Here is a 67,957-nt window from a genome sequence, read left to right on the forward strand (position 1 = left end):
TACTCATTTCCAAAAGCGCTCCTTCGGTTTGTCAAAACCCCCGGACTCAGCTGCCGGAAGGCCACATCATCCGTTACGTCACGTCATACGCTCCAATAAGCGAACCGTCTGTTTATGACCTCCCCCTGTGGCGCAGAGGCTGGTGGTGACGTCATACCCGGACCGGAACGGGCGACAGGCGTTTTTTTTTTTTTTTGTCTCGGAACGCTGTTTTTTTTAATACCTACCAGTTAATGATCCTTAGTGACCAAGACTTGCGTAAAGAAGGAGCGTAAATGCTTACTTATGATCTTGGTGTCATAAAGTCATTTGCTACGTAAATCATTTTTTTTTTAAACCAGACATTTCTATTTCTGCTCTAAGCAAAGATAAATGAACTTTTAAGATTCCAATACCAGTTTTGCTTGTTTTAAAGAAGGCTCGTTGCAAATGCTCAAAGTCGTAGCACTGTTTGGACACTTCCGGGCATTGCGTTATGTCCTAATACGTCGACGATTTTAGCACCAAATCGTGAGAACCATCCGAAGGGTACTGGATTTTCAAATGAACTTGTCCGTAGACATATCATCCATCATCAAAGTAGGTATGCAAAGTTTCTCTGGCCAAGTTCCAGAAACCACCATCTTTCGGCGATCCGAATATCTAGCTCGAGAACCCCGTCGATCTTCTTCCACAATCGCCGTCTCCCCACTGCGCTGTGGCGGATCCAGGAGTAGCGCCTGAAGTCGACTTAATTGACCCTTTTCTAGAAAATAAATGATAAGCTTAACCTTCGCCCCATTGGGGGGGGGGGCATATGTTACCAACCTGTCGCGTTTTTTGCGTGTGAATAAAAAACCGCAGTGCGGTAGCTTTTGGTACATCAATTTTGGACAATGTGCGAAATTTTTGGCCCCAGGTTATGTCAGGTCAGGTCACCAGGTCAAGTTAACTGACCAAGCCTAAAAAAGTTTGCAATCATGTCCAGCCTGCAGTGTTTGTCAGAAAGGTTTTAAACTTGGTGGATTGCATGCTGTTATGAACGCCTACAATTTGTATATCTCGGATTTTTTATATCCGTGACCTAAGGTCAGGTCAGTGGAGTGACCTTTCCATTACAAGTCAATGGAGAAAAATGAAAATGCCTCTAGATCCGTGTGTACGCATAGGAACAGTCCAAATATTTCAGAATCACAATCATTTAGTCCACTCGTGATGACCAAGGTGTTTTTTTTTTTTTGCTGATAGCCTCTAGAAAGGTCATCCGAGGTCATTTGAGGCTACAAACAGTTTTTGCCAATAACTCGCGATTGGAAAGAGATAGAACGCCGGGGATGGTCTCATTGTGTTTGTCTTGTTGAGACGCATCGACTGATATGCAACATAACCTTTTCCGGTCAGGTCATGACCTTGACCTGAGGTCAAATTTTCAAGTTGACCTTTCAAGGTCAAATTATAGTTCATTCGACGCGTCTCGGCGAGGGGAACACGATTCAGGCAATAGAAATGTCGTGGCTTTTTGTAGTCGAAAAGTTATTGTCGAAAAACACTTTTCGTAAAAACAGCTATTTTTGGACTTTTTGCCCTCTGGAGGCTAAACCGTTGACCTGAGGTCAATATTGATAACGACCTTTTCAAAAGAAGAGTTCAAAAACTATCAATTGCTCTTCCATGCGTTTTTCTAGCTACCATAGTTCCTGAGATAGCGGCATGTTTTCTGAAAAATATAATGACAATTGGTAAATTATGACCTTTGATGACCTCTGGTGACCCCAATATTGCTCTAAGGTGAAAATGACCGAAATACTTTCCAACGTACGCATTGAGAGCTATCGACTGCTTTTTACTGCGTCTTTCTAGCCCTCTTAGTTTTTGAGTTAGAGGTGTGTGGTATAATATGCCCCCCCACACTAGGGCGAAGTTGGCTGAGAGCCACTGGGGCGCGGGTTAACATCTGTTATAAGGAAAGTGTACTTTAAATGCCGACTCAAGCAAAATCAAAGGAGCTTTTGAATTTGAACATTTCTGGCAGGCCCCCACAACGTCTTAGACCGTCTTTTTGGATCCGCCAGTGCTATCCCAACCCCTGTCTTCCCACGCAACCTACCTTGACAGTGTTTGCAGTGTACCGTGTTGGGCGTTCGGGGATCGGTCTCTTCATCGGTAGCGGCTGCTCCGATCGGCATTCTTCGTCCGCATCTCTGGCTGGTGCTGCGCGGTAGAGCGGCCCTATCGCGCGCCTCCCGTACCGGCCCCCTGCCGTCCGGGCTCGGTCACTGCGCTAACACCATTCGGAGGAAGTGCCGGAGCTGTGGCTACAGCAAGATGGAGATTTTTTGGCTCCGAGGGTCAAAGTTCTCACTGAGAGCTAGGTCCGAAGTTTGCACGGTGAGCTTCACTAGTTTGAGAGAAACTAGGAGCTGTGGGCTCAGTCCGAAACGAGCTCAGTTGCTCAGCTCACTCTCACCTCGGTCCTTTAAATTCTCACACCGTGTCTGAAGCTTCTCTCACACAGGGTCCAATCACACTGACACTGACTCTCTTTCCCCCAGTTCCACACTTCCTTGATGGGATAAACCTCCTGAGCAACACTCGAGATCCGCCAAAGCCAGACTGTCAACCCAGCTCTCCGGCGATGTCTACCGAGGGACACAGCTGCCTTAGAAGCACTTGCAGCTGCCGGGAAGCTGCAGCTGTCGAAGCTGCCGAAACACCACTCTCTCCTCTCTCTCTTTACACGTGGAGTTGGCCCCCGGTTCACCATCCACCCGACTGGCAGCCTCGTCGATGGCGGACACCGTGGCAGCGGTGGCGGACGGTAGGGCCGGCAGTCGAGGTATTTTGGGAGTCTGCCAGGGCCGGCGCGCGCAGCCCCAGGCACAGGTGACCGCCCTGTGGTGGAGAGGAATGAGGTCTGCTCGGCTACCGACGACCCTGATAAACCGAGTACAGGGGTGGAAAACAGAATACAGGGGGGATTATCTTTGGTGAAGGATGGAAAGACGAGAAATTTATCTGGAAGTGGTTAGGCGAAGTTGTAGAATGTGCTGTATGAGCAGACACTCCACAAACAGGTGTGACATTTAATTAAGTCACTACATATTTCAAAAGGCAGAAATGATTTTCTTTGCGCGATCAACTCGTTTCATCAAGTAACTTATCTAAACCTGTCCTACACTACACAAACAATTGTCATTTTGGCTCATCAATTCAGAAACAGTGTTGGTGTGGTAGTGTAGAGGGTATATTTGACTGCACTTTTCAGCTTTTGGTAGGTGTAGCGAAAACGGAGGAGCATGCCGCTTGATGCCGCTTAACTTGCTAAAATTTCATCGCTTCAGCTTGGCATCATGTGTAGAAATTAGGCCCCCAGGCAGGAAATCAGGCTACATCCCTAACAAGTTTGCGATCGGGTCGATCCAACAGCTTATGTCCCATGTTTCTAGAAGTTTTGACCTTTATTTTATGCACGTGGAAAGTGGGAGTTGTTTAACCCTCGCCGGACCTATTGGTTTTCTACATACGCGCCGGCCGAGGGGGGGGGGGGTACCACCCCCCCTCGCCGTTTCGCCCCTAGTGGAGCTAGCGCGTCGCGGAAAAAAACGAGCCTATGCGCCGTTACGAGACGCAGAAATTGGTACCCGATTTTAAGGTCCTAGGTCAACCGGTGACCTCTGAGGTCAGGTCAAGTGCCCCAAGGTACGATTCAGTTTTTGGCGAATAACTTCGCAAAAAACGGCCGCAGAGCCGCGATTGTGGCAGCATCGTGTTCGACTCGTTCAGGCGCGTCGAATGCTGTACTTTTTGTTCGGTCAGGTCAACTTAGTGTGTTGACCTCAGATCAAGGTCAGGTCAGCACCCCCAGGTCACGAAGTTGGTCGAAAGAGGTCATGTCGCATATCATTCGATTCGGCAGGTCTTCCTGAGTCCATTTGTGGCTTTCCCGACTCGCTAGCTCAATTTGATCAAGAGTTATTGACGAAAAAAAACTAATATAACCTTGATGACGTCATAAATGACGTCACGCAAGGTCAACATTGCAAAAGTGACACATCTAACGTTGCAAGGAGTGTATTAAATCACGATTCTGTGTGCTTGAGATAGTTGGAGATCGTTCCCGGCGCCAGAATAGCAGTTTTCATTTTACCCCATTGACTTATTGGTGAGTTCACGAAAATGACCTGACCTCATATGACCTTTAGGAAAAATCCGAGATGAACAAGTTGTGAGACTCATAATGGATACTAGATCCTGCAAGTTTCATTTCCCTGTGACATCTCCTCTGGCAGCGAGGGCGTTGCGAAGTTGCGACATCTGAAGACCGTGCAGAGGTTCACTTATGACGTCATAGGTCAGTGACCTGACCTGACCCAAAAATGCGATAGGTGTCAAAATATCCGGCTTGGATCAAAGGTCAGGTATGCCAAATTTCAGCTCTCTATCGCCAGCGTGTTCGGAGCTATCGCGAAAAAACCCTATGGGGGGGGGGGGGCGGCACCCGCCCCCCCCTCCTCGGCCGGCGAGGGTTAAGGTTCACCGATTTAATATCTCAGACTCAAAATTAGTGGCAATGACCAGGTTAGGGTAACATGAATGAAGTCACCATTATAATAAAGAATGGGGAAAATGCAAGGGCATTTTGCTTTGATCAGACCACCAAAAAACCCCCTTAGTCATACCTACCTAATACCTATGTATTTTCTGAATCCTTTCGTCTCTGCCCTAATGCACTGGACACTGGAAAGAGTGCAACTGATGGTTAGCGGTCACTTGCAAAGTAAAATGAAGCTTTACGGGGACATAAAACATTTTATCAAAACCGTTTTATAAGAGAAACTTAAGAGCTGCAGATGCTCCCTATAGATAGGTATACTCCCTATAGATAATATGTGTTTAGTGCTGCTTTCGCTGAGACTGATATGCAGCATGATGATAATGAATGATCATGATGATGATCAGCATTATGATCAGTTCAGGCCCTATCAGGTCCAAGTTGACCGGAGGTTATTTATTAACTTGCCCCTTTCATGTCAGTGTCATATGACATATCATTATACGACACACATCTTGACGAGCGAGGTGCGATTACGTTTGGCTGCACCATGAGTTTTGAAGATCGCCATAAAATACTTTTATTTCTTGCTGCTCCCACCTTCGTTTTTCAAATTTTAAATGATTTATGCACGCTACAAAAGACAAAATTTCAAGTTTATGCGGCGTCCACCGTAACCTGAATCAGCACCTGACGTGTGCGAAAGACGGGTTACAGCTCGCAGCGTTCATTCAGGGATAACATAAGCCGTCCCAACCTCCCGACTCTCTCGAGTTTATCGCAGGCCCCCGAGAGGCAGCGCACCATTCGCAGCATTGCTATTTTTAGCTCCCGGAATAGCCTACCTGTCAAAGCGCCTCTGTATTTACCGTTTCCCGCTGTTCGCGCAGAGTTAGCGCCTAGGCGCAGCCGGGACGGCAGAGAGCCGGCCCCGGAGGGGAGAGGGGGGGGGGGGGCACGCGATAGGACCGATCCGCCGCGCGGCACCAGCCAGAGATGCGGAATCAGAATGCCGATCGGAGCAGCCGCTACCGATGAAGAGCTCGAGTCACGAGCCACAAGGTGTGCGCTGCAACATGGGCGAGGCTGGTAATGGGGAGATGGGTTGGTGTGTAACAAGATTAGGAGAGATGAGAGAATTGAAAATGTGGGAAAATGCAGGGAAATGGATAGAGTGTCCATACCTTCTCGACAAAAAGCCTAGCCACACCTGGTGCCACGCCCCCAAGGCCTATCACGTGATCGGCCACCGCCACCGCCGACCACGGCATAAGGCTGTGAACCCGCTGCTGTTTTTGCGACTGCCGCGACCTCTATTCTATTTCTAGAGAAACCTTGGTATTCAAACCTGCCACTGGTGACGCTGCAAATGCTCTTTTTTTTTATTGCTCCGCCAGCCTAAAGCCAGTCTGGAGCCGGGGGTCATTACATCTGGCAATTTTGGCCAGGAACAAAGTTTTACGTTAAGCCGGTTTATGTGAACCCGGAAGCAATAGCAACGTGGGAGCCTATCCTTAGTGTGTGTGAGCAAATCTAATGGGGGAACTTACTTTTGCCGAAGTGCCGAAAAAGCCGGAACAAAACACAGATGAAGAAACGGTAACATTTATTTACATCACATATTCATACACTTGTGTAAGGTGTCAGTGTACTGGTGTGGGGTGTATTGGTCAGGGAAAAAGTCCTAAATAACAAAAAACCTGACGCCTATTGCAAAGGGGAAAACCCCGCGCTGAAGCCAAAGAGCGCGGGGAAAAAACCCCTACAGTTGTTTAATCTAATGTGTAGGAGGTAAAAGGGAAGGGATAATGACGGCCCCGTGCTGGGGAGGGGCGCCCGGCGACCACAGGCGTAAACACCTTGGCTGCCAGTCGGCGTTGGCTCTCAACGACTCCGCCTTAGCGGGTCGGAGAGCGCAATAGGGGGCCGCCAGTTACACATGCCAGTTACACAGTGCAAGAAACATCAATGGCTAGAGCGCGAGCACACGATGCAATCAAAAGGAAAATGTAAATAAACGACCGGGATTTAGGTTGTACGAGTAAGGAACTGGGCGCCGCGTTACTATCGTCCCCACGGCGCCCACTCATGCCCGTGCTCGGGGTTCCTTTTGTCTCAGTGAGGTGGTTTCTATATGCTGTTAATAAGACGTGCCTCCTGGAGAAAGATAAAAAGCAAATCATGAAGCTCTGGATGATGGTCGCCAAGGATAGTTGGCAAATCCAGACTGAGGCCATGTGTGGTAATGTGTCTTATAATGTGTCTTCTGTGGTGCTGTAGGCGTGGGCAGTGGAGTATGAAGTGTTGTATTGTGTATCTTGGATGTGTGGGGCAATAGTGACATATTGGAGGTGGTACACGGTCGTATATATGCGAGTGTGTAAGATACGTGTGTCCTAGCCTCAGTCTGGCCAACACGGTTTCTTTTTGTCTTGTAGGTTGATTTGAAGAAGAGAAATGGGAAATTGATGGTTTAATCGGATAGAGATGTGGATGTTTGATTGTGTACTACGAGTAGGCCTACTTCCACTTCCAGACGAGTTTGGCGTTCATCTATGGACAAACAAAAGGATTGCTTACGTTGTTACTAATTCCAATGACCGGCCAAAACCAGTCCAACTCAACAGAGCTCTGTGCAGCTCCCGAGACTGTCGGCTGGCTCCCAGCCAACAGCTCTGGAGGTCAGTTCGGACTTTATCGGACCGGGGGGCCGGGGAGAGCTCTCGAGTCTCGATCCGCTGAATTATTAATGATTTTACCTATGCTGTTCACCTGCACAACTTAGAAGATCTGCGCGACTCTTGGTCATGAGGCGCAGTTTGGACTGTGAAGAATTGCGAAGCAATCGGTGATATAGGCCGATATAGATGAACAAGGAAACTAGGGAAGACCTTACCGTAAGGACCAAATGATTGTTACATAGCCCCTTGACAGTACCTGATCACAACAAGCATGCGGAGACGTCAATGACATACAGTGACATTTTGTAAATGATCCCGTATAGTTATTTATCAAATTACTCGGCTAGGTAATTTTTATACTTGTTTATAAATAGACCTTACTGACATATAATACATATACTGCTGAGTGCTTAATTAAAACATTTCAACAAAGCCAAGCCCGGATAGGGCACTAATAGGGCGTTTGAATAGGGCCAAACGAGCCCTATTCAAATAATGGCTCGCCCATTTATTCATGAGAGGCGGGGGTATCCCGTCAGAAAACAGCGAGTTATCGCGCATTGTCGCTTCCGAAGGGGCACTAAGGAGTGGCGATGTATGGCGCAAGTTTCATCAGCCTTTCACCATAACATTTTGTAAGCCTATCATTTTATTTTATTGCCTTGTCGTCTTAACTCTTAGTACTTTCACGTTTTCAGCCACAACCGTCAAGGCTCACTCAGCATTGCAAGAAGAAACGAACGAATGACAGATATGCCTTGTGTTATATATTTGTATGTTATTTATATATTTATTCACAAAAAGATGCTGAGCTAAACACAATGACATTTCACAGGTCACCTACAATGGCACTATCCTAACTTATTGTTAAACATAACATTTCGACATTGTAAATGCTCTTCAAATGTCCGTGAAGTTAGCGTCAGCAACAGCAACGAATACAGCGTCGGATTCAGAATCGCTTCAAAAACTGCCATCAGGTCAATTGGGGGACGGGGAACACGAATATGATATTTATTTTGCCCTAGCTCCCTTCCTTCATCCCTTAATCGTCCCTTAAAGGACGGGGCGCGTCAAAAGTGCCCCAAGGCTTGGTCTGATCGCCAAAATAATGGTCGCAATCGATTCCTCGGGTCAATATCTAACCTCAGTCGAAGGTCCCAGACCTGTGGCTTCTATCCCTCATCCCTTAATCGTCCCTTAAAGGACGGGGCGCATCAAAAGTGCCCCAAGGCTTCGTCTGATCGCCAAAATAATGGTCGCAATCGATTCCTCGGGTCAATATCTAACCTCAGTCGAAGGTTTCAGACCTGTGGCTCCTATCCCTCATCCCTTAATCGTCCCTTAAAGGACGGGGCGCGTCAAAAGTGCCCCAAGGCTTCGTCTGATCGCCAAAATAATGGTCGCAATCGATTCCTCGGGTCAATACCTAACCTCAGTCGAAGGTTCCAGACCTGTGGCTCCTATCCCTCATCCCTTAATCGTCCCTGAAAGGACGGGGCGCGTCAAAAGTGCCCCAAGGCTTGGTCTGATCGCCAAAATAATGGTCGCAATCGATTCCTCGGGTCAATATCTAACCTCAGTCGAAGGTCCCAGACCTGTGGCTTCTATCCCTCATCCCTTAATCGTCCCTTAAAGGACGGGGCGCATCAAAAGTGCCCCAAGGCTTCGTCTGATCGCCAAAATAATGGTCGCAATCGATTCCTCGGGTCAATATCTAACCTCAGTCGAAGGTTTCAGACCTGTGGCTCCTATCCCTCATCCCTTAATCGTCCCTTAAAGGACGGGGCGCGTCAAAAGTGCCCCAAGGCTTCGTCTGATCGCCAAAATAATGGTCGCAATCGATTCCTCGGGTCAATACCTAACCTCAGTCGAAGGTTCCAGACCTGTGGCTCCTATCCCTCATCCCTTAATCGTCCCTGAAAGGACGGGGCGCGTCAAAAGTGCCCCAAGGCTTCGTCTGATCGCCAAAATAAGGGTCGCAATCGATTCCTTGGGTCAATATCTAACCTCAGTCGAAGGTTCCAGACCTGTGGCTCCTATCCCTCATCCCTTAATCGTCCCGTAAAGGACGGGGCGCGTCAAAAGTGCCACAAGGCTTCGTCTGATCGCCAAAATAATGGTCGCAATCGATTTTTCGGGTCAATATCTAACCTCAGTCGAAGGTTCCAGACCTGTGGCTCCTATCCCTCATCCCTTAATCGTCCCTTAAAGGACGGGGCGCGTCAAAAGTGCCCCAAGGCTTCGTCTGATCGCCAAAATAAAGGTCGCAATCGATTCCTCGGGTCAATATCTAACCTCAGTCGAAGGTTCCAGACCTGTGGCTCCTATCCCTCATCCCTTAATCGTCCCTTAAAGGACGGGGCGCGTCAAAAGTGCCCCAAGGCTTGGTCTGATCGCCAAAATAATGGTCGCAATCGATTCCTTGGGTCAATATCTAACCTCAGTCGAAGGTTCCAGACCTGTGGCTCCTATCCCTCATCCCTTAATCGTCCCTTAAAGGACGGGGCGCGTCAAAAGTGCCCCAAGGCTTGGTCTGATCGCCAAAATAATGGTCGCAATCGATTCCTCGGGTCAATATCTAACCTCAGTCGAAGGTTCCAGACCTGTGGCTCCTATCCCTCATCCATTAATCGTCCCTTAAAGGACGGGGCGCGTCAAAAGTGCCCCAAGGCTTCGTCTGATCGCCAAAATAATGGTCGCATTCGATTCCTCGGTTCAATATCTAACCTCAGTCGAAGGTTCCAGACCTGTGGCTCCTATCCCTCATCCCTTAATCGTCTCTTAAAGGACGGGGCGCGTCAAAAGTGCCCCAAGGCTTCATCTGATCGCCAAAATAAGGGTCGCAATCGATTCCTCGGGTCAATATCTAACCTCAGTCGAAGGTTCCAGACCTGTGGCTCCTATCCCTCATCCCTTAATCGTCCCTTAAAGGACGGGGCGCGTCAAAAGTGCCCCAAGGCTTCGTCTGATCGCCAAAATAATGGTCGCAATCGATTTCTCGGGTCAATATCTAACCTCAGTCGAAGGTTCCAGACCTGTGGCTCCTATCCCTCATCCCTTAATCGTCCCTTAAAGGACGGGGCGCGTCAAAAGTGCCCCAAGGCTTCGTCTGATCGCCAAAATAAGGGTCGCAATCGATTCCTCGGGTCAATATCTAACCTCAGTCGAAGGTTCCAGACCTGTGGCTCCTATCCCACATCCCTTAATCGTCCCTTAAAGGACGGGGCGCGTCAAAAGTGCCCCAAGGCTTGGTCTGATCGCCAAAATAATGGTCGCAATCGATTCCTCGGGTCAATATCTAACCTCAGTCGAAGGTTCCAGACCTGTGGCTCCTATCCCACATCCCTTAATCGTCCCTTAAACGACGGGGCGCGTCAAAAGTGCCCCAAGGCTTGGTCTGATCGCCAAAATAATGGTCGCAATCGATTCCTCGGGTCAATATCTAACCTCAGTCGAAGGTTCCAGACCTGTGGCTCCTATCCCACATCCCTTAATCGTCCCTTAAAGGGCGGGGCGCGTCAAAAGTGCCCCAAGGCTTCGTCTGATCGCCAAAATAATGGTCGCAATCGATTCCTCGGGTCAATATCTAACCTCAGTCGAAGGTTCCAGACCTGTGGCTCCTATCCCTCATCCCTTAATCGTCCCTTAAAGGACGGGGCGCGTCAAAAGTGCCCCAAGGCTTCGTCTGATCGCCAAAATAATGGTCGCAATCGATTCCTCGGGTCAATATCTAACCTCAGTCGAAGGTTCCAGACCTGTGGCTCCTATCCCTCATCCCTTAATCGTCCCTTAAAGGACGGCGCGCGTCAAAAGTGCCCCAAGGCTTCGTCTGATCGCCAAAATAAGGGTCGCAATCGATTCCTCGGGTCAATATCTAACCTCAGTCGAAGGTTCCAGGGCTGTGGCTCCTATCCCTCAGCCCTTAATCGTCCCTTAAAGGGCGGGGCGCGTCAAAAGTGCCGCAAGGCTTCGTCTGATCGCCAAATTAAGGGTCGCAATCGATTCCTCGGGTCAATATCTAACCTCAGTCGAAGGTTCCAGGCCTGTGGCTCCTATCCCTCATCCCTTAATCGTCCCTTAAAGGACGGGGCGCGTCAAAAGTGCCCCAAGGCTTCGTCTGATCGCCAAAATAATGGTCGCAATCGATTCCTCGGGTCAATATCTAACCTCAGTCGAAGGTTCCAGACCTGTGGCTCCTATCCCTCATCCCTTAATCGTCCCTTAAAGGACGGGGCGCGTCAAAAGTGCCCCAAGGCTTGGTCTGATCGCCAAAATAATGGTCGCAATCGATTCCTCGGGTCAATATCTAACTTCAGTCGAAGGTTCCAGACCTGTGGCTCCTATCCCTCATCCCTTAATCGTCCCTTAAAGGACGGGGCGCGTCAAAAGTGCCCCAAGGCTTGGTCTGATCGCCAAAATAATGGTCGCAATCGAATCCTCGGGTCAATATCTAACCTCAGTCGAAGGTCCCAGACCTGTGGCTTCTATCCCTCATCCCTTAATCGTCCCTTAAAGGACGGGGCGCATCAAAAGTGCCCCAAGGCTTCGTCTGATCGCCAAAATAAGGGTCGCAATCGATTCCTCGGGTCAATATCTGACCTCAGTCGAAGGTTCCAGACCTGTGGCTCCTATCCCTCATCCCTTAATCGTCCCTTAAAGGACGGGGCGCGTCAAAAGTGCCCCAAGGCTTCGTCTGATCGCCAAAATAATGGTCGCAATCGATTCCTCGGGTCAATACCTAACCTCAGTCGAAGGTTCCAGACCTGTGGCTCCTATCCCTCATCCCTTAATCGTCCCTTAAAGGACGGGGCGCGTCAAAAGTGCCCCAAGGCTTCGTCTGATCGCCAAAATAAGGGTCGCAATCGATTCCTCGGGTCAATATCTAACCTCAGTCGAAGGTTCCAGGCCTGTGGCTCCTATCCCTCAGCCCTTAATCGTCCCTTAAAGGGCGGGGCGCGTCAAAAGTGCCGCAAGGCTTCGTCTGATCGCCAAATTAAGGGTCGCAATCGATTCCTCGGGTCAATATCTCACCTCAGTCGAAGGTTCCAGGCCTGTGGCTCCTATCCCTCATCCCTTAATCGTCCCTTAAAGGACGGGGCGCGTCAAAAGTGCCCCAAGGCTTGGTCTGATCGCCAAAATAATGGTCGCAATCGATTCCTCGGGTCAATATCTAACCTGAGTCGAAGGTCCCAGACCTGTGGCTTCTATCCCTCATCCCTTAATCGTCCCTTAAAGGACGGGGCGCATCAAAAGTGCCCCAAGGCTTCGTCTGATCGCCAAAATAAGGGTCGCAATCGATTCCTCGGGTCAATATCTGACCTCAGTCGAAGGTTCCAGACCTGTGGCTCCTATCCCTCAGCCCTTAATCGTCCCTTAAAGGGCGGGGCGCGTCAAAAGTGCCGCAAGGCTTCGTCTGATCGCCAAATTAAGGGTCGCAATCGATTCCTCGGGTCAATATCTAACCTCAGTCGAAGATTCCAGGCCTGTGGCTCCTATCCCTCATCCCTTAATCGTCCCTTAAAGGACGGGGCGCGTCAAAAGTGCCCCAAGGCTTCGTCTGATCGCCAAAATAATGGTCGCAATCGATTCCTCGGGTCAATATCTAACCTCAGTCGAAGGTTCCAGACCTGTGGCTCCTATCCCTCATCCCTTAATCGTCCCTTAAAGGACGGGGCGCGTCAAAAGTGCCCCAAGGCTTGGTCTGATCGCCAAAATAATGGTCGCAATCGATTCCTCGGGTCAATATCTAACTTCAGTCGAAGGTTCCAGACCTGTGGCTCCTATCCCTCATCCCTTAATCGTCCCTTAAAGGACGGGGCGCGTCAAAAGTGCCCCAAGGCTTGGTCTGATCGCCAAATTAATGGTCGCAATCGAATCCTCGGGTCAATATCTAACCTCAGTCGAAGGTCCCAGACCTGTGGCTTCTATCCCTCATCCCTTAATCGTCCCTTAAAGGACGGGGCGCATCAAAAGTGCCCCAAGGCTTCGTCTGATCGCCAAAATAAGGGTCGCAATCGATTCCTCGGGTCAATATCTGACCTCAGTCGAAGGTTCCAGACCTGTGGCTCCTATCCCTCATCCCTTAATCGTCCCTTAAAGGACGGGGCGCGTCAAAAGTGCCCCAAGGCTTCGTCTGATCGCCAAAATAATGGTCGCAATCGATTCCTCGGGTCAATACCTAACCTCAGTCGAAGGTTCCAGACCTGTGGCTCCTATCCCTCATCCCTTAATCGTCCCTTAAAGGACGGGGCGCGTCAAAAGTGCCCCAAGGCTTCGTCTGATCGCCAAAATAAGGGTCGCAATCGATTCCTCGGGTCAATATCTAACCTCAGTCGAAGGTTCCAGGCCTGTGGCTCCTATCCCTCAGCCCTTAATCGTCCCTTAAAGGGCGGGGCGCGTCAAAAGTGCCGCAAGGCTTCGTCTGATCGCCAAATTAAGGGTCGCAATCGATTCCTCGGGTCAATATCTCACCTCAGTCGAAGGTTCCAGGCCTGTGGCTCCTATCCCTCATCCCTTAATCGTCCCTTAAAGGACGGGGCGCGTCAAAAGTGCCGCAAGGCTTGGTCTGATCGCCAAAATAATGGTCGCAATCGATTCCTCGGGTCAATATCTAACCTGAGTCGAAGGTCCCAGACCTGTGGCTTCTATCCCTCATCCCTTAATCGTCCCTTAAAGGACGGGGCGCATCAAAAGTGCCCCAAGGCTTCGTCTGATCGCCAAAATAAGGGTCGCAATCGATTCCTCGGGTCAATATCTGACCTCAGTCGAAGGTTCCAGACCTGTGGCTCCTATCCCTTATCCCTTAATCGTCCCTTAAAGGACGGGGCGCGTCAAAAGTGCCCCAAGGCTTCGTCTGATCGCCAAAATAATGGTCGCAATCGATTCCTCGGGTCAATACCTAACCTCAGTCGAAGGTTCCAGACCTGTGGCTCCTATCCCTCATCCCTTAATCGTCCCTTAAAGGACGGGGCGCGTCAAAAGTGCCCCAAGGCTTCGTCTGATCGCCAAAATAAGGGTCGCAATCGATTCCTTGGGTCAATATCTAACCTCAGTCGAAGGTTCCAGACCTGTGGCTCCTATCCCTCATCCCTTAATCGTCCCGTAAAGGACGGGGCGCGTCAAAAGTGCCCGAAGGCTTCGTCTGATCGCCAAAATAATGGTCGCAATCGATTCCTCGGGTCAATATCTAACCTCAGTCGAAGGTTCCAGACCTGTGGCTCCTATCCCTCATCCCTTAATCGTCCCTTAAATGACGGGGCGCATCAAAAGTGCCCCAAGGCTTCGTCTGATCGCCAAAATAAGGGTCGCAATCGATTCCTCGGGTCAATATCTAACCTCAGTCGAAGGTTCCAGACCTGTGGCTTCTATTCCTCATCCCTTAATCGTCCCTTAAAGGACGGGGCGCGTCAAAAGTGCCCCAAGGCTTCGTCTGATCGCCAAAATAATGGTCGCAATCGATTCCTCGGGTCAATATCTAACCTCAGTCGAAGGTTCCAGACCTGTGGCTCCTATCCCTCAGCCCTTAATCGTCCCTTAAAGGACGGGGCGCGTCAAAAGTGCCGCAAGGCTTCGTCTGATCGCCAAATTAAGGGTCGCAATCGATTCCTCGGGTCAATATCTAACCTCAGTCGAAGGTTCCAGACCTGTGGCTCCTATCCCTCATCCCTTAATCGTCCCTTAAAGGACGGGGCGCGTCAAAAGTGCCCCAAGGCTTCGTCTGATCGCCAAAATAATGGTCGCAATCGATTCCTCGGGTCAATATCTAACCTCAGTCGAAGGTTCCAGACCTGTGGCTCCTATCCCTCATCCCTTAATCGTCCCTTAAAGGACGGGGCGCGTCAAAAGTGCCCCAAGGCTTGGTCTGATCGCCAAAATAATGGTCGCAATCGATTCCTCGGGTTAATATCTAACCTCAGTCGAAGGTTCCAGACCTGTGGCTCCTATCCCTCATCCCTTAATCGTCCTTTTAAGGACGGGGCGCGTCAAAAGTGCCCCAAGGCTTCGTCTGATCGCCAAAATAAGGGTCGCATTCGATTCCTCGGGTCAATATCTAACCTCAGTCGAAGGTTCCATACCTGTGGCTCCTATCCCTCATCCCTTAATCGTCCCTTAAAGGACGGGGCGCGTCAAAAGTGCCCCAAGGCTTGGTCTGATCGCCAAAATAATGGTCGCAATCGATTCCTCGGGTCAATATCTAACCTCAGTCGAAGGTTCCAGACTGTTGCTCGGGTCAATATCTAACTGAGGTTAGATATTGACCCGAGAAATCGATTGCGACCATTATTTTGGCGATCAGACGAAGCCTTGGGGCACTTTTGACGCGCCCCGTCCTTTAAGGGACGATTAAGGGATGAGGGATAGGAGCCACAGGTCTGGAACCTTCGACTGAGGTTAGATATTGACCCGAGGAATCGATTGCGACCATTATTTTGGCGATCAGACGAAGCCTTGGGGCACTTTTGACGCGCCCCGTCCTTTAAGGGACGATTAAGGGTTGAGGGATAGGAGCCACAGGTCTGGAACCTTCGACTGAGGTTAGATATTGACCCGAGGAATCGATTGCGACCATTATTTTGGCGATCAGACCAAGCCTTGGGGCACTTTTGACGCGCCCCGTCCTTTAAGGGACGATTAAGGGATGAGGGATAGGAGCCACAGGTCTGGAACCTTCGACTGAGGTTAGATATTGACCCGAGGAATCGATTGCGACCATTATTTTGGCGATCAGACGAAGCCTTGGGGCACTTTTGACGCGCCCCGTCCTTTAAGGGACGATTAAGGGATGAGGGATAGGAGCCACAGGTCTGGAACCTTCGACTGAGGTTAGGTATTGACCCGAGGAATCGATTGCGACCATTATTTTGGCGATCAGACGAAGCCTTGGGGCACTTTTGACGCGCCCCGTCCTTTAAGGGACGATTAAGGGATGAGGGATAGGAGCCACAGGTCTGGAACCTTCGACTGAGGTTAGATATTGACCCGAGGAATCGATTGCGACCATTATTTTGGCGATCAGACGAAGCCTTGGGGCACTTTTGACGCGCCCCGTCCTTTAAGGGACGATTAAGGGATGAGGGATAGGAGCCACAGGTCTGGAACCTTCGACTGAGGTTAGATATTGACCCGAGGAATCGATTGCGACCATTATTTTGGCGATCAGACCAAGCCTTGGGGCACTTTTGACGCGCCCCGTCCTTTAAGGGACGATTAAGGGATGAGGGATAGGAGCCACAGATCTGGAACCTTCGACTGAGGTTAGATATTGACCCGAGGAATCGATTGCGACCATTATTTTGGCGATCAGACGAAGCCTTGGGGCACTTTTGACGCGCCCCGTCCTTTAAGGGACGATTAAGGGATGAAGGAAGGGAGCTAGGGCAAAATAAATGTCATATTCGTGTTCCCCGTCCCCCAATTGACCTGATGGCAGTTTTTGAAGCGATTCTGAATCCGACGCTGTATTCGTTGCTGTTGCTGACGCTAACTTCACGGACATGCTCTTCAACATATAAGCAATAGGTACAGTAGGTCTACAAAAAAGTCCCCCGCTCCAGAGGCGGCCGGCCGGCCGAACCCCCGGATTCCAGCCCCGACTCTATTGCGCAGGCCGCGGCAGCGACACGGGTCAGGTCGCGGCGCCCGGCGAGTGGGTCAGTTGGCGGCGGCCGGCCGTGGAGTGAGGACGCCGTGTGAGGGGCGCAGAGATGCCGCAGTGCAGAGCAGGGGGAAGATAGTGACTCTGCACTATGCCGGAAATGATGCCTTTGTGATCTAAATTAAACACCTGCAGACGCAGTGCATATCCTCCCTCGCCCCATTCCTATTCTATCATAACCCTTCAATAAGCCGTAATGACAATTCAACGCAAGCAAGCAAACAAAACAACCCTTTTAGCGGCGACATTATCTCGGATAAAAAAGCGACAGTAATGATTAAAATAGACATAGCGCGAGAGCAAATCGAGGGGTATATATGTATCACATACCCAGCATTTTATTCCCATCGATGGGATGGCCATCTAGCAAATCAAGATTGGGGATCTTGTCCAACAAGTCAGCGGCCGTTCTAGACACAGATAAATGCTTTGTTTTCGGTTGCATCATTATCTGCAATAATTCGAAGCGAGGTTTAACCCTCGCCGGCCGAGAAGGGGTGAATGCCGCCACCATGTATTTTTTTTTGCGGTAGCTCAAAGCACACTGATGATAGAAGGCTGACATTTCATATGCCTTGCATTTGATTCACGCCGGATCATTTGACATCAACCACGTTTTCAGGTCAGGTCACTTAACCATGGCGTCTTAACCCTCGCCGGCCGAGGGGGGGGGGGGCGGGTGCCGCCCCCAATAGGTTTTTTTTCGCGATAGCTCCGAACACGCTGACGATAGAAAGCTGAAACTTGGCATACCTAATCTTTGATTCAAGCCGGATCTTTTGACACCAACCGCATTTTGGGTCAGGTCAGGTCACTGACCTATGGCGTCATAAGTGAGCCTCTGCACGGTCTTCAGATGTCGCAACTTCGCAACGCCCTCACTGCCAGAGGAGATGTCACAGGGAAATGAAACTTGCAGGATCTAGTATCCATTATGAGTCCCACAGCTTGTATATCTCGGATTTTTCCTAAAGGTCATATGAGGTCAGGTCATTTTCGTGACCTCACCATTAGGTAAGTCAATGGGGATAAATGAAAACTGCTGCTCTGGCGCCGGGAACGATCTCCTAACTATCTCAAGCACACAGAATCGTGATTTGATACACTCCTTGCAAGGTTAGATGCGTCACTTTTGCAATGTTGACCTTGCGTGACGTCATTTATGACGTCATCAAGGTCATATTAGTTTTTCAGTCAATAACTCCTGATCAAATTGAGCTAGCGAGTCGGGAAAGCCACCAATGGACTCAGGAAGACCTGCCGAATCGAATGATATGCGACATGACCTCTTTCGACCAACTTCGTGACCTGGGGGTGCTGACCTGACCTTGACCTGAGGATCAACACCCTAAGTTGACCTGACCCGGACAAAAAGTATATCATTCGACGCGCCTGAGCAAGGCGAACACGATGCTGCCAAAATCGCGGCTCTGCGGCCGTTTTTTGCGAAGTTATTCACCAAAAACTGAACCGTACCTTGGGGCACTTGACCTGACCTCAGAGGTCACCGGTTGACCTAGGACCTTAAAATCGGGTACCAATCTCTGCGTCTCGTAACGGCGCACACGCTCGTTTTTTTCCGCGACGCGCTAGCTCCACCTGGGGCGAAACGGCGAGGGGGGGGTCGTACCCGCCCCCCCCCCCCTCGGCCGGTGCGTATGTAGAAAACCAATAGATCCGGCGAGGGTTAAGTAAACCTCTGCACGGTTGTCGTTTATAAAATGATGCAAATCCGCAATGCACTTAGTGTCAAGCATAATGGAGAAATATGGAAACTGTTAATTTGGCGTCGGAAATGATCTAAAATTACACCTCAAGCACTTCAAATCGTGACTTCATACATTATTGGCAAGGTCTAATGCTTCACTTTTGCATTTTTCACCTTGCGTGACGTCATTTATGACGTCACTAGGGTGATAGGAGTGCTTCGTCAATAACTCCCGATCAAAATGAGCTAGCCAGTCGGGACAGCCATCTTTGGACTTTGCAAGCTTGCCGAATCAAATGTTATGCAACATGTCCTCCTTTCAACAGCTTCGTGACCTGTGTTGCCCTAACATGACATTGACCTCAGGTAAACATTCTAAATTGCTTCACCTAAACAAAAAAGCATATAAATCGACGCGTCTGAGAACAGAAAACACGATTGTATCGAAATGACGATAATGCGACCATTTTTGCGAAGTTATTTACCAAAAACCGATCGAATGCCTTGGGGCCCTTGACCTGCCCTAAGAGGTCACTGATATTTTAAAATGGGGTACCAGTCGCTGCGTCACGTAAGGATGCAAGCGCTCGTTTTTTTCCGCGAGGCTCTAGCAGCTAGCTCAATTATAGGAGCTAAACATGGGGTTGGGGATCGCTCCCTTCTCACTCACTATTTGGCCGGGATAGTGTTTGCAATTATTGTTAAAATCTAGCATTTTCAGATTTCAAATAACCCATTTTTCTCGCCCAAGTCTTTCAATTCAAGGTCATAACACCAGGTCACGTCAAGTGACCTTACCTCAAGGAAAGTTCCTGTGCTCATCATATCTAAATACACCGACTAACCGATCGCTTTAGATTTTTCAGCGATTTCAATGGGCAACACTATATGTATTTGAAACGTTTACTTTGCAAGTTTGACATTGTTGACAGAAAGGCCGGGTCAATTTTGAGATCGCTCAAGTCAATGGGAGAAAATTGAACTGCGCTTTTTTGGACGGAACGCTCAAGTCAAGGGAGAAAATTGAACTGCGCTTTTCGCATAATAAACACTCTGAAAACATGTGGTGCTTGATGAGATACAATACTGAATGAGAAAATTGTTTGTTTTGTTGGGAGCCATCTTTTTCAGTCTGAAAAGGCCCTTGCAGAGCTATGACATAACTTTGCTCTGGTGTAGTAATTGGGTTGTGCGAGCCAGCGACAGTGATCTGCGGAAGCGAGACTGTTCCCGTGGGACGATTGCCCTGTCGGGACGGTCCAGCCGTCTCCCAAACGGTCACCCGAAGAGGATTATGTGTCCTGGAATGGATCCGACATCAACTACAGGTTGGCTGGTGGGGTGACCTCCAGTCCAGAGAGGGAAGCATGAAGACTAGGGGCGATGCGGATTGTTTTTTCCTGAGGATAGCGAGGACGGAAGGGATCTAGCACCCTTGACCCTTCCTTATACTGAATGTATCTCAGGCTGTTAAATCTCCTAAGCGTTTTTTTTTGCTCGACATCGTCAAGGTGTCATTAATAAAAATATGAAATCCGGGAGAATAAATTAAGTATAGAAATTGTGGCCAATAGAACATTATCAGTTGCGTTAAACATACTAGTAAGCATGATCACACACCCAGCTTATATATGAGCCATGTCATAATTATTTTTGATAGACATGCTTAAGTTATGAAATTATCTAAAGTGTTCGTAAAGTTCCACGATACGAATCTAATATCCTGCCAGTGGTGCTTGATGAGATACAATACTGAATGAGAAAATTGTTTGTTTTGTTGGGAGCCATCTTTTTCAGTCTGAAAAGGCCCTTGCAGAGCTATGACATAACTTTGCTCTGGTGTAGTAATTGGGTTGTGCGAGCCAGCGACAGTGATCTGCGGAAGCGAGACTGTTCCCGTGGGACGATTGCCCTGTCGGGACGGTCCAGCCGTCTCCCAAACGGTCACCCGAAGAGGATTATGTGTCCTGGAATGGATCCGACATCAACTACAGGTTGGCTGGTGGGGTGACCTCCAGTCCAGAGAGGGACTGGGCGGTATATTTCATCATGACCATTTCTGGTGAGGTCAGGTCTTTGAACATAGGCCAAATTTTTCAAATGACCTTTAAAGATCAACTTTTGATTCATTCGAAGCGTTTTTTGATAAGAGGAACACGAGGCTGGTAAAATTAATTTCAAGCAAGTTTTAAGCTAAAAACTTTTAAGTGTTTGTGGAAAAGCAATTGGTTTTCACATAATACCGATGGTGGCAGTTGCTGTTATTTACGTGCTAAGCCGTTCGTCTTTATTAAATCTGACAATATTATTCAGACATAGCGGTAAACGAGCTGATTGTTGTGTTAGGTTAGGCTCGGTCGATTTCAGAGTGGGAAGGATGACAGGAATTAGGGGGAGACAGGGGGCCTGGGCGGGAGTCCTGGACCTCATGCTCCGCTGGGGCCAAGAGCTGGGGCCGAGCCCATCACGTGGGTTGGATTGCCCTGACACATGGAGAGCCCTGGGCGGTGTTTCACGGCCCCGCGTTGCAGCACGCTGCGCTGCGCTGCTGCATTGTTGCGGCGGTTGATATGAATTCGGCTCCACGCTAGCGTTGCGAGCTCCCGAGTCTGTTGATGTTTCCATGGAAACTGGAAACCCAATGCACCGGTGAGCGCAACGCACCCTGTCGAAGCAAAATTTTACCACCGATGACCTCTGGTGACATGACCTCTGGCTCTGACCCGATCTAAAATTGGCTGAAGTAGGTATATTTCTTCTTCTTTTTGCTACTTTTGACGCTACTTCGAATGCCACTTAAATGCCCAAAGCTGAGTTATAAGAATGATGCTCAGCCTCAATCCCCATTTTCCCTCCAACAGGGCGTGCATAGGCATTCCTGTGGGGCACGGGCTAACAATGACTTTCTCATAATCATTGTGGCCATGAACATCTACTGCCATTCTTCAACACCGGTTTCGCTGCGCTGAGCGGCGGCCGTCCCGTGTGTTGGATTCTACAGCTGGCTGGCGGAAAGCGTTACCGGCCGCCCGTCCACCGCCCGCGGGCCGGACCGAGCGGTCCCGCTGACCCTACCTGACCTGAGCCCGGCGCGATATGGGACGGGCAGACGGGGGTTCGGCTCAGCGAAGGCAGCGCCCACTGGTGCTGGGGACTTTTTTAATAGACCTACTGTACTGGGCACTCGTTACGGAGCGAGCGAAGCGAGCGTAGTCTTTCCTTAGATTAACGGAAATTTCTGAGTATGAGCGGCCGGCCGGCCGGCCGTGCGGACGCTTTTGCGAGGCTTATATCTCAGCAACCACTTGACCGATTTACACGCGGTAATTTTTGTAGGGTAGCTTCATTCCTTCTACCAAGTATTGGACTATTCCCGATGGATGTGGGTGACCCCTTATGCACGTGCCACGTGCAAAACGAAGAGGTGTCAGTTTTGTAATTGTTGCAATATCTCGGTAACTACTTGGCCGATTGCGCTGAAAGTTGGCATGTAGGTAGGCACCCACTAGGCACTGCCTATCCATGTGCCAGAGTTGGGGTGCTGCTGCACGTGCGCACGTGCAGGGGTCGTTTCCAGATCTCGAGAACGGCTGGACCGATGGCGCTCAAATTTGGTACACGGTTAGAGACCAGTTAGTAGGGTGCCGTGCACAAGTCAGTTGGGACCCATTTTGCACGTGCGCACGTGCAGGGTGCCGCTTCCAGATCTCGAGAACGGCTGGGCCGAATGTGCTCAAATTTGGCACATCGCTAGAGACCGGCTAGTAAGGTGCCGTGCACAAGTCAGTTGGAGGTACCCCCTCGAAATTTCGCACGTGCAAGGCCCACCCTCTCGCTCGCTCCGTTAGTCGCCCCAAAAGGCGTTATACTGGTTAATATGTAGTACCATCAAAACAAATCGAGGACGTTTCTAAAGTTCAATCAGCATTCCTCACTTGAACATGTACAACGGCGAGCTAGCTCACTCAGACCAATGAGCTTCCAAGCTCATCCAATTCAGGTCGCTCACTGCACTCAACTCATGAGCCGCATTAGTTTGAATAGGGAAAAATGGACGGTTGTTCTTGTTCCACGACATCCCTAGAAAAGAATGTTTCTGTTGTTACATTTGTTGCGTTATGACGAGCACAGAGAACGCCGCCGCCTCAAGCCATAGCAACTGAGGCTTGCAAGGAAAGCTACGATGTCTCGCGCCTATCAACGACGAAGGCCATTAGGTATAAAGTTGGCCCGTTGACAATAACTATGACGATTTGTCACCCACCTCAGACGTCATCATTGTCCACGCAGGTGGGGTATAGCTTACTGGACAATACCGCTTTGTTCAAGGCCCATCATGGCACGATGACGGTAAAGTTAAGCGTGACGTATGAGCCGGCTGGCTCCCTGGGTGCAAGACAGACCGCACGTCCCAAAATCCAGCCTACATAAATGCCAGCCCTTCTACCATAAATGTCAGAAGGGCTGGCAGGGATCGCAATGCAGGCCACTGCAAGCCGGACCAGCTTTCTTCGCCAAAATAGAGACTTCAGGTGACACGGAACGCCTTCAACCAATGGTGGGAGACGGGAGTAGGACTGCTCTGAAGTGGAGATCGGTCAGAAAGGAGCCGAGCCGCGCTCAGATGACCTGCTGCCTCCATCGGGCAGCAAGTACTCCCTGAATGTCTTGGTGAATGAGTTGTCCGGAGTGCGTTATTTTGTTTTTCTCGACGGAAACTTCAAATGTGTAGGTAGATGAAATATCAGGTTTTCTAATGGCGTCGGTTTGGGCTCATTGGAATACTAACGCTTACACAAAGGCTGAGCCACAGAGTATATCCTGCTAAATTACAAATCTTGCAGCTCTCTTATCATACTCAGCTGTGCAGGTGCACCCCTGTCTTTCCTTCATCTCACTGGTCTTTCAAATCGTCACCACTCAAATCTATAACGCCCACTCTCATCCCTTAATCACACTCCCCTCCACCAGAACACCACCAGACCCGCCACTGCCACCACCGAGCACCGTGCCGCCGCCGCCCCTGCTGTCGCCCCTGCCGTCGCCGCTGCCGTCGCCGCTGCCACCCCAACTCCTTGCTTCAGCGCCTCCAGAGACACTCTCCGAGCAACCGGAAACTCCTCAGTTCCGACCGGAAACGGACCGGAATACGGGCGCTTCCGGCCGGCCAGCACGGCCTCTTCTGGATCGTAGATGTAGTCAGAGTACTCGGGGTCGTCGTAGTCCCAAGGGTGGTTCTCCTCGAAGAGCTGGCCGGTGCCGTAGTTGCAGAAGCTGCCATAGCAGATGGTGAGGCAGCGGAGACCGAACGGCCTCCTCTCGCACCTGTGGGAACACGCAGGGGTTAGTTGCTGACAGAACGTATTGCTGTTGATTTCCGAACTGTTCTGTCACATGCCTCCTTTTTTCAGCAAAAAAAAAAAATATTGATATGCCCACTTATACAGTTATAGTTGGTTACTTGATGCCTGATGATTAAATGTTGAGTATGAGTAAGCTACTAAACCCAACAAAACACAAAGCTTTCCCGTACTTCTTATGCCCTGAAGGACCGTAACTAGACTGTATAAGACGGATACAGACTACAAAGACAGAGACAGAAACAAAGTAAGAGTCAGAGTCAGGACGCAAGAAAATCAAGGACAGAAACAAACAGACACAGACAAAGACAGAGCCATATAAAGGGATGAAGACGGACAAAGACACCTACATAGACAGGCATGAGGCACATACAATGACTGACCTATTGTGCGCCTGTTTGGTCTCTTCTCGCGACGAACAGCGTCTCTCTATTGCGATAAACGTCCCTTCTTCTGTCTGTAGCCTTTCGGTGACACAATGGGCGGTCGGCTCGTCGCAACGGACACTCATCTCTGGCTTGCGCAGAGGCTTCATGTGACAGCGGGAGTTGGGGGTTCGGCTGGAGCAGCTGTAGCATTTCTGGACTGACTCAGCGGTGGCTGGAATAGAAGAGAGCATGTAAAAATATTGAAGTTGTTGCTGCACATGATAAATATAGTAGAGCTGAATTAAATGTACCTAAATAATAACCGAGTTTGGTTGTGATCAAATGAGCAACCGAATTCCAATCCCTGGCGACAGTGGTACGAATGTGTGAAGTTGTGTCGCTTCACAGCTCACAAGCACTGCAAATGTGCGCAGTGTGCACTAATCCTGTTTCTTGCGTGCTGTAATACCGGAAAGTTTGCACCTCTGCACCGTATTTGGCACTGTCAGAGCTTCTAGGGGGGAGGGGGGAGGGAGGGGAGGGGCGTAGACGTCACGTGCCGACATTGAGGAACACTATATTGAGGAACACTGAGGCTTTAGATTGAGGAACACGGCAGACTGGACGTGACCAGAATGCAGGATGACCTGCAAATCCAGGCGCCGGCAGGTACGGATGCAAACAAATGACGATGAGGAAAAGAGGGATAAAGAGTGTGAAATGAGAAACAAAGTGAAGGGGAGAGAGAGAGAGAGAGAGAGAGAGAGAGAGAGAGAGAGAGAGAGAGAGAGAGAGAGAGAGAGAGAGAGAGAGAGAGAGAGAGAGAGAGAGAGAGAGAGTCTAGTCCTCCCCGTGGCCTAGTGGATAAGGCGTCCGTCTCCTAACTCGGTGGCAGCGAGTTCGCGGCCGGGAAGCTCCACGCCGTTTGACCCGCGTTCCTATATTAAGCCAGCTGGCAACTGGCGAGGCAGGGCCGCGCTAGACCCGGGAGGACCGTGTCGCCATCTATCTGCGGCACGTTAAACTTTCGATCCAAATTATCACCGGTGAACCGGGCGCGGGCAAGGCGGGGTGGTGGGTCCGTGGTGTCATTCGCAACAAGCACTGCTTAGCGGGGCACCCGGGCCCATAGCCACCCATTCATCCATTCGGACAAAATTTCTAAAATTAAAAATTAAAAAAAAAAGAGAGAGAGAGAGAGAGAGAGAGAGAGAGAGAGAGAGAGAGAGAGAGAGAGAGAGAGAGAGAGAGAGAGAGAGAGAGAGAGAGAGAGAGAGAGAATGAGAATGAGAACGAGAACGAGAACGAGAACGAGAACGAGAACGAGAACGAGAACGAGAACGAGAACGAGAACGAGAACGAGAACGAGAACGAGAACGAGAACGAGAACGAGAACGAGAACGAGAACGAGAACGAGAACGAGAACGAGAACGAGAACGAGAACGAGAACGAGAACGAGAACGAGAACGAGAACGAGAACGAGAACGAGAACGAGAACGAGAACGAGAACGAGAACGAGAACGAGAACGAGAACGAGAACGAGAACGAGAACGAGAACGAGAACGAGAACGAGAACGAGAACGAGAACGAGAACGAGAACGAGAACGAGAACGAGAACGAGAACGAGAACGAGAACGAGAACGAGAACGAGAACGAGAACGAGAACGAGAACGAGAACGAGAACGAGAACGAGAACGAGAACGAGAACGAGAACGAGAACGAGAACGAGAACGAGAACGAGAACGAGAACGAGAACGAGAACGAGAACGAGAACGAGAACGAGAACGAGAACGAGAACGAGAACGAGAACGAGAACGAGAACGAGAACGAGAACGAGAACGAGAACGAGAACGAGAACGAGAACGAGAATGAGAATGAGAATGAGAATGAGAATGAGAATGAGAATGAGAATGAGAATGCATGCCTTTAAGAAGAGTTTCATCAGCAGGTGTCACTGTGCCTTACCTCTATTCGTATACATGAGGACGGTAAATAATGCACATACGATAATGGGTGTTGCAACAAATCGCAATATAGCGGGGAACCACCAGGAGGCCCCACGAAAGCAAATAATGGGTCGTCAAAGGTGATGAAATTATGTAATTGTGAATTTATATTGGCCGTTTTCACGACGGCCATCTGGTGCACATTTGGTCACATTTGGTGCCGATTTGGTGCAGATTTGGTCAAATTAGGTTCGGTGTGTTTCTTCGTAGCTGTCAGCTATGGTTGCACCAATTGCTTATATGCCTTCTTTGTCATGGTATCAGACATTATCATTGATTAAAACACTGAAATGAATTCATAATTTGAAAATATTTTTGCTGTAAAACAGACTTGGTACAGATTTGGTCAAATTAGGTGTATTCGCCAGACAGCCCGTCGTGAAACGGCTATTTCCAATGGTTGCTATTTCATACTTAAACTTTTCAATAAATGTTTTCTTGACTGTAACAGATTTATTCGAGAAAAAAAAAACGATAATCCTCAAAATGCACATTTGTCTGACAGCGCACCCTAAGACTCGTCAGGATCAAAGGAACTCGTTGACACAAGTGCGTTTGTTTTTTAGTGCGGCGAATTAATATATATTTAATTGCCCGGTCCGAGCACTATACCAGACATTATTCGGTCGCCTTCCCAAGGGTGTTTTAAAATAATGTCCGAACGAAGTGAGGACATTATTTTATCGAAAATAGCGTCCGAACGGAGTGAGGATGCTATTTTCGAAAATTGCACGAATGAAATGGGTGCAATTTTCGCATTGAATAAGCGAGCCTGCGAGCATATTCAATGAAAACACCCTTGAGGAAAAGCGACCGTATCATGGCTGGTATAGTATTCGGACCGGGTAATTAAATTTATTATAGTAAATTTTTGGCACCTAGCACCAACGCATCTCTGAGAAAGGGTTCGCTTTTGGGCTTCGACATCAAGGAGGGGCACGGGAGATGGGGGGGGGGGGCAGCAAATGGGTAAAGCTTTGGGCGTATAATGAAAATTATTGCCAATGGACTTTAACACACGATGGGCGAATAACGAAATTAATCTATAACTTGGTTTCAGTATACCTATACAAATGGTAAATTGCCTACCATGTCGTATTTTGCTTGAAATTCATCCCTCATTTCTCAGATATTTCCTGGTAAACATGCGAGACGCGTCTGTTACCTACTTTTATTAGACATTCATGCTACGAAGCGAGTGAGGAGTAGGCGTTGCGGAGACATGTTTTGTCTTCATTAGTGGGGAAATGTGATGTCGTTGCATTCCCTCCTCTTTCCTATGTTTTGAGTTTTGACATCCAATATCCATGAAGGTATGATAACAAACGTCGATCTTACTACAAACACTGGCTCCTGACAGTGCTGTTCTTCCCGTTTTGTAAGGTTCATCTTCAATTGCTCTTTTCACTGGCTCTTGAGAACTAGGTGTACCTCGAAATCTGCCTTCTAAATTTCTGCGTAACCTGCTAAGCCATCTCTTTGAAATGCATACGAAAAGTCATTACATGAAGGCTGTGTTCTTTTCAAAATTCACCTGTCAACCTGTTTCGCAATTTATTTTATTCCAAGCTGCAAGCTTCTATGACCGGACTTTTATTGAAGTTTCAGTCATCGAATGCATTGTTTAACAGGGAGCTTTTGAAGAGAAGAAAACTGCCGTATAATGAAATTAACCGCCGTGTTTTTATGCATGGGTTTTGATAGGCATTTCCGAGTTTTGGCGTCGACTGAAATTAACCGTCTCTCGCGCTTCAGCCTTTCAGCAGGCCACCTTTATACAAAAATTTAACTGAACTTTTTTAACATGCGTCGGTGGCAAAAAATGTACTATAATGCCTATTATTTGATAATATAAGACAGTAAGCAATATGCGCGACCGTCGGTCGCATTTCAAAGAAATGCAAGCGTAAACGGTCTGCTAAGTGCCAACCGTTACGTAAATTTAAACCTATCCACAGTCCACGATCAGCCTTTACTGTTGCATGCGAACGGCGTCAAGAAAATGAATAATTTGTTTTACGTCAATTGTATAGAATGCCAAGTGAAATGAGCCTGTAGTGAAGCGATGAACATAGATGTTAACTAAGTAGCTCGTTATAAACCGTGCCAAGATTTTTTAAGCGGTGTGATAGTCCTTATTCTCACAGACTTCTGAAGACAGTGCCAGAATAGATTAATTTATATTCTTATCTTGTCATTCCTTTAGTTTAGCATAAAAGGTAAACTGAACCATTGGATGTATTTGGAAGTGGGAGAGGGGAGGGGATCAGGTTTAGCACGAAGAAATGAAAAGGGCGGGATGCAAACCGGCCGTTTTGGGCACATCTTACGACAGATGTCTCCACATATGCTGTGAAGTCTCAGCCTCTGATCATTAAATATATTTTTTCAGATAACCAGGTCACGTCAGTTGAACTCACGGAAAAAAATCCGCATTAGCTACACCGACCAAGCGGTTGCTTTGAAATTTTCAGCGATTGATACGGGTGACAAGGTGTGGAACTATGCATGAATATCTCGGATTTTCTTATCGCAATAATATCAAGTCAGGTCAATATTAGGGGAAGCGGGGGTAGCACCGCCATGTGGGAAACACCGCCATCCTCTCTATCGGCAAAACTCTGAATTGTAAATGTAAACACCCGCCATTTCGGTGTCCGAACGGAAACGGGACGCCGCGTGAGGTAGGTTTCGCTAAGATTTATTTGATTTTGAGATCGCAATTGCCCATTTTGTGAATTTCAAACCATCGTTGTAATCATTTGGCATGTTTTAGCAGCAAGTAAGTGGTCATTTCAAGTCAAAATGCCTTGATTTTTTACGTTAAATTTGAGGGCATGAAGTGCTCTTTGTTGAGAAAGGAATTACAGAAGAATCGCGTCCCGGCTTGTTTTGCTGTCGGGGCGTTGTCGGTCCATGACTGTGAGTGGGGTAACACCGCCATGCTCGGTGGTGCTACCCCAAGGGGTGGCAAAATGGATAAAGCCGCAATGATGATTCACTCACCTCGGAGAAGAGCTTTAGTTAAGCCGCAAACGTCGTCTGTTTTTTAACCTCACGTTTGACTTCACTGGATGTTTCGAAATAAACGTGAATTTGTCATGCTTTGTATGCATATTGTCCGCAACAAACAGTCTGATTTGTGACAAACTAACAACCAACTCTTGTGTGTCTTATATGAGTTTGAGTTACTATTTCAGACAGCAGTAACGCTTCCAAGGGTGGCTGTCACCGTAAGGCCGATCTGTGGATAACATCGCCATCAGTGGCGGTGCTACCCGCACATTTTTTGGAGGACGGAAAATGCAGGACTTGTTTTCAATGTCTGTAAAGTAGCGAAATTTTATAATGGAGCGCTGGAAACTATGCCAACATGTAGGAAAACATTCCTACTTTCACATGAATGCAAAAGAGCTTCGTTTTTACTACGCATATCAGCTCGGTGAGCAGAAACACTTAAGGTGGCGGTGCTCCCCCCGCTTCCCCTATGACCCCTCCGTTGCAAGTTAAAAAGCAACCAATACAAGTAGCAAATAACACCTGCATCTGTAAGAAAATGTCAGGTTATCATGGGCCTGAATTAAATTTCGGGATTTCGGGTCAAGATGAATAGAAAGAAGTGTGCTAGCTGATAGCGAACGAAGTGAAGCAAAGCATAGACCCGGGAACAGGGGGGGGCAGCGGGGGCGCTTGCCCCCCCAACTTGGGAGCCGAGGGGGCGGCGCCCCCTCAACATTGAGGCAGCGAGAAAAGATCTTTCCTCCCCTTTCCGGACTTCTTTCCTTCTTGTTTCCTTTGTACATCTAAACATCAACACACGGCATTTTCCTTGCCATCTGAATGGTTTCTGCTGATACAGTATCGATTTGACAACATCTGCTATTGTCATCCCGCTTTGATTTGGGCCTGACCATGGCCATAAGTTTGGCAGGCCAGATTTTAAACTGGACCATTTTGAGTCAACTTTGAGAAATATATAACGAACAACGGTGGTAAAATTGTTGCTATAGGTGTAACACAGTTTACCCGCTCCGGGTGTGAGGGAGGGATGTGGAGCAATGAGTGCACTGACGTGGCGCCCTCGGAGGGTCGGTATGGGATTAAAGCTCAACGACATTAAGGGCTTGTGTGGTGCCCTCGGTTATCGGAAGCACCCTCAGAATCACCGGCGTAAGGCGCTCAGAGCCGCCGGTAAGGGGCCTTTAGAGGCACCTGTGTGGGGCCGCCATGCAGGTGCCGGTGTGGGCGCTCAGAGGGCTAGTGTGATTCTCTCAGAGGCGCCGATGAGGGTCCTTACAGGCGTTGCTGTGGGCCCTCATAGACGCTGGTGTAGAGCCGTTACAGACGGGTATGGGGCCTTTAGAGCTGCTGACGCGAACTCTCTACAAGCCGGCAGGGGGTCTCAGTGACCGGCAAGGGGTCCTTAGGCCGACAGAAGAAGTCATGTGGGGTCCTTAGAGATCGGCATGGTACTGTCAGACGCTGTTGGGGCCCTCAGAGTCACCGGTGTGGGGCCCTCAAAAGTCACCAGTGCAGTGGGTGGCCTTTAGATGCGCAGGTATTGGTTGGGTCCTCAGAGCCGCCGATATAGGGCTTTAATAGGCACTGGTGTAGGCACTCAGAGTTGGGGGTGTGAAACCCTCAGAGACACCGGTGTGGGCCCTCACAGGCGCCGACGAGGGCCCCACAGTTGCCGTTATGGGGCCCTCAGAAAAATAAGTGTGGAACCATCACAGACGGGAAATGCCCCTAGAACTAGCCCTAGGTCGGTAAAACCTCTCAGAGGCCAGTAACGGGCCTTTGGAGACCACCGAGGTGTCATTAAAAGCCACAAGAGGGTTCAGAAGCCGGCGTGGGGCCCTTATGGAGATCGTAGTGTGGCTACATTTAGTGTGGTAGTGTGGCTGTATTTAGCGTCCATGAGGTGCTCTAACGAGCCCCATGGGGCCCTTCTGAGTAGAAATATGGCACCCTCAGCGGTCAAATGGCGCCGCAGGGCCCCTCGGACCCGAAGGTCCTTTTGAACCCGATGGGGGGGGGGGGGGGGGTACGTGTCCCCTTAGACCCTTAGCTACGCCACTGTTTCATATGCATCATGTCAGGTATTTTAGGCTCGCCCCCCCAACTTGAAAATCGTTCCCGGGCCCCTGAAGCAAAGTGAATTATGTCTCTCCAAACCAACAAAAATCCAGATATGAGATACCTTGTGCCGTGTTTCAAGAAGTTCTGCTGAAGCTTGCCTAATTGGATAATATGTTTTTTTTTTCTTTTTGGTGGTCTATGGTATGTTATTATTTGCTCTCACCTGTTGATCCAAGGATCACCAGTGTCACTAAGCTCGCTAATTGCACCATTGCTGCACCACTCCACCACTGCGTAGTGCGCCCCGCTGCGCCGGACGGTCCTGCCGCTCCACTGCTGCACTGCAGACTGAAGATTCGTCGCACCATTACAGGACCTTGACTGTATACGTACTACTACTTGCCAGGCAGCCGGTGCGCCGCACTGTGGTGCAGGGCCAGCGACAATGAGGAAAAAAATCAGGTGCGGTGGCGAAAGTTGGTGGAATTTGAGACTGCATGAAATGGACGGTCAAAGATAATGTAACAGATCTAGCAAAGGATAGAATGATGTAAAATCTCAACCAGAATTATGCATGTATGCCTTCAGGTAGCGCAAGTTTATTGAGTTATATCATAACGATAGCTCACAGACCATCGCATTGAACACAAACTTTGGATTAAAGTGACTAAAATGTCACACTAGCGTGATGATGTGTTTATGCACCAGACCGCGTAATTCGAGCACAAAGCAATTCGCTGTGTAACGGTGATTTATTTATGATACATTTATTAAATTATGCGGCGGAGGAATAAAGATTCACTTACGTATCATGATGTTAAATAATTCTGCATAAATTTTCGTCCGTATATAGTGGCGTGATGTGCCAAATGGCGTATGAGGCCTCACCGGTCGGCCCGGGCCGGTCGGTCGGTCAGTCTGGGGGGGGGGGGGCTCCAGAAGGGGAGGGGCAGACGGGGCCGGTCACTGGCCGATTGAGTAATATGCCACTGCAGAAATGCTGTCGACGAGAGGCCCGGTAAGCATTGTTCAATGTTTAGCCCTGTTGGTAAGCGGACGGCTGAGGGTCAGACAACAGCAAAGACGACGAATTGGTTGGTTTGGGCGGTCATGTGGTGCCTAATGTGCTGGAGACACGAAGACAAAAAATTAGTAAATACTGACTGATTTACGAGCATTTTGCTTGATCCAGCAGCGAGTGGCATGGCATATGATTTCTCTTACAGCCATTTCGTTGTCTTTTATTATCACTTTCGATCTACACAGGATACGATATTTCGTCGGAACGGGTAATACCTATGCTGTGGACGAACTGGTGAATGTCGAAATGTCAAGTTACATACTGCAAAGAGACACTGTTGAATGAAGCCCCGAAACACCGCTTGAATCCAAAGGATCGGATCTCCTTCGAGCGAATTAGTGTTACTGAAGTTTCATTTTGCGGTCGGTTCTCGAGGTAGCAACACTCAACAGGAAGAGCACCGTCAAGGTCACAGCGACTCCGAGGCGTGCGTTTGCACTTTGCAGCGCAGAATAATTCACTCATTATAAGCGGTGCAGTAGACGCCAGCTGCGCGTTAGCGAAACGGTCGTCTTTGTGGTGGGGTTAACAAGTAGACGCCTCGTGGCCACAGACTATGCTCGAATGTGTCTGATGTCGGCCAAGGGTCTGACTCTGCAGAGCGTCTCCTGAAGAGCTGAGGCTGACACTCAAACTCATCAGAGCTGTCACAGCTAGCCATCGTCACATATAACAGCGAACTTGCAAGTGTTTCGAGTAGCTGACTGTTCCCAATGCCTTATCTACAAAATCCAAACAGAGGCAGTCCTCCATGGGCATGCAGTCTCCCCCCCCCCCCCCCCCCGAGACCTGGGTCCAACTTCAATCTTATAAAGCGCCAAGAGCGGTAACATTATATTTAGAATATGTAGGTACGGTGTTTTGTAGCATGTAAGGATGTCACCTGAATTGGCAAATGTGTACCTATCCGACTTCAAGTTAACGAAACAATTATTAGCACCGTCTTTAAGTATGTATGTACCTAACTTTACGAGGGACCGAAATGTGTAAGAAACATTTTGCATTTAAAACCCGTTTTCTGCAACTTACTCTTAGCTTCAGCTGAGGTCCCCATTGGGGATCCTCGAGAACATCGGGGGCCCGTGCCCCAAAAGAGCCTTAAGTTCCACCCCTGTTCAGTCAATGTTCCTAAAACATTTCTACGGCATTTATAGATAAGACCCCTGGACTGTTTCGTAGGCTGACTCGAGGGATGTCCGGAAGGGGGCGACATCTGTGAACCGACAGACCCACCGATAGTAGCGCCTCTAGCGGCTACTGTCGAAAACATTACACTCCCAACACCTCCCACGTAAGTGGCTGCGTGCGCCTATGAAGGTAAACGACCATGTCCATGAAATGAAATTGCGTGTGTGGCTTGCGTGCATGTGCCTACGCATTTCAGGTGTGGGTGTGCTGTGACATGGGTTCCACAGTTGAATCTGGCTGCCTCCACCCACGGGGCACCCGGAACGGACATTGCCAGCTCGACAATTGCGTGTAACTACAAGTTCCATGCCGCGAGGTTTTCAGACTTCAGCTGAGGCCGATCGGTCCGACGACTTCACAGTTTACAATGGCCCACGCTTATGCGATATTGGTGTGGTATACTTCCCACGGCTATGTTTAGCATTAGATGTCCGGTGAGACATTGACAGAGTCAGATCACCAGTAAGGATCGAGCTGCGTGAGGACAGCCATGGTATACCAACGCCGCTGTTGTCTCGTAAATGGAGCACTTACCAATACGAGTACATACATAAGCTGAGGTTGACACTCGACAAACAGCTCGCCGCTCAGCCTGAAAGTTCAGATGGCCGATGATAGTTTCAGTTGTATTACCATGGGTTCAGACAGTTTGTTACCATTCCATCAAATGATATCAACAGATCATAAGTCGTGTCTTGCCAGTGCTCTCTACACATCTTCACTGTCTAATGTCCATGGCCCAGCCTATATCCAAATCTCGGATCACACTTCCCGATCGGGATTATGGTAACCCTAACCAGACAACCGGTAAAGATAGTTCCAATAGAAGCATACCCAGTTCGGGATGACCTTTTGAACGGCGGAGTGACCTCTCCTAGGCCGGGACACTCCCGTCCCAACGAAAGGGACTATTAAACCGCCGTGTCGGGGTGAGCTCAGCCTTGGTGGTCGAGTCACCAATAGCCGTTTTCACGACGGGCTATCCGGCGAATGCACCTGATTTGACCAAATCTGCAACGTATTTCTTTTAAAGCAAATATCTGTATTTTATGAAGTTATTTCAGTGTTTTAATCGATGATGCTCTCTGATAATATGACAAAGCAGGCATATAGAAGCAATTAGTGCAACCCTAGCTGATAGCTGCTAAGAGACACACCGGAACCTGATTTGACCAAATCTGCACCTAATCTGTACCAGATGTGCACCAAATGTGTACCAGATGGCCGTCGTGAAAACGGCTAATGTCTCTTCCTTATATTATCATTCCCTGGCCCCGGAACAGGTCTCACTAGCACGAAACTGACCAGAACTAGCGAAACAAAAAATAACGCATTTTGGAGATTTTAGCCAATGATTTGATTTAGCCAGTTTGAGTGGGAACTGGGAGGGAACGTCATTTCTAGTCCGTTTCCTTGCTCGGCTCTTGGTCCTGCGACAGGCGGAAACGGGGAGCGGTCAGCAGGCAATGACAGAAATGCAGCAATAAAATATGTTAATTTGAACACTAAAATAAGGCACGTTATATGCCTATGAAGTAAAATAGCAGCCGAACTCAATTGTTTCAACGCAATTACCACCGAAACATACAACGGAAGCGTGTATTTTCGTGCCCTCGGGAATTGAGCGCTAAATTCATTTTTTCTTTAATAATATGTAATACATATGTAAACTGGGGTGGTGGCCGATATTTCATAAAAACGATAGCGTCCAATACTCTGCGCCCTTTAATTTCTTATTCTTGGTTTATTTGATGACAGTCGGTCATTTAGAAAATTTGATGGCCACCACCGTCATACTTCCCATAATTGTGCTAAGTAATATATGTGACATAAATCATGATTGTGATAAATCACATGGTATGATAAATCATGAATGTGGCAGTAACAAGTCGCAAATGGATATAACAAATAGAATAGTTATATTAGTCATTGGACTGGTTTACTTGACCAGCGACTGCTTGATATCCCTTTTATGAGGGTCCAAATTTATAACATTTTGCTTTGCTTGTGAAAGTGCATCGAAGGAATTGAGCTCCTGATTTCCTTTGACCCTCGCCCTGGCAGGGGGGGGGGGGGTGTTGATGCAACTCCCCCCCCCTAAGGTTTTTCGAGGATAGCGTAAAAACCGCAGCCAAATTTGGCACAGCTTATGGGCCAACCTTTTTACATATGACCTGAAAGTTTCAAGTCCGAGTGACCTTGGGTCAGGTCACCAGGTCAGAAAAACCGGTACAAGGTCATGGTCAAATTTCAATTTTCTTTTTGCACCTGTCCAACTCACAGTTTTGGACTGATTTTCTTCAAACTTTCAGGATGTGCTAAGTTCACCGAGTTGTATAATATATAGTTCGGGTTTATTGATGTCACTGACCTGAGGTCATGGCCTAGAGGTCATTACGTCGTAATGTTAAGCCTATGAGAAACTACTAAATTCGGAAAATACTGGAGATATCTGCTTCGTTCTATCTAGTGATGTCAATTACGGAAAATCGGAATACCGATACCAAAACAAATACCAACCAAAACCATGGGAAAATAGGTTTGAGAAACCAAACCAACTTGGGAAACTGAGGGAAATACCAACTTTTTTTACTGATTTCTTAGCCTCTTATACATTAGTGAGGGCTTATGATACCAACAAAATACCAAACACATTACGATTGAAATACCAAATACCAAGTTGGTATCGGTTTGGTATCGGTATACCAAAAAGTTGGTATCCGATTGACATTTCTTGTTCTATCACTTTTGTGCTTTGAAACCATAGTAATTAACAGCAGGTCACTTGGTGCTTCTTTGTTTGGTGTACTTATCCACGGGTCAGGTCAAACGAGGTCAACTGAGGTCAAATGACGTTTTTGCCAATAACTTGGCAAATAATGACGCTAGAGCTTAAAAATGGTGTCATTGTGTTCCTGGTGATCAGCCGAATCGAATGATGTGCGATATGATGCAATTAGGTTAACTTGAACTTAATCAATTAATTAAAGTTAACTTAAAAATTAATAAAAAACTTTAAGTACACTTAAGCAAGCAAAAAAGTATATCATTCGACGCGCCTTGACGTGCTGAGTTCACTGGTGCTTTTTTTCTCTAACTTACCTAATTAAATCAAAAGTTATAAGCGAAAACTTTTGACCTGTTTTTAGCGAAATTTTTACATTTATACCCCCCAAACCCCCCTAAATATTAACCTAGAGCAACCAAATTTGCACAGGAGCGAGAACTCTAGGGGACCCACCTACCTACCAAATTTGGTGTTTCTAGGTGCCATAGGAGCCAATCGCGAGGGGGGTCGCATCAACCCCCCCCCCCCCCTGCCAGGCCGCGTTATGAAAAATGCCCTGCTAGGGCGAGGGTTAAAATTTAAAATTTGGTGAAATTAGTAACCTTCCCTCGGCCTCAACGTCCTCGCTGTGTCAGCATAGCGTCCATAAAACTGCATCTTTGGAAGACCCACTTCTCCCCTCCCCTCCCCGCCAAAAAAGATGCACAATTTGAAAAGACACCAGACTATGGCACAAGTTAATTACTAATTAGTGCCCGTCTGTGACAGCGCCGGCGCCGAGACTGTCCACCACGCGCCGGTGGTGTTCGAGACTGTACCGCTTCTTACCTGTAGCGGTGAGCGGTGGCTCTCAAACTTCCAGCGCCGTGCGGGGAGCGCTGGAGCCAAGTGGCACGCGCCCCGCGCATCCGACTTTCTCCAACAGCTTCGAGACTGGTTTGCCGAAGAAAAGGATGGACCCGGAATACGTAATGAATGAATGGGATGATGAGTTTCGGCGTGTGACATGTTTGCCTCTCGGTCCACTTAGGACGCGCCTTCTCTGGGGAGCTTTTACTTACCTGCTTGTTGGGAGGGATAATGTTTCCATAGTCACATAAGCGTAGGAACCATGGGTGCAGTGGGTGCAGCTGCACCCACAATAATTCCCCAGTGGGTGCAGACAACGTATTCTGCACCCACAATAATCTGGAACAAAAATCCCCTTTCTCAGCAATACTAATTCCCATGCAGCACGATACATTCAGGATATTTTGCCCACTATCCATCTTTCGAAGCATTTTCCACTGTGATGGTCTTCAAAACTTACATTTGTGCTTAAATAAAAAAGAAGAAATGGAGCACATGTGATTGAACAGTGAACACATACCGAAGACCCACTGTCAAAAGGCCTTTTAGCCCGACATCTACGAAAATGGCTAAGTTAGCCGCTTTTACTTTTTGCGGTAGTCATTATTGACATTATCAATGCCTCCAAATGCACTTATCGGTACCTTTTCGACATGGTATACCCTCAAAGCTCGCAATGAGCCTTCGCTCGGGTGCCGCTCCCTACCCCCCTTCCCCGCTTCACCGGGCCATGGCTGGATTTCTGCACCCATGCACCCACAATGTTCCAGCCGTTCCTACGCCCATGCCCATAGTTAAAGGTAAATTGATTTTATGACATTATTACACGTAAACTATAGATGGGTAGTCACTGTCAGATCAGGTCAATAAAAAAAAGACGCGTTCCTCAAATTGCCGAAGTCGATATGCGAGTGTCTGAAATTTGTCTTTTCTTTTTTTCTTCAGGGGCGTTTCACGACAAATTGGATCAAAGTAGTTAATTGTAACAATAAACCATAATGAATATTGAATACTATTATCTGTAAAAATCATCCGATTAATATAGACAAAACGATACCTTTAAATAATTTATGGATAAAGTGGCCAAATAATTCCGAACATTTCCTTCAGAAAATAGGGGTATGCAGTCAATTCATGTGTCCTCTCAGACATCCAGAATAACCCGACCATGCCCCTTCCCGATGGTCCCCTGCCGTTGGTTCCCCACTCAACTGTTTTTGACGAGTCGCCAGTCATCAACTGTCTGTCAAACATTCATCGACCAGCACCATTTGGCATTTGCTGTCAGTTGACACAAATATTTGCCCGCGAAATCGCTTCCCCAAATTGACAAATGACAAGTGTGCCCACTGCCCAGTGTCCATTCAGTGGTGAAGGGGGATTATCGTCCTAATCCCAGCCGCAGGGGAGGATTAGCCCCAATCCTTGCCTCTCTTTTCCACCTTCCCACTTAGGCTTTACGAGTACGGCTTTTCTTTCATTCATTATTTCAATGCCTCTAAACTGTAGCATAGGTTAGCCGAAAGAAACTAGGTACCTACCTAGAAAAACAGCTTAAGAGTTTTTTTTTGCGAAATGCGTTTACCTAACAGACTGGTTTTTGATTCACCTTTTTTGGATCGATTCAATCATTGATTCATTTAATTTTTGTTTGATTCAATCACCGTTTGATTCCTTCAAAAAATTTGGTGAATCGATTCCTTTTGATTCAGAGAATCAAAAAACAATAAAAGGAATGATTCACGTTTGATTCAGCCAAATTTTTTTGAATGATTCTTTTTTGATTCAATTAAAAAATAAAATATACAAAATATCAGGGATAGTATTGTATTTGTTGTGTTCTTTTTGTTGTCATGTAATCCCAGCCAGCAATTCGTCCGGGATGCAGTTGGGGACGGTCGGGATAGGCTCCGGATGTCCAGACTTGTCCCTACCGGGTTGGGTAGGCTTGGGTTGTCCTAATCGATACCGGACCTCAGAGGCCGGCGGTAGGGCGACTCAGGATTTCCGGACCGCATGCTTAATCGGTTGGGACGCGATACGGATAGCCCAATCGAATCCCATGTTTAGACAGGCTTGTGATTTACGTTGTTATCCCAACCGATCTGAGAAGGCGCTTCGGGCACCATATCCGGTGGCCCAGAAAGCCTGGAAAAGCAATCAGATGGGCTGCGTGCAGGCAGACGCGTCCTCTGAGCGCAGCGGCCAGTCTCGCTGCCGCGTTGGTCAAGTGTCGATCCCTCCTTTGAGCTGCTGCCTCAGGATATTGCTTTTGAACTGGCTCTAGCAAGCGGTCGGTTCAACTGTTGTCGTTGCAGGGAAATCAGTCCGTCTTTGAGAACAGGGTGAGTATATGTAGTGCACACTTCATCCGTGATGTAGGGAGCGGGAAAGCTATAGGTAATAAAAATTGTTATGTTCGTTGTGGTTGTACTGCATGTGAATTACACTCGTGCTGTCGCATGTTTGATCAGTTATCATGGACAGAAGATGTTTGGTCTCATTGTCAAGTGTCGTTACCTAATGGTTGCATTGAAGGTTTGAAACCTGAATTACCAGGCATACCATGTAAAATGTCAGATGTGGGTTATTTTTTAGTGATTTTTAGTGTGTCCCAGGCTTTGATTAATTACCTCTTGGTCATTTTCAGATGCTCTCTTCGCACAGTGGTGAACCGCCCGACCAGATACCAGCCGTCAAGTTTCGCGGTGGCTCTCTGAAGCTCGTGACGGCAGACGGACACACTGTCCGCAGAGGAGCCGACACGAACAAGGCGCAGGCCTGCTATAATGACTGTGAACACCGGAAGTGAGTCCGCTGTGCCAGCGCCTTGCAAGTTGCAGCGGCGCTAAGATGATGGCCGACGCCACGAATGTGCTGGCCATGCTGTGAATTTGTAAAAAATTGACCTGGGTGCAACCAGTAAATTTGTGAATATATTTCAGTGTCCAATGTAATTCATTTTGTCGTGCAGGCATTAGGAATAAAGGTTGAATTGGAGAATAATGAAGAGGCGAGGGGGTTGCGGTGGCGCAAGCAAAGTGGTCGCATCTGCATAACAGCAATCTGCGGTTATGAGACTGCGGTTAATATGTCAGATGCCTGCGGTATTCCCGAACCGGCCGTGCGGGCCGAGTTGGGACATCCCGATCGGGATCGGAGTTCATCGCTTGTTAAAATGCCATAAGGCGGTCCGGATGCGTGCGGGATTTCCGAACCGGTTGTGCGGGGAGATTTGGGGAATCCCGATCGGGATCGGAGTTCAGCGCTTGTTAAAACGTCATAAGGCGGTCCGGATACGTGCGGGATCTCCCAACCGGTCGTGCGGGGTAGGTTGGGATATCCGGACCGTTCCAGCCCGCACAAAGTGTCTCATTTCCCAATCCCGTCCCACTCCGGTCCCGATCGGGGTGGTGCGGGCTGAGTCCGAAAATCCCGATCGGGAACGGAGTGGGATTGCTGGCTGGGATGGCAGTAGTGTTAATATTTGTTGATAATGAACTATGTTCGTTCACTTCAATTTTTTTTTAAGTTCATGAATCATTAATTTTTTTGATTCAATCAACTCTGATTCCCAATGCGTTTGATTCAATCATGGCTTGTGAATCAAACAATCCTGACGGTGAATCAAACCTTTTTGATTCAACAAATTTTGTTTGATTCAATCCAATCGATTCAATCACAGATGAATCAAACACCAGTCTGTTACCTAAACTGAACAATTTCTGACATTTCCTGAAGGGTTCCAAAATATTTTCAGCTTTGTTACTGTTTTGGGCTATCGATTTACCCCATACCTGCAATCAAAGCTTTCTAAGTGACCTACGATTCTAAGATTTCTTCTCTGTTTGCCCGCACCTACGGGTGCGATTTCTTTTTGCCTGAATTTTGTGTTAGCACGATTCTATTTTTCAAGTCATTTGTTCCAAAGTAACCGACATACAGTACACATAAATTTTATATTAGGGATATATATATATATATATATATATATATATATATATATATACCTATATATATATATATATATATATATATATATATATATATATATATATATATATATATATATATATATATATATATATATATATATAAATTCATTTGTTAAATTTTAATATTTGTTAAAATAATCGCTCTGAATTCACAGTGCAACTGTTAAATCGCCAATCTCTCAAAATTAAATTCTTCGAAATTCAGCAAAGCATACCTATATTCGTCAACATATAAAAGGGAACTGATTGGTACATATTTTACAATCTGTACCCAATTAAAAAGGTCATTACTCTTTACCTCATTACGCGTTATGCTATAAAAAGACAATCACGAACAAGGAAATGCTTCTCAATTGGCAAACACTTGGTGTTTGCTATGTTCAGCATGCTTCTCGCTCTTACGTCAGCTTCCGCCGCTCCTCTGCCCTCCCACTCCCCCTCTCTCCCTCCTGCTCCCAGCGCTCTGCCCCGTCGACTGCGCCGCGCCAGTTTGAGAACCCCCGGTTTGCGTCTCAGGTATGCCAGTGGTCGCCGCCGCCGCCGCCGCCGCCGCCCGCAGCACAGCCAGTCACCCGCAGGCCTGAGCCGTGGTTTCTCACACGGCGAAACTAGCGAACGCAGCGAGCGAGCAGCAGTGATCGAGGCGTGGCTGAACCGTGTGTGAGTGTGTGAAACGGTTGTGTGATACGCAGCGGCGAAATCACGCAGTGAAATCACGCAGTGGATGCCACACATTGGAGTGCAAACAGAGGTGAGTGGTGTGAACAGGTGCGGTGAGACAGGGTGAGCTCGGGTCAACGCACCCGCTCACCCCTCCTCACCTGAGTCGGCAGGTGAATCGAAGCAATTCTTATCTTTGTTGTGGGTTGGAGACTCCATATTGGCCTGACGGCGGCGTGGATGTAACGTGGAGCTCAAAAGGCACTGCGTCAACTAGAATTTCCGACGTTTTACTTGGTAAACCATGTTTGCTGACTGCATTGTATGCATGCATCATTTCCATGACGTGAATAAGCATACATTAGTCACTTCTAGAACAACAAAGCGGGGTGAATCACATCCACCTTTGATGCCGAAAAGTATCAACTGCAGAGCGAGGCATGGGTAAAGCCCACGCCCTCTCGGCCCCCATGGCCTTGGCCCTCATGCAGGATCGGCCGGGTTCTGTCGGTGGCTAAATCAGCTGTCTGCAGCAGCTGTCGGCTGGCCGGCTGGAATCTGTGGCAGCTGCCTGCAGCTGCTATTCATGAGCCAGCTGTCCCGCTGTCTAATGTATCTGTGTGCCATCCATAATCCAGCTGTCTGCAATAGCTGTCTGCCCTGCGACATTCGGCCACTGTCATTTCTTGCCCAGCTGGTTTCAGAAGCTTTCGGCTGTCTAGCAAGAGTCTGAAATAGCTGGCAGCTGGTCAGCTGATCACAGCAGCTGATTGCAGCAGCTGCCATCCCGGTTTCCGGATCGACAACTCAGCCGCCATCTCACTATTATGCCGTGTCTGGCGGTGTCTGGCGGTGTCTGGCGCGGTATTTTACGGCTGAGGAAGCCATGGTGACTCATGCCTTCACTGGCCCAGGCTGAGTTAGTCAGGTGTCTTGCTGCAGGCTTAGCCTGAGGGCAGTAGCACAGTCCAAACAGGATCTTGCAAACCGAACGAATTTTTAGGAGATGTTAGCTTTTTGCCCTTTTTGACGTTTTATTATCATTATTATTATTTTTTGTCATCTGCTGTAAGGCTTCAGAGCAAAGAAGAGGTTTGGACAACGTGGCGGGCCCCTTGAGCTACCGATGGCCCTCCTAAGCCACCGAGGGACCCTCGCCCCTCAGCAGTCAGCACTATTGATGCACGACATGAGATTGTGGCAGAGCTCCCTGAACACGTGGCGGGGACCTTCTCAGCTACCGAGGAGCTCTCAAGTACGTGACGTGGGCCCCTGGCCTACTGAGGGGCCCTCTTGCCCCTCTCAGCGCCTGACATCAAAAGGCGGTCTCGTACGCTGTCACGCTGAGGGGTTATACTCCCCGAAAATTCTCCAAATTCTAAAGACTCATCGGATTTCGATCCTACGCACTGCCGTGCAGGTTTTCCTAATAAAGGCTATATTAACCCTCGCACGACCAGGCCATTTCTCATAACACGAACGACCAGGGAGGGGGTTGTTACGACCCCCCCCCTGGCGTTTCGAAACGGAAGGTCGTAGAGCTTAGCGGAAAAAACGAACGGATTGCTCTCAACGAGATCTCGCGATTGGTGGTATATTTTTTGGTCCTAGGTCAACATTTGACCTACTTATGACCGGTCAAAGGTCAAATTTTCCGAAAAAAAACAAACTTTTTCAACTTTCCGCGGCGATTGCGGCAAAACGGTGGGAGATATCGACTTGAAACCTTCACTATCGTGTTCCTTGATCAATTCTCTATCGTTTGGTATGTATTTCGTTTCCCTAGCTCTAAAAATGGCGCGTTGGGAGCGCCGGAAGTCGGCAAGGTCACAGGCGGGGGCAGAAATTCGAAAAATCAAAATTTAAATTTTTGAAATCTGATTGTATTTTTGGATTTGGGAGGTCCATTTGCTCCCTATAGAAGCTAATATTGCTGCATATTCCCATTGAGGTGACAAGAATTAGCAAAATAGTGGTTCGGGCGCTTTTCAAAAATAGTACCGGACGCTGTTCCTCTTGTGACGTCATAGCTCCGTGACCTGACCTGACCCGGTCAATTTTCTTGCACCACACGATAGCCAATGCTTGCCCCAACATGCATGGGAAGTTTCATCATGATCCATCAAACAATGTGGGTATCACCGGCAGAAAACCTAGGGATTCGGCGCACACGTTTGGTAACTGTCGGCCGGAGGCTGTACCTCTTATGACGTCATAACTCCGTGACCTGACATGACCCGATCAATTTTTTTTCGGCAAAAGATGCGGAAAGGTTGCCCCAGAGGGTATTGAAAATTTCAGCCCGCTACAACAAGCCGTTTAGCGTGCACTTCGAAAAAACCTCAGGGGGGGGGGGTTGATACAACCCCCCCCCTAGGCGTTCTAGGGTTAAGTTTTCGTTTTATTATCGGAAAAAATCGCAAATTATCGCCGATTTCGGGCGCTGCGGGGAGGGGGGGGGGGGGGCATTTGCGCATAATGCCCCCGCGTGGGTCCGCCAGTGGCATATTCGTAGATCCCCGTTCAGCTTCTTTCAATCAATTTCTAGCTTTAAAGCTGGCTAAAGCTGGCTCCGTCTCCAAAGTCGTGGGCCAGACCTCATTGGGGAGGGCTACTGACATGAGATAAAGGAACGGGCGGCGTCTAATTGCTATTGCTCCAGCATGACCTTCGACTGCGGGCAGTGTCGGGCACCACTTTTTTCGAGGCTGACTGGGAGAAGCAAGACGGGATGGGAAGAGGAGCTCGCAGGCAGTGCAGTAGCTATCATATTACCCGAGACTGACGGGGGGCAAGGGAGGGGAAGGGAGGTCGCTGCGAGGGCGGAGTGTCGGATTCGACGACCCGTCGGTTCATTGGCCTTGCGTGTGACACCGCCTGTCGGCCGACGAATCACTGGTGTCATATTCCGCTGGCACTAGGCGACACTCTTACGATGTGTGGAAGGAGGGGGGGGGGGGGGGGGGGGGGGGGGGGGGGGGGGGGGGGGAGGACGTGTCAGCGTGGAGGTCAAGGTGCTTACTTTGTCAAATGTTGTCCGTGTTCTGGAGTTAAGTGTGGACTAAGTGTTGTTACATCTTCGTCTGCAGAGAATGGAAAGAGGGTAATACGACTAGGACACTGAAACTATAACTGGGGATGCGTGGGCAGGCTAAATGCGTCTTACTTAACTGGATCACAATGTTGAGCTCTGTATTTTGCTAGGAAGGAAAATTATAGACGGAAGATTCGTTCGAAATACGCATTTATGCTTTCTGATGTATCCCCGGTAATTGGTGATGTTGAAAATGGGTGGCTGCATGTGACCCAATAATGAAATGGGAATTGTTCATCGTTCAAGCAATATGCTTCTGGATGCGTTTATGCCTTGGCAAATATCTAGGTCGCTAGCATTGCAATTTAAAATGTAAATAAAGTGATACTTATCAATAATAAGCGTTTAAATGTTCCGGTTTGCAAATCAGATAATTTTTAATGAAGTGAAATATCGTTGTCTGATTATTAGCGATACATTGTACATTAGGAGGGTCTACCAAAGAACAAAGCAAGTTACAAAGAACACCATCCGGACCAAGGAAAGAAAAACCGCAGCTTCATTGGCTGAGTTTATTGTTGAACACAACGCAAATCCCAACCTCAGACCAATGCCGAGATCTCGCGTGACTCAGCCGATTCAATCACGGTACTTTTACTGCGGAGTTAACGGTTCCTTCTGTTCTGAGTGTTCTCCTCCCGATGTTTAAAGCTTGCCGAGCCTCTCCCTCCCTGCTCTTACCTTCACCATTCAACCATTGATTGTCCTCGCTGGTTATCGGATATATAAATCAAGAAATACCGGACGCAGTAGAATTTTCATGGAACGGATAAAAGTACGCATCGCGGATGTTCGAATGGCAATTCTACGTCAGCAAATATAGGCACGCCGGACAGAAGTACCTACGTATGACAATTGTACGTCAGTACATATACGTAGGACAAAAGGAAAACAAGTAAACAAGAAAAAAAGGTGCAAACATACGCAGAGCAATCGTAACTTCGTGGGATATTACGTATGTGGGGACAAAAGTCCGCCACCGACGTAAGTACATTCGTCCACATTCGTCAGCAAATTTACTTAGAACGCAAATACATAAGATAGATATACGTAAGAGAAGAAATGCGTAGAAACAAAAGTACAATACAATACAATACAATATAATACATCACGTCCGGAAGTATGGCTCAAGTCCCATATTACCCCGTTCCTTACTGTATGCCAAGCCAACGTGAGGTGTCCGGTATACCTCCCATCAATGAGCTCCCACGCTACAGAAAATGTCCGCCGACGCCGCCCCGATAGGCGCCCGCCCGTGAGAATCGGCCGGCACCCGCGCGGACTGTAAATGGCGAGTGTTGGGAAAGCTGCTAGCCACGTCTGGGGATTGGGAGCACTAGGTCTGGACAGGTGCAGGCGGGCAGGAGGGGTGGGAGGATGGGTGTGTGAATTTAAATATAGATGTGAATATGCTAATGGGAAAATGTTCTTCACATCAATGATCAAGTCATATGATGTGTGGGGTAACTCGTATTCGCATCTGTAGTGGAAGAAACCAAGGACATATTTATCATGTCAACATGATTGTGTGCCAGGCATAAGCAACTAAATTATCCCAGGAAAATAGCTGCTATTTGGGATAGGTTTTTAAAAGAACAAAAGGAGTTTCGGATTTCACATGCACGGCTTACTTCATCACTTGAATTGCATGATTAGCGTCACAACTTCAGCATTTAACTAGTCATACGCGGGTCACGCTATGGGCATTGATTATTTACCCCGGAGTAGTGTGCTCAACACAGGGCCTGTGGGAAGCGTATACCGTTAGCCGACAGCCTGATCCACCAACTATAGCTTTTCTGGTAGGGTCATGTTCACTTGGAAAGTGCGAAGGTAAGCCATACATCACGAAATCACTTTGCAGAGACGAAGCTGCCATCACCCAAGACAATATGTATTACATTTTTTCTTTCATAAAGTTGCTTACGTTATTTGCTCATAAGCATGCCTTTGGACAGTGTCCGTCATTTGCTGGGCAAGCCCATTATGGACCGGGCTGCTCTGAATGAATGATGTATAAACGGGCTCTATGTACATTGTACATGCATACATAGACAGGACGGGACTCCCACCGGACTGCATTGTATTACATACGTTGAATGTTGACTTTCAATGGGCATTTTTCTGTGCCTAATCACAAGATCAACTCATGCAATGCTTAGGTACTGATGCCAGCACTCTGTTATTTATAAAGAATCTATATTTGTGAGGTTTGACAAAGTTTCTTTAAATCAACATTTATTTAATCGTTAATCAGAAACTGATAAAGTTCGAAGAAAATCTCACATAGCGGAATCATTATTCCTTATTTCAAACCACCTTGAGTTACTGACCTTAAGGGTCTCAATGGATGCAGAAACATCAATTTATACCTTAACCCGCGACCTGGTGGGGGGGGGGGGCTATTTTTTGCCCCCCTCCAGACTTTTCGATATATCTCCAGAACCGCTGCGCCGATCGTCACCAAACTTTCAGTACCCTCCCGGACATCAATTTTACACATTGTGACCAAAAATTTTTCCAAAGACTATGATAGGTTGGCCGGAAATGACGTAAGAGTGACGTCATGTTCTGCCGTTTTCGACCCAAAAAAGGGTTTCGCGGGAAGAGCTGTCAGGCCTATAGCTTTGCAAATACAGAAAAATGATAAAGACATCAAAGCTGTAGATTCGACAGGGCTACAAAATTGCTATCTCGGATTTTTGAAATTTTTGAATTTTGACCCCAAAAAATCAAAAAATAGATTTTTTTGGATATAATAATCGAAAAATCCAAAAAGCTTTTTTGAATTTCGCAAAAACCGGAATATATGTGATAGTCCTTACCGCCTTCCATCCACATACCAAATTTGAGATTGATACCTCTTTTTTGGCGAAGTTATAGCGAAAAAACTGTTCAAAATTGATGACGTCAAATTTTCAAACTCAATTTTTAGCAAGTTTAGACCCCCGTAGCGCAAAACAAAGACCACCATTAGACTCCCCGTGACGAGCTGCATCGAATCAATACCCATTTTATGCAAAACTATCAACTTTAAAATTTGACCTTTTTTGGCCTGACCTTGACCTGACCTTGACCTGAACTTCACCAGAAAGTGACCTAAGCCGTACCTGATAGTCTTATAACCAACACCATTGAGTTGGAAATGAAAAATTGGCCATAAAACATGTATCACACAACCTTAGTAAAGTTGGGCTCATGTGGCCTGACCTGTGACCCTTGGTGACCTGACCTGTGACCTGACCTGGTATTGCCAGTGACCTCTAATAGCAACATATCTACTAGGCAACTGACGCCCTACCGCTGATTCTCGACAAAATGCGTTTTCCTCGGTGTTATAGCGCATTCCCTAGAAGACCCGTGAACGGTGAAACATTTCATCTTTGACCTGACCTGTGACGTCATCGGTGACCCCGAGGTCAATGAAATTTGGATTCCTTCGACAAATTTGACAGGCCTTTCGAACGCCGTTTAAATTTTGCGGATCCGTCCAGTAGTTTCGGAGATACGAGGGGGGGCAAAAATAGCCCCCCCCCCACCAGGTCGCGTTATAAACAGACCCCACCAGGGCGCGGGTTAAGGTATGCTTAAGGTATGCTATATTTCGTCTAGTGAGCACACTCGCGTCATTCAGACAAGGAAAGTCCGAACAAAGCTTTGAATGAACGAAAGCCCTCTTGGCTTCCGGGATCTCCTGAATTCTAGCGCAGATGATGAGCTGACCTACCGCTATTTTGGCGGCCATTGACCTTAGGTACTTTAGGTCACGCGAACAGTCGACAAACTGAACCAACCGTGACTTTCCTTGTGATGCTTCTTAACAATACTACAACATCAAATTGATTGCATCAGGGAAGATTGCGTTTGTCATAATCATTCAAATCATTTCCTGCTTCTTACAACCCAAGTAGCACTCGACACTCCACTCTTCCTTCAGTGACCAGCAACTTCACCCTATCGTTACATCAGGTCACATCAGACAAAAACCCGTCAGAATCTGCCCGTCCCATGAGCTCCACCCTTCAGGGTCGTTTCTTCGTCCAAGTAGCGACTAGCGTCGCCCGCGCCCGCGCTGCCGTTAGGTAGCGGAGAAGTGGGTCAGGTGTAGGTCGGGCCAGCTAGCCGACCGACCGTCCGGCCAGCCGGCCGCGCGCGGCGAGCGGTCACATTCCTTCAGACGCGGCGATGGTCCGCTGTGACCAGCGAGACCGGACATGGCCTGGCAACTCTGTCTGGCAACTGAGCGCTGACTGGACTGGCGGGGCCGGTTGGGCAGTTTAAAGATAAGGGAGTTGATCTGGCGGATCGGTGAGACAGGTTTTTCTATCGGTCATCGCGTTTCGGTCCCGGAAACTTGTCAGAAGCTCAGCGTGACTCGAAGGGCGTGCGTAAGTGAGAATTTGGGATCGTCTTTGCGGCTCTCAAATGAGACAAATAAGATGCTACAAAAAAAACAGAAACAACCCATAAGTTATATTTTGCTTAGGGATGGAAGGGGTCTTCTGACCAATTCACATGGGATACCTATTACCCAACCCGAAGACGTTTGGTTTACACTTTATTTAGTTATTTTAATTTAGTCGTTAGGTAAGTCTTCTTTGGAAGTTTATAACACAATCGTCCGCGAAAATATGCATGCAAAGTTGATGGAAGTCGGGCTATTAATTACAGCCCACTTGTGTTTTGCTAGCATTTCTATGCTACTTTCGTTAATAGCTATTTCTGCTCTGTTTCAGATGTTAACCAGGTAGCTGAGTAACCACCGGACCACCAAAAAAGGAAGAAATGGAATACGAAGCGGTGAGTATGTTGTAACATCGATGGCCGCCATGAAAGATTGAGTTTTTAAGTCCCACGGGCGTTATAAAATGGGTACTCATGAGTCAGATTGTCGTGTTAGTGTGCAGCTGTCGGCCCACCCCGGTCACTGTGATGTGGGTATGAGCCCCTGTGGTGTGACTAGAACTTTTGTGGTGTGACTATAAGAGGCCCTGTGACGTGGCTAGAGCCTCGGTGATGTGGTTATGAATGAACTTTGAACCCACCGGCCACTGAGGTGCGGGTGTAAGCTTATACGGCTGGATATGAGCCCAATTTCCGCCATGCTTGTGTATATGTAAGCCAGAATTTAAATGTCAAGTCAAGCGCGATATGATACACATTGAGTTAGACGTCAGAGGGCCAGCATACGCAAACCTCCTGGCTTCACTATGAGCTCCGAGCGAAAGTCCAAAACAGTAGGCATAAACTGTGAGCAAAAAAACCATCGTTCAAATTACCCGGCTGGTGGAGACTGCATCAGTGCATAGGGCGGTAATATCCGGTGGTGACTGCATTACATCACAAGAAAACATCTAGCGCCTGGTGCAGGATCCAGCCACAGCGCTTGATCTACGTGCCAGACTTTTTGCTTCGTGTATCTTCTAGAATATCTTCCTAAATACCTATCCCGTCCACAGTCCACCTATACATAAGCCGAAGCGGAGACTGCATTAATGCATAAGACGGTAGCACCAGGCGGTGGTGACTGCATTACATCACAAGAAGACATCCAGCGCTTGGTCAGAGAAGTGCCACAACGTTTGTTCTACGTGTAAAACTTTTTGCTTCGCTGTGTGGCAGCACCCATGCCACTCCCGTCACTTCCTTTCCTTTAGTGCTCCACCGGAAGCCGCACGTGAGATTGTGGCCGACTTATCTCACCATAAGGAGGACATACAACAGTTGGCGGGAGCGAGAAAGGCATCTCCGACCGCACCTTGTGGAGGTGAAGGCGAGAGAGAGAGAGAGAGAGAGAGAGAGAGAGAGAGAGAGAGAGAGAGAGAGAGAGAGAGAGAGAGAGAGAGAGAGAGAGGGAGAGAGAGAGAGAGAGAGAGAGAGAGAGAGAGAGAGAGAGAGAGAGAGAGAGAGAGAGAGAGAGAGGAACAGTAAGAGGGAGAGGGAGAGGGAAGGAGTGGCAGAGTGAGAGCCCGCTATAGGGAGTGGCTTGCTTTCCCGCGTTGATTTGTTTTACATGTTTAGATATTAGCACCGGATGCCATGCATCAAATGTCGTGACATACTGTGTTGTACCGTCTTGTCCTGAGACTTAGCGGTCCTAGCTGTAATGTGTAGGTTAAAGCTACGTCGTGTCGTGGATATTGTACCATGTAGTGGATATAACTAGTACCACATCATCCTTCACTGTCCCTTGGTAGATATATGGTCACATGGCACATTGCATGGTACCGTACCAGTCCGTCCCGTGCAATACTGCATCTGTTTCCACCAGACTCGTGCCGTGCCTTGTTGTGTCGTTATGGGTGATACGAGTTAAGCCTTGTTTCTGCATCTATCGCGTACCTCTGTTATGTCGTACCCTGTTGTGTTGTACCCTGTTATGTCGTACCCTGTTGTGTCGTAGTTTGATGTATCGTATCTTATTTAGTGTCGCATAGTTTTGTGTCGTACTCGTAGCTTGTGGTACATTGCTGCGTTCCATTATGTTCCATTATGCCCCTTTCCAATCACTCGCATCGTACTCTGCTGTGTCGTAACTCGTACTTTGTGTCGTACCGTATTGTGTCGCGTCCGTTTCTTACAAACGATCGCATAGTTCATACCGAGCTATTCCTTGCTGCATTGCACAGTCCCTCCCCGGAGTCTAGGATGCCCTCCTCTATCAGCTCATGTTGCACGCTCGATAATCTCAGCCCAAGGCCGTATAAGTGACAGTCCCCCACCGCGACAGCGGTGTGTGCCCAATCCGAACCCTCGCGCGCCGCACGGCCAATAACAACATAGTGGTCGTTGTTTTTTGGTTAGGGCTTCAGATGCGCATTCTTGTCTTGCGCGTACACTACTTTAGCTTGGTTTATATATGGTCTTCTTCCAGGTGTGGGAGTTTTTATTGTCTTCTCCGAACATTCCTAGCGGGTTTTTGGCTATTTTTACGGACGCCGTGTTGATTGATGGAATTTACTAGTGACCTGCTTCAAAGTTATTCCGCATCTCACATACAGTTTCCTAATGCTTGCCTAATGCCGGCCAATCTTTATGCTATGTTTGTTACCATTTTGATCCTCGTTGACGTTGCTTCATCATGTGTTTTTTTCAGATTTCTGTGATCGAAAGTGCGCAGACGACTGACACAATTCTCTCAATCGCTCCGTGCTGCCAAAGTAACTTAGCGTAGTTTGATTCAAACATATTAAAATTGCAATATTTAATGTCATTTCGCATGCCCAGGATGACCTAACGCATCTCGTTCCATGTATTGTGACCTGTTTTGTGACTTTTGCTGTCTGTGGGCCCTCAGGGTAACCTAGTGTAATTTGACCCCGGTAATTCTGTAGTGTGACCTTTGGTGCATGCCTGTTCTCACGGTGACCTGGTGTGGTTTGACCCCTTTACTGTGACCTTTGATATTTGTTCGTGTGCTTACAGGGTGACCTGGTGTGGTTTGACCCCGGAGTCGGCTACGTCCTCCCCGGCGAGGTCATGGAGTACCACCGGCTCGGTCAGGTCGTCACCGTGCAGGCGGTCGTCAACGGAGAGGTCAGTAACACTCGACCTGCTGGTAGACCTGCCGGTATATCTGTTGACCCTTGGTAGACCTGTTGGTAGGCCTGTAGGCGTGTTGGTAGATCTGGCAGACCTTTTGGCAAAGCTGCAAGACCTGCTGCTAGACCTGTCAGGTCTGTTAGTAGAATTGTTGGTAGAGTAGACCTGTCTGTAGACCTGTAAGGTCTATTGGTAAATTTGTTGGTAGGCTCGCTGGAAGACTTGTTGGACCTATTGGTAGACCCGTCGAACTTACAGATAGACGTGGTGAACTTGGTAGGTCTGCTTGGAAGGTCTAAGTGAAACTATGGGGGGGGGGGGGGGGGGAGTCCGAACCCTCGCGACCCTCCCCCCTCGGTGGCAAAACCCCTTCAAAGTGGTCTCAAAAGCATGTCTATTCCACACAAGCTTAGGGGAAGCGGGGGTAACACCGCCCCCCTAAGCTTTTCGCCAAAATGAGAGAATATGTGTGAAGTCTCTTGGTAGTTATTGTTTTGGTTACAATATTTAAACATTTTCTCACGTGTTTTAGGTACTTATTTTGCATGCTCCTAAAAGGTTTTCATGTATCACGACTTTTAAAAATACCTTGCATATTTGCTGCCTACAAATTGTGTGGGTAACCCCGCCACCGGTGTTGATGTTAACCCAACCCATTCCTACGAAAGCTTTTAATTGTTCAGAGATCGTGTGCGATGAGTTTCCTGTCGGTAGGTGGTAATTTTCGCAAATAATCGGTAATGGACACCTAAATAGGTAAAGGTTCATCAGCTGTTTGCCAGTTTTATACAGCTGGCAAGTGCTTGGTCGGGATGCATGAAAAATATAAAGTAAAAAATCAAATAAGCTGCTTATTCCCGACTTAGGAACATCTACGAACATAAATAAAGCGTGTCTTTGGAGTTTCATCACTTATCACGCTACAAACAGGAAACACCGCAACCTCAATTGGGGTAACACCGCCACGGGGTGGCGGTGTTCCCCAATAAGTGATCACAAGCAAAAATCGCCAGCGGTAAGAATGTACTACACGGTTCAAGCAAACTTATCTTACTGGACAAAGCCGATCAGTTATTTGTCGATGTAATCAAGTAAATCAAAATGAGTCTCACATTCAAAAGTGCTCCCAACTCATCGAATTTTTATAAGAGAATGTGCATTTTTCTTTAAATGCCCACATTGAGCTTCGATTACACTGAAACACCGGAACACAAATCAGAAGACGCTTACCTTCGTGCGGTCAATAGGAAAAAACGGATTTTTACACTTCACATTTCATACTTTCGCCGCCAGATGGGGTGGCGGTGTTTCCCACAGTGGCGGTGTTACCCCCGCTTCCCCTATAAGAGTGACTTGAATGAAATGGTCAGCAGCAGGTGGATGTTTTGAGAGCTCTTCATGTCGCCGGCTGCCCTGCTACAAGGTTACTTTCCCTGCTACTCTGATGCTGCCTGCACCTGCTAAAACGCTTGGTCAATGGGAATCGACTAATAGAGGTTCGGAGGGATATGGGGGAATGGCTGGTGACTCATTCATCACTATAACGGCTCTCAGAGGCGGAATATTGTATCGTTGACCCACAGTGGTGCTGGTGTTACGGTATTTGACCTTGGTTTCGATTGCAATTCACATCAGGAGCAAAGAGACGAACTGAATAGTGAACAGCGCTCCGATCTGAACGTTCCCTCGGTTCCATTCAATGCGTAATATGCTAGCCGCGCCTTTCATACCTCTAACCTGGATCTGGCTTGAAGTGCAAACTTATCATAACACCGCAGCAATACGAGTATGTATTGTGAGCGATGAAGGTAATTAACGTTTGTGAATGCCTTTTCAGCCTCAGCTTTACACACTGACAAACCTGGCCAACCTGAGGAAGAGGCAAGACCTCGGGCAAAATGGCGTCGACGACATGATCTTGATCGGGTAAGGGGTTGTTTATGGCCTAAAATGTGTTTATATTATCCCAGAAGTAGTTTTGGTAATTTTGCCCACTATAAAATCAGTTTCCTAGATGTATTTGCAGCTTTCACAAAATTGATAACTTTTTACCTTTAATTAGTTATTTCTCCCATTTCCAGGCTACAAATGAAAGAGACTGATTGTGTTGTTATTTTATCATATTAATAAGTGCGTTATTTACGATATAGTTTGAGCATGTAAGATGCCTTTTTATGTGCAACGTATTGATAACGCTTTTGTTTTCAGGGACCTCAACGAAGCCTCAATTCTCTGGAATTTGAAGCTCCGCTACGACAAAGAGCTCATATACGTAAGCATTTACTTTTTACACGCCCACTTCACATAACCATAGTCCTGTCTGTCACTCCTGCCTAAGCATGAATTATATTTTCTTGGGGCTGATTTCATGGGCTTGGTAACTAATGTAATATTTGTTGCCCCACACATAACTAGTATAAACGTTAAGGCCCATTTTCAGCTCAGTTATGCATTTTTTGACTGATTATCCATGTTTACCCATTTCAGACATACACGGGCAGCATCCTGGTCTCCGTCAACCCGTACCGCATGTTCGACATCTACGGGCTCGACATGGTGAAGCGGTACGAGGCGCAGCTGCTCGGGTCACTGCCACCGTAAGTGATACCGAAGATGGGACAAATACCGAGGGACAAAGTTATGATGGATGGATTGTAAGCGTCCTGCCTTTCATAAGCTAGTGCAAGGTCTTGCCTGCGAATTACATTGGTCGGCAGTGATTGTTGAATCATTCAGCGACATCAGATCGCTTTGTCATTCATATTTGAAGGTAACTACTACCTGAGGGAGTAACTGGTATTTTGTTTGCTGCTGCTGTGCGCATGCTCACGAAGTCCGATATTTGCATATCGTGTATACCTGTTGATTATCGGCCGTTCTATAGCTTGAACGATCTATTGATAGCCATCTTCCTATCCAAGTTACCTTACCTATCGCCGATGGACTGTGTATCCGCTTCATTAAGATCTGTCTGCCTTCAATCTGTCATGTCATCACTCGCATTGTAAACAGCAGTCTTGTGTCGCATCGTGTCCCGGACTCATGGAAGGTGGCGCTTGTTCATCCAATTCAGAAATCGTCCAAGTCTACCGAGGTCGCGAACTATCGGCCCATTTCTATTTTACCCACCATAGCGAAAATCGTCGAACGCGTTGTCTACGAGCAGCTCTTTTACTACTTCGCCGCTCATCACCTCTTCTCGTCATCTCAGCACGGTTTTAGATATAACCACTCGACCGACACGGCGCTTTTATCCGTCACTGATCACGTGTTTACGGCTATGGACCGCAGTCAAATCACGCTTTTATGTCTTCTCGACTGTTCCAAATGTTTTGATGTGATTCCACATGACCCACTGCTGCACAAACTTCAACTATATGGCGTCGACACCCGCTGGTTTAGCAGCTATCTTGACGGTCACTACCAGCGGGTGCAGCTTCAGGATGCCGCCTCAGGGCGGATTGTGACTTCAGAGGCGCTTCCTAACCCGATCGGCACGTATCAGGGCTCAGCGCTCGGACCGCTTTTATTTTCGATTTATGCCAACGATTTACCTTTGTACACGGAGGGCGCTCACGTCGTGCAATACGCTGACGACACCCAGGTGGCAGTCAGCGGTGGGATCGGCGACATCGGCTCCCTGGTGCAGCACATGGAGCACAACCTGGCCCTTCTTTCTCGATGGTTCGGCAAAAACGGCATCAAAATTAACGCACAAAAGACCCAGTTCATCATTCTTGGCTCGCGACAAAACATTCAACGTCTCCCCACAGTCAACATCAAGTTAATGGATGCCGAGGTCGCCGCTTCCGCCGCCGTCCTAAACCTGGGTGTCACTTTCGACCAGCATATGACTTTTACCCCGCATGTAGACAGCGTTGTGCAAAAATGCACTGGCATCCTGTGCGGATTGAGCCACAGCAGGCACAGTCTGCCTCAGTCAACCCTGTTGACGCTCATTCAGGGACTTGTCATTTCGCGCATTTTATACTGCTTGGTCGTATACGGCGTGTGTAACAAGACCCAGATGAGGCGCATTCAGAAGGTGTTGAACTTTGCCGCCCGTGTCTTATCCGGTCGAAGGAGGTACGATAACATCAGCGACCTTTTGGACCGTCTTGACTGGCTTACTGCAGAGCACCTGTATCTATACCGCGGTCTTATCCTACTGAAGCGCATGTTAATGACATCGGAGCCCGAGTCGATCGCCGGCGACCTAGTCACTCGTGGTGATGTTCACCATCGTACCACACGGAACGCCGATCATTTAGTCATGCCGGCGAGTCGATCGGAGTCAGGCAGGCGTCGTTTTAAGCACTCGATCGTTACCGCCTATAATGCTTTGCCACGTGAGTTGCGAAACTTTACTGGAGGCTTTAAGAAACAACTCAGGCAACACCTGCTTATGAAGCAGCGGGGCAGCGTCGGCTAGGTGTACCTTAAAGAGCAGGCGTGTGTGGGTTAGTGCGTGTGCATGTGTGCATGTTGACCTAAATGACCGTTTTTATCTTTGCGACTGCAGGGTGCGGAATAGCCACTGAACTATGTGGATGTGCCCCGTGACGTAAATACATACATACATGCATACATATCATTCGTTTATCTGAAAAGGCGCTATTTCATATTCTTGTACGTTTTCAGGCACATATTCGCCATCGCGTCATCAGCCTATAGCCGGATGACCAAGGAGCGAGAACAACAAACCGTGATCATCAGCGGCGAAAGCGGCGCGGGTAAAACCGAGGCCACCAAGCTCATCATGCAGTACCTGGCTGCCGTGAACAAGTCGCCATCTAACCTCATCACTGAACAGATCCTGGAGGCCACGCCGCTGCTGGAGAGTTTCGGCAACGCCAAGACTATGCGGAACGATAACTCGTCACGGTTCGGGAAGTACCTGGAGGTGTACTTCAAAGAGTAAGTGTTTCCACACGGGTTTTGGGAACAGTGTTGTTAGGATTACATTTCTTGAGGAAAGAGAAAAGTTATTTTTTTCTGCATTTCAATATAAGGTCTCATATGTTATACTGGCAGTGACAACACCGATCAAAGTAAACGAAGATCTCCTGGTAACTAATTGCAAGTGTGCATTCATACACTGCATAGCTCAAAAGGGCGTCTAGGACTCTAGTTGTTCATGCACACGTCCACAGGATGTGCGCAGGGTGACCTAAAAAAAAAACGCATAAGGTTGTCTGAATGGCACTTGAAACGATCCGTAGTACTATTTGTAATCTGTTCTATGCATAATGAGCTGCGATTTGTAACTGTTTAGATGTTTTTTTTTTAACCCCAACCCGTCTTTCCCCAGTGGCATCATCACCGGTGCTCGTACCACCGAGTACCTCCTGGAAAAGTCCCGAATCGTCACCCATGCTCAGGACGAGCGCAACTATCATGTCTTCTACGAAATGCTGGCCGGTCTCAGTGAACAGGATCGCAAGAAATACGGCCTGCTCAGTGCCGAGCAGTACTTTTACCTGAACCAGGCAGGACAGAGCACGGCATGTAACACTTTCTTTCTTCTCTGTCACTTTTTTGTTGGCTTTGTATTATAAGGCATGGGTTGGGTTTGTGTCCTTGTTTGTGTGCGTGTGTGCGCGCGTGAATGTGCGTGTGCATGGTTTTGTGTGATTGTTCGGGTGTGTCTAAGTGCAAAGTGGTTTGTTTTCCTTTATGCGCCGACCAATATTTTTGGCATAACTTATTTTGAACATACTTTTGCGTGACATGCTCTTTATTATTGTCTTCTTTATATTCTCATGTGCACACTTCTGCATCTTCAAATGTTTTCTTGGCCCTGGTCAATGTTTCATTGCAAAGGACCAAAATTTATCTGTAGTCACTTGCGTCACCTCAGTTTTATCGACACTTCATGCGATAGCTTGCTCATGCCTGTCAGTTACTATAGTCATGTTTCGTATATCTTTCTTTCAAGGAACGACATTTTTCCGCATGCATGGTTTTAAACGGAGACCTGCTTGGTTTGAGCGCTTCTTACTCTAGTGAATTGATTACGAATAATTGGCCCCACATGAGATTAGGGATTGATTCTCGCTTGGAAAATGTGTGACATGATTATTTCTTCCCTGTCGCATAAAACAAGCAGTTTTAAGACCTCACTTCTGTTTTACGTAATTGATTGCAGGTATTTTTTACACTCGATTACACAATTGCCCCGCTTATTCTTCTTGTTTTTTTCCCCAACTCTGCGATCTTCATGCATCAATACATCCGTGCGGAGCGATGCTTTACACCCATTGCTCTTTATTCCCACAGGGTGGAAGTGTTGAGATTGACGGCAAGTACGACAAGGAAGACTTCCAGGCCCTACTCTCCGCCATGCAGGTCCTCGGCTTCACATCTGAGGAGAACGACACCATCTTCAAGATACTTGCATCGGGTATGTGTATGGATTGATGACTCGCAAAACTACAGCGCGAAAGTCTGCATGGACACACTTCCAATTCATGCTCAACACTCATTGTGTGCGCATTGATTCATCTTTTAGGTATGGCTAGCAATTGATGGGGAAAAGAACAAATTGTATTGGAGAGATTAGAAGTTTCTTTTTCTCATATTTGCAATAGTTATTTATTTATGTACTTATCAAGGTATTTTATCATCAACCGTCTTCGATATACATGTATTCTGGCGAGCATGTCAAATGCATTTACAAAATCGATTGAATTACAACCTAACAAACAGCTTCTTTCCTTCAGTGCTTCATCTGGGCAACATCTACTTCCACCGCGCCCAGCTGAAGCACGGTCAGGAGGGCGTGGAGATCGGCTCAGACGCCGAGGTGCGCTGGCTCGGACACCTGCTGGGAATCGAGACCGACTGGGTGCGGCGAGCGCTCATGACCAAAACCACGGTAAGAAAGGACGCTGATTCGAAAAGAGAGCTGATTTATGTCACTTCATTATGAACCGTTACAAATCCGGAAAGAGACTTTGGACTGCTCTGGAAGTAAGCGCCGAGCCTTTTTATGTCTATCGATCGTTTGAACAATGCTGATTTGGTAGCGTATTGCACGACACGCTTTTTATCAATAAATTTCCGAATCGAAATATACAAGCACCTTTCATTGATTCCCGTTTTGTTGTTATATGTCATTTTTCAATCATTTTATCATGTGCCGGTTATGTCTGTATGTATATCAGGTTGTATGAGCACCGCTTATATGTGTTTGTTATGCCTATATGATTTCCAGGAGGCTCGCAACGAGCGAGTCGTCACCCCTCTGAACATCGACCAAGCGCTGGACGCGCGGGACGCCATCTCCAAGGTTCTCTACAGCAGTCTCTTCAGCTGGCTGGTGCGCAGGATCAACCAGATCGTCTTCAAGGGCGCCAGGAAGATGAGCATCAGCATCCTGGACATCTTCGGCTTTGAGGACTTCAAGGTGAGCATGGTGATGGTGGGATTTTATGGGATAATGTTGGAAACAAACGTATTCTGTGAGAGCTGGCTGATTTTCTTAGTTCTGGAAGTGTAGGCAGGCCACATGATTATTTCTTTTTTGTAAATTTTATTTGGGTACAAAAGCCCTGTGTAGTTATGTCAGTTTTTATGGCAATCAGATTGTATGCATGCATAGACTTCTGTATACCTCGGTATATCGAGGCTTATGACAAATGAAATTTTTAAGAACTTACGATGATGCTCTTTAGTCTACGATGGTACACTGAAGTCTTCTTTAGTTTACGATGGTCCCTATAGGGAACACTGATTCTATTTTCTTGTTTCTCCGTTTCGGTTATCCAGGAGAACAGTCTGGAGCAGCTGTGCATCAACTACGCCAATGAGACGCTGCAGTTCCACTTCAGCAAGCACGTCTTCAAGCTGGAGCAGCAGGAGTACCTCAAGGAGAAAATCGAATGGCAGAGCATAGCATTCCAGGTCCGTGTCGACAAGCACCGTCTTGTTTTTCGTCTTCTGCTATCCAAATGTTTCTTTTGTTGTGGGTAATTGATTATCGCCGCCTTTTTTTTTTTAGTAACACATGAACTTGGGTGCACCAGGCTTAGACTTAGTCAAAGGCTTTCCTCTTTATATGTGGCATGTATTTTCCAGTGGAATAACTGTTGTGCGTTTTCTGATGAAATGTTTAAAACGTTGTAAACTACTAGCTTGATAAACTAGCTAGCCTGGTACGCGTTGTAAGTGCTGCTCCCAATATACGCCATAGACCCATAACCCATCATGCAAACGTTCAACATTCGTCTTAGCCTCTCCTAGCCGGCTCTCAACACCAGAGTTATTTTCCCTTGTTCCAGGACAACTGGCCGGTGCTTCACCTCATCAGCAAGAAGCCGGTGGGGATCTTTCACTTGCTCGACGATGAGAGCAACTTCCCCAAGGCGACCGACGCCTCGCTGCTGGAGAAACTGCACTACAACCACGCGCTGGACGAGCTCTACAGCAGGTGCGTGTGCGTGTGTGTTGGGTATGTTTGTGGGTTGGAATAAATCATGTTGTGACATTTTATATTCTGCGTCATTCACACTGTTTTATTGGCGACTTTTATATCGTCTTTGGTTTTCCCTTGAAACCACAGTTTTGTCTTTTACGTTCCATCTCAATCAATCCGATATTTCACTACTCATGTATTCAATGTGTGCCTCACTCAATGACGAATCTAAAACATTTTATGCTCAGCGTCCTAAAACTGCTTATTCACCTACACATAGTAAAGGTCGGTAAGCGTGTGTGTCAATATGGTAATATCTGGTAACGGGAATACTGTCTGTACAGAACTATCACAGCAATAACCTTTCCTCCACAGGCCTCGCATGTCGTCGATGGAGTTCGGCATCCACCACTATGCCGGCCAGGTGTGGTACAACGTGGACGGCTTCCTCGACAAGAATCGCGACATCCTGAGGAACGACGTACTCGAGCTGCTCATCAGCAGCGATGTGCCGGTCAGTGGATGTGCTGGATGAAATGCTGAATGGAATGTCGGCTATTTCTGCTAAAATAACGGCGGGGCGTTTAGTTGGACTGTTGGTTGGCTTGTTAACTTGATTGTTGGATTGGCTGATGGCTCTTGACTGGACATGACTTGACCGTTGACTGGGCCGTTAGCCTTAATTTGACTTGACTTGACTGTTGACTGAGCTGTTAGGTTTAACTATAAGGTTCTACATTTCTGGAAAGAGATGCTGTTCACAATTTTCTTTTGATCTATATGTAAGAAGTTACGACCGACTTTACCTGCTTTTTCTGCATAAGGTTGGAGTGTTGGCTGGACTAATAACTCGCACTGGCGGATCCAGGCTTGCGTTTTGGGGGGGGGGGGGGCAACTCATGCAGGAGCCAAACCTAGGGTACCCCCAAATCCTGTTTTCTCATCGGATTTAGGCCACTTATTTTTCGTCACAGCCCTGACACTATGAATATTTTATTTTAACTAAAAATAAAAAATATATATAAATGGTAGCCCACCCGACCCATGCCTTTACATTACTTTGTAAACACTTACCATTGCTTTTGTCGACCAGTTAACCCGCTTCGAGTCAGTGCTTGGGTCCCTTTGCGGGCCGGGAGGTGGTAAAACACCCCCTGTCTAACTCGGCTCCTGGGCCACGCACTGATTGAACTATGTTTCATTATCGTTTGGGGGAGGGGGCAAACGGGCCACGTTAGGCCTCTGGGAAGGGGGCATGACCCTCAATGCCCCCTCCCTGGATCCGCCAGTGTAAGAGACCATTGGAGCTGCAGTTGGGTACCTCAGACGTCAGGGTACGCCCTCAGATGTATAGGACTCGCGTGGAGACCTCTCATGCTATAGTGGACTGAAAGGACCCAAAGGAGCCCGTCTAGGGCTCCCGGAGATAGACGTGGGCCCTCAGGAGCCCGCCAGAGCCCCCAATGAGGGATAAGTGAGGGATACCAAGTGCCTGCAATTGCATATTGCACAAGCCATAACGTATCAGTGGCAGATCCAAGGGGGGCCACATGGGTCATGATCCCCCTTGGTGCCCGGGGGCACCACAGGCCTGTCAGGGGCACCACCGACCTAGCAGGGGCACCGGGCACCACCAGCCCGCCAGGGGCACCACAGGCCTAGCAAGGGCACCACGGGCCTGTGAGGGGCCCCACAGGCTTGTCAGGGACACCCCAGGTCTGTCAGGGACACCAGAGACCTGCCAGGGGCACCGCCGGCCTCGCAGGGGCACCATGGGTCTGTCAGGGGCACCAGAGGCCTAGCAGGGGTACCATAGGCCTTACAGGGGCACCACCGGCCTTGCAGGGGCACTTTGGGCCTGTCAGGGGCACCATAGTCCTGTCAGGGCCCAGGGGCACCAGCGGCCTAGCAGGGGCATCACAGGCCTGCCAGGGGCACCACCGGTCTAGCAGGGGCACCATGGGCCTGTCAGGGGCCCCACCGGCCTCGCAGGGGCACCACCGGCCTCGCAGGCATCACGGCATCACGCAGGGGCACCTTGGGCCTGTCGGGGACATCACGGGTCTGTTGGGGGCACTTTAGGCTTGTCAGGGGCACCACAGTCCTGTCAGGTCCCAGGGGCATCAGCAGCCTAGCAGGGGCACCCTAGGCCCGCCAGAGGCACCACAGGCCTGCCAGGGTCCAGGGGCACCACGGGCCTGCTGTCAGGGGCACCTCAGGCTCCCGTGCCCCCCCCCCCCTGGATCCGCCAGTGATGCCACACCACGCGAAACACCGCCAACTACCAGCTGCCGCGCCATAAACACGTGCCAACCACAGTCTTTTTTTTGAAGGTGGCGACTCCGCTCGCGCAACTTTTGACTGACCCTCACTGCTACCATATTGCCTCCATATTATGCTGTGGAAAGCTTTACTTCACCAAGTGGCTAAAAACCTCCATCAAGGTATATTTTCTTAGCAATTTTTATGACGTTTTGGGGGGGGGGGCAAACAGGCCACTTTAGGCCTTTGGGGGGGGGCATGGCCCTAAATGCCCCCCCTGGATCCGCCAGTGATAACTCGACTTATCGACAGTTTTCACTTGTCCGTGTCTAGCCTGTCTTCTACTGAACTATTAGCTCGACGGTCCGAGTGGTTTTTCTGCTAGTTGCACGGCTGCAGTGAACAAAACAAACTGCTATAATCAATTAAGTATTCCTTCCACTCTTCTTTTCTTCTGTTCAGATGATCTCTGAGATGTTCATCGAGCACCGCGCCCAGAGCGAGGCGGTGAAGAGCGGCAGCAAGTCCAACGGCAGGTTCGTCACCATGAAGCCCAGGACGCCGACCGTGGCGGCCAGGTTCCACGAGAGCCTCCAGCAGCTCCTAGACTCGATGAGCAAGTGAGTTGCTTACTGTTTATTCCCGTGTGTGTGTGTGTGTGTGTGTGTGTTTTTTTTGTTAACTGAACGTTGCTAGTCTTAGATCAATGTCCTAACGTTTAACGTGCCCCTCGACGTGTCCAGTCGTGAGGGCACGTTAAACGTTCGGACAAAATTCTGCCATACAACTGGAATTGCGCGATCGGGTGGTGGGGTCAGGGTCAGCACAACAAGTTATGCTTACTGCGGGCTCTGATTCCTCAAATCCGCCCATTCAGCCACTCGGACTAAATTTATAAAAGAAAATGTCCCCAGTACTGTTGTTGTTTGGTACATCTGTCTTCAATTTAGTCAATGCTTATTTGAATATTGCTGCCGCTTTTTTCCATATATTCACTGCCTCACTGGTATTTGTCTTTGATTACCAATTGAACAATGAGCTTGTCAGTTCAATATTCATAACGATAGTGTGCTTTGTAAGGTGTTTAAGATGCTGCATTATGTAGCGTTTCGATGAGGGCGTTACGTTTGCTGTTCTTGGAGAACAACATCATTAATGCCTTAGAGGCTCACGGTAGAACACGGTAAAAATGGAACCAATCGCCTGCTCACTAACTCAAACTCAAACTCTTACGTTCCAGGTGTAACCCGTGGTTCATCCGCTGCATCAAGCCCAACTGTGAGAAGGCCCCGATGAAGTTCGACATGCCCGTGGTCCTGGAGCAACTCCGCTACACGGGAATGTTGGATACAATCCGGATCAGGAAGATGGGGTATCCGGTGCGGATGAGGTTCGCGCAGTTCGTGGAGAGATATCGCTCTCTCCTGCCAGAGAGAGTGGCGAGAGGAGCACCGGCGAGAGACCTGGCCAGGGTAAGAGAGAGAGAGAGAGAGAGAGAGAGAGAGAGAGAGAGAGAGAGAGAGAGAGAGAGAGAGAGAGGGAGAGGGAGAGGGAGAGGGAGAGGGAGAGGGAGAGGGAGAGGGAGAGGGAGAGGGAGGGAGAGAGAGAGAGAGAGAGAGAGAGAGAGAGAGAGAGAGAGAGAGAGAGAGAGAGAGAGAGAGAGAGAGAGAGAGAGAGAGAGGCGAGGGGCTGATGTTGAGGGGTAGAAAGGGGGGTTGGAAGAAAATTGATAAAGGGTGTGGCTTAGGCCATGCGAAAAGAAAAGTCGATTGGGATGGGGGTAGGGGAGTGGAAAGGAGGAAGAAAAAGAAGAAGCCCGTAATAGGGAAAAGAAATGATGTAGCTCGTTATGCAACTTTTCTGACATGGCTTTGCTATCGCTTTCTATCACTTCTTCATAGTGTCTTTCTTCTGATATTATAGGTTTCTAGTTAAGGTTTCCAAGTGTTTCCAAGTTTTTGACTTCATGCTTGCGATGTGATTATGTCTGCCAAATGATCCTGTCATATGTCTTTGTGTCTGCCAGATGATTCTCGAGGGCAGTCCCGAGTGGCAGTCAGAGTACCAGTTGGGTACCTCCAAGGTCTTCCTGCGGGAGAGCTTCGAACAGCAGCTCGAGAGGCGCAGACTGCGGGTCGAGGCCGAGGCAGCCATCAAAATCCAGAGAAACGTGAGTGTGATTTGTTGAACTTAGTTATTACGCAGGGATGCGGAGCCGGAGCCGGAGTCGGAGCCGGAGCCGCCGGAGCCGGCATATTTTGCCCGGAGTCGGAGCCGGAGCCGGAGCCGTGAAACAATATAGCCCGGAGCCGGAGCCGGAGCCGGAGCCGCCAAAAAACGGGGCGACTCCGGCTCCTTTTTATTTTTTGAAGAGGAAAAAATAATTGACCTAGTTCGGTTTGACAGTACAAGGCAGTAAAACATATCGTACTATTGGTCTCAATATAAGTGCCCAGGTGACCCGTAGTTTTGATGCGGTGAATACCCTCACCCTCGCCACAATGCGAGTGGGGGTGGCGCTGGCTGGGAGGAGGGGTGCACTCGGCCCGAGTTGTGGCGAGGGTAAGGGTATTCACCGCATCAAAACTACAGGTCGCCTGGGCCCTTATCTTGAGACCAATAGTACGTCATGGGCCATCAAGTGAATGAAAAAGCCGAATATCCCCAGTATCCCACAGTACGCAATCAACTTCCTGTCTGCTCCTCCCCCCCCCCCCACACGTCTACTGCATCCCCAGAACATGAGGACCGGTCATCAGGTGACGGCCATTGTTTTGAAGCCAGTGCAGTGGACTGCGACTCCCAGCACCGTCTCCCCCCCCCCCCACCCCCACCCCCACCCCCACCCCCCAATGCAGCCGAGATGGGTGTCAGCCTACGATGGTTCAGTGAACTCCGATTCGCGGCGACTGCGTTTCCAATGCCATCGCTTCCTAGTCCTTTGTTCTGCCAGTTCTCTCCGAGGTGCGTTTGCGCGGGGACGCGGTGAGCCGGTCATGGCAAGAGTAGGTAACGCGTATAACCAATCAAATTTTTCTTCCACCCGTATTTAATTGATTGCATAGGGGATGTACTGAGTCGGAGCCGGAGCCGCCGGAGCCGGACCATTTTACTCGGAGCCGGAGCCGGAGCCGGAGCCGCCATAACATTTCACCCGGAGCCGGAGCCGGAGCCGATTTTTTTCTCCGGAGCCGGAGCCGGAGCCGGAGCCGTTTGAAATTTCCACGGGTCCGCATCCCTGGTTATTAGATATAGTATCAAAGGACATATACCAACTGCTCACATATTGAAAAACATTCAAACGAAGGAATATCATGGAGAGAAAGTAAAAGTGAAAGCGAGGAAGTCGCAGGCCCTTTGCAAGGGGCCTCTTTCCATGGACAGCTTCAACTTCAACTTCAACTATATTGCCGGATCATGGAATTAAACCGTTTATGTCTTGTAGGAACGCAGAAACAGAATGTATGGTTTTTTTATTGAATGCTTCGGAGCATACCTTTAATTTTGTAATATATTATATTTTATCAACAATTTGTGTGTTTTTTGGAGGGGGGAGGAGAGGATACGAGTACTAATGTGAATTTTGTGCGGGAGCATTTGTGGTTTTATGAAACCTCAGTGTAGAGTGTATTCATTTTACACTCGTTTGTACCCCACAGGTACGCCGGTACCAGGCCGAGAAGCGGTACCTGCGGACCCAGCAGGCTGCGGTCAAAGTACAGAGCTACTACCGCATGTACCGGGACAGGAAGAGGTACCGTACCGTCCGCAACGGCATGGTCAAGGCCCAGGCCAACTTCCGAATGAAGCGGCAGCAGAAACGATTCAGCGAGATGAAGGTATGTGATGAAATTACATAGTTCTGAAGACAAATAAGCGTTCATATTCACATGCTTACGGACAAAACTTTGTATGTTTCGCTCAGTTGACTTTGTTCATATCATATAAGGTACGAGTATAATATGCGTACACGATCATACGTTATACACGTAATCGCACAATTACAAGCACAATTGAAATACAGACACAGGAATAAACGAAAAATACAAACTTGAAATAAACCCAAACGGAAGCGCAAAATAACTATAGGGAACATACCAGCATCGCTACAAAAAACATTTTTGTCACGTATGCCCCCCAAACAAAATCCGTACCCACTAAGACGACCAAACAATCACATGTCCGCGACTCGTTTCTCGCAACCTTCGGTATGCCGACCAAAGTTATGACCTGTTGACCTTTTCCACCCCTAGGGTGAGATGAAGCGTCGCATGCTAGCCGAACGGGCTGCCAGGGCCCGGGCCAAGACCTCGGGTGAGCGACGGGACAACGAGAGAGGTGTCTCGAGAGCGGTGGCCGGTGTCAACCACCTGGAGATTCCTGCGGATCTGGCGTTCATCTTCAGTCGGCTGGATGGTAAGTGGGATGGATAAAATGGATGGGTGGTTGTGGGCCAAAAGGTGTGTCAGTGGGTATAGTAGTGTCTCGGAGTGTCAGTGTGTCAGTCGGCTTTAAGCTGTCGAAGTGTCAGTGACTATTCGGTAGACTGTCGGTGTATCATTGGTTAAATTCAGCGTCAGCGTCATTGTCAGAATAAGCTGTTTCTAACAGTTGCTGGAAAGTGGAACATGACCCTATCCCACCCCAAAGAGCTCCGAAACCTTTTGAATAATGCCCTCCTCCTCCAC

General features: G+C 48.2%; 2 protein-coding genes across 5 annotated transcripts; one reads left to right on the forward strand and one right to left on the reverse strand.

Annotated features, from left to right (window-relative positions):
- Window positions 1–21,755: 21,755 nt before the first annotated feature.
- LOC122391623 lies at window positions 21,756–31,761 on the reverse strand. Of its 4 annotated transcripts, none has more exons than XM_043385736.1 (3): window positions 31,618–31,761; window positions 24,322–24,538; window positions 21,756–23,903 (listed from the first exon to the last, which is right to left on the reverse strand). In XM_043385736.1, exons 1-3 carry the CDS (start codon window positions 31,664–31,666, stop codon window positions 23,531–23,533), a joined length of 639 nt encoding a protein of 212 aa, XP_043241671.1. In that variant the 5' UTR covers window positions 31,667–31,761; the 3' UTR covers window positions 21,756–23,530. The 4 variants fall into 4 exon arrangements, with proteins under 4 accessions (XP_043241671.1, XP_043241672.1, XP_043241673.1 ...); XM_043385737.1 differs by lacking the exon at window positions 31,618–31,761 and adding an exon at window positions 27,482–27,873 and having other exon boundaries at window positions 22,369–23,903; XM_043385738.1 differs by lacking the exon at window positions 31,618–31,761 and adding an exon at window positions 27,651–27,868 and having other exon boundaries at window positions 22,369–23,903.
- A 10,085-nt stretch (window positions 31,762–41,846) lies between these two features.
- On the forward strand, window positions 41,847–67,685 carry LOC122391624 (unconventional myosin-VIIa-like; the record flags this gene model as incomplete). Its single annotated transcript, XM_043385742.1, has 19 exons — window positions 41,847–42,046; window positions 49,786–49,849; window positions 52,475–52,585; window positions 54,429–54,517; window positions 54,800–54,863; window positions 55,079–55,188; window positions 57,233–57,508; window positions 57,903–58,095; window positions 58,871–58,994; window positions 59,314–59,468; window positions 59,808–59,999; window positions 60,362–60,496; window positions 60,874–61,022; window positions 61,383–61,521; window positions 63,732–63,889; window positions 64,510–64,741; window positions 65,296–65,439; window positions 66,929–67,108; window positions 67,523–67,685. Coding segments are annotated over exons 2-19 (2,629 nt in total), but the record flags the coding sequence as incomplete, so codon positions are not given.
- Between the last annotated feature and the right edge of the window lie 272 nt (window positions 67,686–67,957).

This window comes from Amphibalanus amphitrite, unplaced genomic scaffold (genome assembly GCF_019059575.1).
Source record: "Amphibalanus amphitrite isolate SeventyFive unplaced genomic scaffold, NRLGWU_Aamphi_draft 000446F_arrow, whole genome shotgun sequence".
Taxonomy (NCBI): Eukaryota; Metazoa; Arthropoda; class Thecostraca; order Balanomorpha; family Balanidae; genus Amphibalanus; species Amphibalanus amphitrite.

Coding starts and splice junctions, on each gene's coding strand:
- LOC122391623 (XM_043385736.1), bottom strand. CDS start 31,666: ATGGTGCAATTAGCGAGCTTAGTGACACTGGTGATCCTTGGATCAACA. Junction 24,539..31,617: donor GGTGATCCTTGGATCAACAG/GTGAGAGCAAAT, acceptor CTTCTATTCCAG/CCACCGCTGAGTCAGTCCAG. Junction 23,904..24,321: donor ACCAAACAGGCGCACAATAG/GTCAGTCATTGT, acceptor GTGTTCCCACAG/GTGCGAGAGGAGGCCGTTCG.